We start from the raw sequence: 71,369 nt of genomic DNA, 5'->3' as shown, positions 1-71,369 counted from the left end.
AGGTTTGCACACACTGCAGCAGGGATTTTGGCCCACTCCTCCATAAAGACCTTCTCCAGATCCTTAAGGTTTTGGGGCTGTCGCTGGGCAATACGGACTTTCAGCTCCCTCCAAAGATGTTCTATTGGGTTCAGGTCTGGAGACTGGCAAGGCCACTCCAGGACCTTGAGATTATTCTTACGGAGCCACTCCTTAGTTGCCCTGGCTGTGTGTTTCAGGTCGTTGTCATGCTGGAAGACCCAGCCATGACCCATCTTCAATGCTCTTACTGAGGGAGGAGGTTGTTGGCCAAGATCTCGCGATACATGGCCCCATCCATCCTCCCCTCAATACGGTGCAGTCGTCCTGTCCCCTTTGCAGAAAAGCATCCCCAAAGAATGATGTTTCCACCTCCATGCTTCATGGTTGGGATGGTGTTCTTGGGGTTGTACTCATCCTTCTTCTTCCTCCAAACACGGCGAGTGGAGTTTAGACCAAAAAGCTCTATTTTTGTCTCATCAGACCACATGACCTTCTCCAATTCCTCCTCTGGATCATCCAGATTGTCATTGGCAAACTTCAGACGGGCCTGGACATGCGCTGGCTTGAGCAGGGGGATCTTGCATGCGCTGCAGGATTTTAATCCATGACGGCATAGTGTGTTACTAATGGTTTTCTTTGAGACTGTGGTCCCAGCTCTCTTCAGGTCATTGACCAGGTCCTGCCGTGTAGTTCTGGGCTGATCCCTCACCTTCCTCATGATCATTGATGCCCCACGAGGTGAGATCTTGCATGGAGCCCCAGACCGAGGGTGATTGACCGTCATCTTGAACTTCTTCAATTTTCTAATAATTGCGCCAACAGTTGTTGCCTTCTCACCAAGCTGCTTGCTCTATTGTCCTGTAGCCCATCCCAGCCTTGTGCAGGTCTACAATTTTATCCCTGATGTCCTTACACAGCTCTCTGGTCTTGGCCATTGTGGAGAGGTTGGAGTCTGTTTGATTGAGAGTGTGGACAGGTGTCTTTTATACAGGTAACGAGTTCAAACAGGTGCAGTTAACACAGGTAATGAGTGGAGAACAGGAGGACTTCTTAAAGAAAAACTAACAGGTCTGTGAGAGCCGGAATTCTTACTGGTTGGTAGGTGATCAAATACTTATGTCATGCAATAAAATGCAAATTAATTACTTAAAAATCATACAATGTGATTTTCTGGATTTTTGTTTTAGATTCCGTCCCTCACAGTTGAAGTGTACCTATGATAAAAAGTACAGACCTCTACATGCTTTGTAAGTAGGAAAACCTGCAAAATCAGCAGTGTATCAAATACTTGTTCTCCCCACTGTATATATATATATATATATATATAGTATATATGCAGGAATACGTTCAATTGCAGGCTATAAAAGTAGGCTATAGAAGGCTATAGAAGCTCAATAAAAGGTTAGACACTATTATTTAAGAATATTACAGTATATCCTATCTAGATGTGGGGAATTCATGTAAACAGATGCCAGTAAATATAAACATCCCAATATAAACATTTGCACATTCTTGGCGAGGTCACTCAAGAGGAGCACAATTTAGCCGACCCCACCATGTAAAATACCTCTTTATTTTCATCTGTCTTTTTATCATGCAGTTTGAAATGATTCAGTGTTAAGTGACTGTGTTCACATGTATTATCTACGGAGAAACAATTTCCCCTCTATTAAAGGCCTGAATGGAGTAATAAACCCGCCGCTCGGAGAGATGGAAAATTGAAGCTAGGCCGGCAATCCCACCAGCTCTGCATTCTGAGAACCCCTCCCCACCCGTGCCTCAAATAGGCTTATCTTGCATTTGATTTACTCACTTTACCCAATCATTTTAATAACTTAACGTGAACCAACACACAGTCCCTTGCTTCACTGTCTTTCTTTTTCACATTCACGCGCTTTCTGTCTCTCTCTCTCCCTCGTTGACATTGGCCAACTCATGGCGAACCTCACACTGAACAAAATGCAAATAGAATTCCCATAATAATCTCAACTGCATGGGAATACCAGCCCCAGTCTCCTAAGTGACTCCAATAGTAGGTAAATCAGAAAATAAAAAGGAAAATAATTACCAGTTTAAACCTAAATCAATGTTTTTAATTACTTCCCCTGAACTTCTGCTTTGGCAAAATGTAGGCTAATGTAGTTAATCCCAATAAAGCATTGCTTAATATAACCTCTAATCAGAGAAGCTAAATGCTATACAAGCAACATATAGTATAGTGGTTTGATTGTTACCAAGGACAAACCGAAAAGCTACACGCACAACACACTGACAGTCCAAAAGCAGTGGATAACAGTCCTGTTGCATTTTCAGGGGCATGCTGGTGATTTACTAGGGATGCCTGTCAAGATTTAAATGTTACAGTAGCTGTCGGATCTCGGACGGAGGGATTAGGTGGCTTGGAGGTGACTAAAACATGATTTATGTATGGGGTGGTGCATTTATTCTCTAGCCTGGCAGGTGGCCCCGGCCAGGAAATGAAACGTTGACACACCACCTAACACTTCCTGTTTACCCATAAGCCTCAGCTAGGGGCTTATTCGTCTCTCCCTTAATAGCGTAACTGTGGTTGTCAGTTCCACTGTTGGCTGCTAACTGCGGCTACTAGCTTGTGCTTGGGGGAGAAGAAGACCCCTGCTCTCCCTAAATCTGACTGGGGCTTCTGGCTCGGAGGGCATCATCGTTTTACCCAGATGGCGGTAGGGAGGGGATGGAGGGAGGGAGGGACAGAGGTGGGAGAGTTGCCATGCTTCCAGCCTGTAAGAGATGCTGAGGAGTTGGCCGTTTCCGCTGCGGTTTTCTTGTTTTGACAGATGGGCAGTGTACTCACACTGTAGCCTGGAGTTTAGAACCCGAGCTGCTTACTGAGACAGTGAGAAGAGGAGGAGGAGAAGAGAGCGATATGAGAAAGACTGACAGAACATAGAGAGAGGCAGTGAGAGGAAGAGGTTGAGAAAGGGAGAGAAGGCAGTACAAGGGTAGAGATAGAGGAGTAAAGGATGGAGAAACAGAAGAAGAGAAGGATAGAAAGAGGAAGTGAGAAAGAGAGAGAGGAAGGGAGAAGAAAAGAGAGGGAATAGCAATAGCAATAGTATAAGTGAGAGGGATAGAAGGAAGAGTGCAAGAAAGAGAGAGAGAATTTGGGAGAGAGAAGTAGCGGGGATGAAAGAGAGGAAGAGGCTAGGAACAAGTAAGAGATAGGAGTTAAAAGAGAGGGATAGAGATAGAGAAAGAGGGGGGCGAGATAGAGAAAGAGGGAGGGTGATAAAGAGAGAGGGAGAGAGAGGCTGAGAACAAGAGAGAGAGAGAGAGAGAGAGAGAGAGAGAGAGAGAGAGAGAAACTGAGAGGATGAAAGCGGCCAATCAGAGGGACAGCCCGTGGCGTAGCATTGGTGCCGCAAACGAGATTCCCATGACGGGTTTGTCTTCGCCTGCCGAGATAGACGCAGGATCAAACCGCCCAACACTCACCTGGCCATGTTTCAGAGAGGAGCCTTCAAGAGGAGACTTAACTCCCCCGACTGACAGAGGAGAGAGGCATCGTCGGAGCCAAGTGTTTCCTCAGAACATGTGGAGACTGCATCACCAGTGGGCCGTGTCTCTCTATTTTAAAGTGGCTTCCTCTCTTCATTTATTCTATTCTGCCTGACCCCGCTGTTCCCTCAAAACTGCATGGGGAGCCTGCAGCGGGCTGCGTCTCGATGGTCTAAATTAGTTCCTCTCCTAGCCTACTCTGCTGTTCATCTATGCTGATCTGAAAACAGCACATGACTGATAGGTGTCTATCTATCATTACATTCACCTATCCTGTGTGTTCAGATCAGTGTAAAGTGTTGACCTGTCGGCTGCCTCTCAATAATCTGACATGGCTTCCTCTCCTTGTCTTCTTGTCGCCTTGTCCTTTGTCTAAAAGACATAGATAAGTAAGGGAGGAGTAAGGGTTGCTTTCACCTGTCCTGCGTTCTCAGATGAGAACATATGTGTGTACTCAAGGAAAGGAGACTACAGATGTAGGATCTTAATTTGAGGCAGTTTGCTACAGCAGGAAATTAATCCTGCAGCAACAGGAAATGTGAATTATGAGGATTATAATTAAAATGTATTTTTGTAGGGGTTGATACATTTTTCTTAACAAAAAATCAAGTCTGACATTTGAAAGTGGAAATACAAACTACAGAAGCCTTTTTAAACCGCAAATACACTACAAGTAAAACGTTTCCTGCAACAGGGTGATCAAATTCAGATTCTAGGAGAGGAGGCCATTTTAGACTATCGAAATTAATGCCTAGTATGTTTACCTGACTCTCTGTCCGAGGGCTGTTCTGAATCACCAAACAGTTGTACGTCATTCCTTCTCTACTCTATTAGTCACCTCCATTGTTTTGATACTCACATAACCCTTGTTCCCTACACTTCATTAAACACGATTCTGTCTACACCTGCATAGGCTGAAACATTCATCTATAAACTTTTCTTTCTGTTCTCAGTCAGAACCTTGATGGATCGTTGAGCGAATGTTGTTGCTCTGGCGTACCAGCGAGTGGTGGTTGGGAGTGGTGATTGAATGTCTGACGGCGGCCGTCGCAGCGGAGAACAACGATAGCGAAACAAACGGTGGACCATCATAGATTTGCTGATGCGTGCACGTCCTCGCACCCCATTTCTCTCTTTTAAATACGCAACGTAAAATGAAGATATATTTGGCGTGGGTTTCTGCTGATGCGAGGGAAACATAGAAGGTGTGTATGTGTGTATTCTGATTGTAAAGTGATTATAAAGAGTGTGTGTTATGTTTGTGTGTGTGTGAGAGAGGGATAGTTGATCTAGCTGTCAGGGGTGTGTGTGTGCGTGTGTGTGTGTGTGTGTGTGTGTGTGTGTTTGTGTGTGTGTGTGTGTGTGTGATGGTCGTGTGAGATAGTGTAAAAGAAAATGGATCTAGGCTGGCTGAGTGTCAGTGTACGTGTGTGTGTGAGTGAGTGAGTGAGTGAGTGAGTGAGTGAGTGTGTGTGTGTGTGTGTGTGTGTGTGTGATGGTCATGTGTGTGATGGTCATGGGAGGCAGTGTAAAAAAAAGAAGATGGATCTGGGCTGGCTTAGTGTGTGTGTGTGTGTGTGTGCACATTTGTGTGTATAGGCCTGTGTGTGTCTAGTGGAGGCTGCTCACTATATTAATTTCTCTTAGAAGGCTGGTCAGATAAACCTGATTATTTTGTTAAGTTGGCTGTGATCCTGGCGAGGCCGGCGAGGCTTTCTGGAGCTCTGACAGAATCAATACATCTAAAGTAGAAACCGAACCCCTGCAAACTGTGCCAGTCACACACGTCCCCCCGCGTGTATCCTCTAGTTGTTTGGAAACCGATACAGTGGCTCTCGGAATGAGACTTGCAATCTCCTAACGGAATTGTGTAATGTGCACACATGCGTATGCACATGTAGATACACACACACAATCTGATTACACACACTTAAAACAAGCACACCTTTGTACACGCATGCATGCACACACACACACACACATTTACAATCTGATTACACACACTGAAACAAACACACACGCACAAACACACTCACTGACACACACACCAATTCTCCCACACACTCCCATTGCCTTCCACCACGTTCATCCCCAGCCCGGTGGGAGAGCTGACTTTCTTGAGCCCTCCATTTTCTGAGAATTAGCTGTGTCCCAGCAGGGCTCTGTTCATACAGTGAGCCGGAGTGATCCACTTTATTTACTGACTTCAACAGAGAGACTCTGGGAGACAAATCACTCACTACATTCTTGGACTGGCGCAGTGCACAGAGGTGTTACGCGTGATGCGGTGCATTCAGATTCCACTGACAAGATGTATAAACAGAGAGAGTGAGAGAGAGCGAGAGAAAGAGAGAGAGAGAGAGAGAGAGAGAGAGAGAGAGAGAGAGAGAGAATGAGAAAGAGAGAAAAAGCCATCTTGGGACGTGCAACCTTCATACTCTTCCCCCTATGTATTGCAAATGATACCCAACGTTATGCGACAATCATCTTTTATGCTTTTATGCAAATTGTTTGACTGCTGAAATGCAGACTTATACATATGCATGTTGGAGGGGAACCAAGGCACCTGTCAGCGGGCAGGTGGAGGTTTTAAGTCTCCGCTGGAGTTAATGTGGAGCATATGCAGGAAGGGGATGCATGATTATGCATAGGCATGAGGCGTTTTGCAAGGGAGTAGCTCAGAGAAAAACACTTGTAATGAGACAGCCTGTCCACTTGGGTAACAGGCGGTGATCTGTCAGACTAGCGGTCAGACAGCAGTCAGGCCTGCCAGAGACAGAGACATCTGCCCCGGTCACCCCAGCAGGGGGCCTGTGCCCTGTCAGTACCTCGTCAGCACCGTGACAGAGGAAACGTGTCAGGACAGGGGCGCCAGGCAGACTCTCTCCCCCTTGTCACCCACGTCACCCCTCCCTCCCCGTCACACGTCACTTCCAGGCTTGAAGGACTGCACACTGCCTGGTTTTTGCTGCCTGGTTTTTGCCCATGATTGACTGTCACCCTGAATCAGAGGCAAAATGTTATTATCATTCAAACAGTGTTGACAATAATTTATGTTGTAGAAGGCTTAGAAACACTTGCCTGGTCCCAGATCAGTTTAAGCTGTCTCACGTGACAATGACCTTAGGAGTTGGCACGACAACACAAACACATCTGAGACCAGGCTATAGAAACACTGAAGTAATTACAGGATATAGACATTTGAGATGAGATTATGTGAATGCCCTGTCCTCAAATGACATTACAGCCTTGTTCTGTTCAATGTTCTCTACCTACATAGTACTCTAAATATCCCAATTCATATTGTTAAGTTCAAAAGAATACAAGATAAAAATTGCTGACACCATTCAAACCAATGAGGGTTCAGAATTTAAAGCCAATTATCTCACAATCATCTTTTTTTGCAGATAGAACCCTTATAGTCCCAAGCGCTCTCATCTCAAATTTCTCCCTGGACATTAACTGATCACTTAGTGTCATTGATTAATTGGCCAGAGACATTACTCACATGGTTACCCTGTGTATAACTCTATGCCTGCATTAATTAAGCGTGTCAAAGAGTGCTGTTCTAGGATCAGTTTTACCTTTTAGATCATAATGAATACATTTACATATACACTGGGGGGCCTAATCCTAGATCAGCACTACTCTGAGATGCTTTTAGAATATGGATTTGAACCGGAATATACTGCAGTCCTGAAGAAAAGTATGTACATTGCTGTTCTGCTTGGGGAGTTCTAGAGAGCAGAGGAGGCCCTTGGTACTAATGCTGGAGGGAGAGAGAGTGGTTAGGGGGGTTGTACTAATGCTGGGGGGAGAGAGAGAGAGGGGTCATGGGGGTTGTACTAATGCTGGGGGGAGAGAGACAGAGGGGTCTGGGGGTTGTACTAATGCTGGGGGGAGAGAGAGGTCTGGGGGGTTGGTACTAATGCTGGGGGGAGAGAGAAGGGGGTTGGTACTAATGCTGGGGGGAGAGAGACAGAGAGGTCTGGGGGGTTGTACTAATGCTGGGGGGAGCGAGAGAGAGGGGTCAGAAGGGTTGTACTAATACTGGGGGAGAGAGAGAGGGGTCATGGGGGTTGTACTAATGCTGGGGGAGAGAGAGAGAGAGAGGTCTGGGGGTTGGTACTAATGCTGGGGGGAGAGAGACAGAGAGGTCTGGGGGTTGTACTAATGCTGGGGGGAGAGAGAGAGGGGTCAGGGGGTTGGTACTAATGCTGGGGGAGAGAGAAGGGATGCTGGGGGAGCTAGAGAGAGTGGTTAGGGGGTTGTACTAATACTGGGGGAGAGAGAGAGAGGGGTCGTGGGGGTTGTACTAATGCTGGAGGGAGAGAGAGAGAGAGGGGGAATGGTTAGGGGGTTGTACTAATGCTGGGGAAGAGAGAGAGGGTCATGGGGGTTGTACTAATGCTGGAGGGAGAGAGAGAGAGAGATGGTCAGGGGTTTGTACTAATGCTGGGGGAAGAGGGGTCAGGGGGTTGGTACTAATGCTGGGGGAGAGAGAGAGAGGGGTCATGGGGGGTTGGTACTAATGCTGGAGGGAGAGAGAGAGAGGGTCAAGGGGGTTGGTACTAATGCTGGGGGAGAGAGAGAGGGGTCAGGGGGTTGTACTAATGCTGGAGGGAGAGAGAGAGAGGGGTCAGGGGGGTGGTACTAATGCTGGGGGAGAGAGAGAGAGGGAGGCCTGGGGGTTGTACTAATGCTGGGGGGAGAGAGAGAGGGGTCAAGGGGTTGGTACTAATGCTGGGGGAGAGAGAGAGGGGTCAGGGGGGTGGTACTAATGCTGGGGGAGAGAGAGAGGGAGGCCTGGGGGGTTGGTACTAATGCTGGGGGGAGAGAGAGAGGGGTCAGGGGGTTGGTACTAATGCTGGGGGGAGAGAGAGAGGGGTCAGGGGGGTGGTACTAATGCTGGGGGAGAGAGAGAGAGAGGCCTGGGGGGTTGGTACTAATGCTGGGGGAGAGAGAGAGAGGGGTCAAGGGGGTTGGTACTAATGCTGGGGGAGAGAGAGGGGGGTCAGGGGGGGTGGTACTAATGCTGGGGGGAGAGAGAGAGGGCAGGGGAAGTTGGTACTAATGCTGGGGGAGAGAGAGAGAGGTCAGGGGGGTGGTACTAATGCTGGGGGAGAGAGAGAGAGGTCAGGGGGTTGTACTAATGCTGGGGGAGAGAGAGAGGGGTCAGGGGTGGTACTAATGCTGGGGGAGAGAGAGAGAGGAGGTCTGGGGGTTTGGTACTAATGCTGGGGAGAGAGAGAGAGAGTAGTTGTACTAATACTAGGGGGAGAGAGAGAGAGGGGTCATGGGGGTTGTACTAATGCTGGAGAGAGAGAGAGAGAGAGAGAGAGAGAGAGAGAGAGAGAGAGAGAGAGAGAGAGAGAGAGAGAGAGAGTTAGAGAGAGAGAGAGAGAGTGGTTCGGGGGTTGTACTAATGCTGGGGGAGAGAGAGAGGGTCATGGGGGTTGGTACTAATGCTGGGAGGAGAGAGAGAGAGGGGTCAGGGGTGGTACTAATGCTGGGGGGAGAGAGAGAGGGGTCAGGGGGTGGTACTAATGCTGGGGGGAAAGAGAGAGGGGTCAGGGGGAGTGGTACTAATGCTGGGGGAGAGAGAGAGGTCTGGGGGGTTGGTACTAATGCTGGGGGGAGAGAGAGAGAGAGGTCTGGGGGTTGTACTAATGCTGGGGGAGCGAGAGAGAGGGGTCAGAAGGGTTGTACTAATACAGGGGGGAGAGAGAGAGGGGTCATGGGGGTTGTCACTAATGCTGGAGAGAGAGAGAGAGAGAGAGTAGAGAGAGAGAGAGAGAGGAGAGAGAGAGAGAGAGAGTGAGTAAGCGAGAGAGAGAGGATCGGGGTTGTACTAATGCTGGGGAGAGAGAGAGGGGTCATGGTGGTTGGTACTAATGCTGGGAGGAGAGAGAGGGGTCAGGGGGTGGTACTAATGCTGGGGGAGAGAGAGAGGGTCAAGGGGGGTGGTACTAATGCTGGGGGGAGAGAGAGAGAGAGGTCTGGGGGGTGGTACTAATGCTGGGGGAGCGAGAGAGAGGGGTCAGAAGGGTTGTACTAATACAGGGGGAAGAGAGAGAGAGGGGTCATGGGGGTTGGTACTAATGCTGGGAAGAGAGAGAGAGAGAGAGAGAGTAGATGCTAGAGAGAGAGAGAGAGAGAGAGAGAGGAGAGAGAGAGAGAGAGAGAGAGAGAGAGAGAGAGGGTCTCGGGGGTGGTACTAATGCTGGGGGAGAGAGAGGGGTCAGGGGGTTGGTACTAATGCTGGGGGAGAGAGAGAGGGGTCAGGGGGTGGTACTAATGCTGGGGGAGAGAGAGAGGGAGGCCTGGGGGTTGGTACTAATGCTGGGGGAGAGAGAGAGAGGGTCAAGGGGGTTGTACTAATGCTGGGGGAGAGAGAGAGGGGTCAAGGGGGTTGGTACTAATGCTGGGGGAGAGAGAGCGGTCAGGGGGTGGTACTAATGCTGAGGGAGAGAGAGAGGGTCTGGGGGTTGGTACTAATGCTGGGGGAGAGAGAGAGGGGTCAGGGGAGCTACTAATGCTGGGGGAGAGAGAGAGGGGTCAGGGGGTTGTACTAATGCTGGGGGAAGAGAGAAGAGGGGTCAGGGGGTGGTACTAATGCTGGGGGAGAGAGAGGGTCAGGGGGTTTGTAGCACTGCGGGGGAGAGAGGAGAGTTCAGGGGGGTTGGTACTAATGCTGGGGGAGAGAGAGAGGGGTCAAGGGGGTGGTACTAATGTTGGGGGGAGAGAGAGGGGTCAGGGGGTTGGTACTAATGCTGGGGAAGAAAGAGAGAGAGAGGGTCTTGGGTGGAGGGGAGGGGGGGTCAGGGTGTACCTAATGCGAGGGAGAGAGAGAGTCGGGGGTTACCCTAATGCTGGGGGGAGAGAGAGGGTCTGGGGGTGGTACTAATGCTGGGGGGAGAGAGAGAGAGAGGTCTTGGGGTTGCTACTAATACCGCGGGGAGAGAGAGAGGGGTCGGGGTGGTACTAATGCGGGGGAGAGAGAGAGAGAGGTCGTGGTACTCAATGCTGGGGGAGAGAGAGAGGGTCAGGGGGTTGTACTAATACTGGGGGAGGAAGAGAGGGGTCAGGGGGTTGTACTAATGCTGGGGGGAAGAGAGGGTCATGGGGGGTTGTACTAATGCTGGAGGGAGAGAGAGAGAGCGGTGTGGTACTAATGCTGGGGGAGAGAGAGAGGGTCAGGTGGTTGTACTATGCGGAAAAGAGAGAGGGCACAAGCGGGGGCTGTTCTAATGCTGGGGGAGAGAGAGAGGCCTTGAACAATGCTGGGGGAGGAGAGAGGGGTCCTGGGGGTGGAACTAATGCTGGGGGAGAGAGAGAGAGGGGCTGGGGGCGGGTACAATGCTGGGGGAGGGAGAGAGGGAGGCCAGGGGGTTGTACTAATGGGGGAGAGAGAGAGAGGGGAGGGTGTACTAACTGGGGGAGAGAGAGAGAGAGAGAGAGAGAGAGTCAGGGAGAGAGACGAGAGTGAGAGAGAGGGGGGATAGGGGCTGTACTAAAGCGGGGGGAGAGAGAGAGGGTAGGGGGCTGTACTAATGCTGGGGGAGAGAGAGAGGGAGGCCTGGGGGGTTGGTATAATGCTGGGGGAGAGAGGGAGGGGTCAGGGGCTTGTACTAACGCTGGGAGGGGAGAGAGAGGGTCAAGGGGGCTTGGTACTAATCGCTGGGGGTAGAGAGAGAGGGTCAGGGGCTTTTACTAACGCTGGGGGAGAGAGAGAGGAGGGGTCTGGGGGGTGGACAAATGCTGGGGGAGAGAGGGGTCAAGGGGGGGCTCCAGACATGTGGGGGAGAGAGAGAGGAGGGGGTTGGTACCACCGTGGGGGGAGAGAGAGAGGGGATCGGGGGTGAACAATGCAGGAGGGAGAGAGAGAGAAGGGGTTGGGGCTGGTCTAATGCTGGGGGAGGAGAGGAGGGGGAAGGGCTGGTACAATGCTGGGGGAGAGAGAGAGGGTCAGAGGGGTTGTTACTAATGCTGGGGGAGAGAGAGGCTGGGGTTGGTACGACCGCTGGAGGGGAGAGAGAGGGAGAGAGAGGCAGCGGGAGAGAGAGAGAGAGAGAGAGAGAGAGAGAAATAAAAAAGTTTGGGGGTTGTACTAATGTGGGGGGAGAGAGAGAGGGTCATGGGGGTTGTACTAATACTGGGGGGAGAGAGAGGGGGTCTGGGGGGTGTACTAATGCTGGAGAGAGAGAGAGAGGGGTCAAGGGGGTTGGGTACTAAAGCTGGGGGAGAGGAGAGAGGGGTCAGGGGGCTGGTACCAATGCTGGGGAAGAGAGAGAGAGGGTTAGGGGGTTGTACTAATGCTGGGGGAGAGAGAGAGAGGGCCAGGGGTTGGTACTAATGCTGGGGGGGAGAGAGAGAGGGTCATAGGGGGCTTGTACTAATGCTGGGGGAGAGAGAGAGGGCCAGGGGGCGTGGTACTAATGCTGGGGGAGAGAGGGAGAGAGCCTGGGGTTGGTACTAATGCTGAGGGAGAGAGAGAGAGAGGGGTCAAAGGGGCTTCAAGTACTAATGCTGGGGGGGAGAGAGAGAGAGGGGTCAAGGGGGTTGGTACTAACGTGGGGAGAGAGAGAGGCTCAGGGGGTTGTACCACTGTGGGGGAGGAGAGGGAGGGGTCAGGGGGGCTTAACTAATGTGGGAGAGAGAGAGAGAGAGAGAGAGATTTAGGGGCTTGTACTAATGCTGGGGGAAGAGAGGGGGTGGGGGTGGTACTAATGTGGGGAGAGAGAGAGAGGGTCTGGGGGTGGTACTAATGCTGGGGGAGAGAGAGAGACGGGTCAAGGGGTGGTACTAATGTGGGGAGAGAGGTGGGGTTGGTACTAATGCTGGGGGGAGAGAGAGAGAGGGGTCAGGGGGGCTGTACTAATGTGGGGGTAGAGAGAGAGGGAGGCCGGGTGGGTGGATAATGCTGGGGGAGAGAGAGAGAAGAGTGTGCAGGGGGCTGGTACTAATGCTGGGGGAGAGAGAGAGGGTCAGGGGGTGGTACTAATGCTGGGGGGAGAGAGAGGGGGAGCCTGGGGGTTGGTACTAATGCTGGGGAGAGAGAGAGAGGGGGTCATGGGGGCTTTACAATGCTGGGGGAGAGAGAGAGAGGTCTATGGGGGGTTGGTACTAATGCTGGGGGAGAGAGAGGGGTCTGGGGTTGTACAATGCATGGGGGAGAGAGAGAGGGGTCAGGGGTGGTACTAATGCTGGGGAAGAGAGAGAGAGGCGCCAGGGGGGTTGGTATAATGCTGGGGGAGAGAGAGAGAGGATCGGGGGGCTGTACAATGCTGGGGTAGAGAGAGAGGTAGTGGCTACTAACGCTGGGGGGGAGAGAGAAGGGGTCTGGGGTCTGTACTAATGCTGGGGAGAGAGAGAGGGGTGGGGGTGGTACTAATGCTGGGGGGAGAGAGAGAGAGAGAGGCCTGGAGGGTTGTACTAATGCTGAGGGAGAGAGAGAGAGTGGGTCTAAGGGGGTGGTACTAATGCTGGGGGAGAGGAGAGGAGAGGGGTCAGGGGTTGTCCTAATGCTGGGGGGAGAGAGAGAGGGTTTGATAAGCTGGGGGAGAGAGAGGGGTGGGGTGGTAGCCATGCTGGGAGGAGAGAGAGGAGGGTTGGGGGGTGGTACTAATGCTGGGGGAAGAGAGAGAGGGGTCAGGGGTTAATACTAATGCCGGGGGGAGAGAGAGAGAGGTGGTCAGGGGGGTGGTACGCCTAATGCTGGGGGAGAAGAGAGAGGGAGCAGGGGTAACGTGGGGAGGAGAGAGAGAGAGAGAGGGGGGGAGAGAGAGAGAGAGAGAGAGAGGGGAGGGAGAGAGAGAGAGTGGTTAGGGGGTTGTACTAATGCTGGGGGAGAGAGAGAGAGGGGGTCATGTTTATAATGCTGGGGAGGAGCAGAGAGAGGGCCGTCAGGGGGGTGGTACTAATGCTGGGGGGAGAGAGAGGGAGGCCCTGGGGGTTGGTACTAATGCTGGGGGGAGAGAGAGAGGTATCAGGGGGTTGTTCTAATGCTGGGGGGGAAAGAGAGTAGAGAGGGGTCATGGGGGTTGGTACTAATGCTGAGGGAGTAGGAGAGAGGGGGGATTGGTACTAATGCCGGGGGGAGAGGGAGAGAGGGAGCCTGGGGGTTGGTACTAATGCCGGAGGGAGAGAGAGAGAGAGGGTCTGTGGGGTTGTACCAACGCTGGGGAAGAGAGAGAGGGAGTCAGGGGGTGTACTAATGTCTGGGGGAGGGAGAGGGGTCAGGGGGCTGTACTAATCTGGGGAGAGAGAGGGGTCAAGGGGGGTTGGTACTAATGCTGGGGGAGAGAGAGGAGAGGTCAGGGGGTGTATGCTGGGGGAGAGAGAGAGAGTGGGTAGGGGGTTGTACTAATGCTCGGGGAAGAGAGAGAGGGGTCAGGGGGTTGAACTAATGCTGGGGGGGAGAGAGAAGGGTCAGGGGGCTGGTACTAACGCTGGGGGAGAGAGAGAGAGAGGGTCATGGGGGTTGGTACCAATGCTGGGGGGGAGAGAGAGAGGGGTCATGGGGGGTGGTACTAATGCTGGGGGGAGAGAGAGAGAGGGGTCAGGGGGGTGGTACTACAATGCTGGGGGAGAGAGAGGGGTCAGGGGGCTTGTACCAATGCCGGGGGGAGAGAGAGGGGGCCATGGGGGTTGGTACTAATGCTGAGGGGAGAGAGAGAGAGAGTTAGGGGGTTGGTACTAATGCTGGGGGAGAGAGGAAGAGGGGTCAAGGGGGTTGTACTAATGCTGGGGGAAGAGAGAGGGGTCAGGGGGTGGTACTAATGCTGGGGGGGAGAGGGGGGGGGGGTTGGTAACTAATCGCTGGGGGGAGAGAGAGAGGGGTTAGGGGGTACAACGTGGGGGGAGAGAGAGAGGGGTCAGGGGGGCTGTACTATGCTGGGGGGAAAGAGAGAGAGGGTCTGGGGGTTGTATAATGCTGGGGGAGAGAGAGAGGAGGGGTATACCTGAGAGAGAGAGAGAGGGGTCGGGGGCTATACAATCTGGGAAGAGAGAGGGGGTAAACAGGGGTTGAACAACGCTGGGGGAGAGAGAGAGATGTGGGTTGTACTACTGCTGGGGGAGAGAGAGAGAGGGGTCAAGGGGTCTGGTACTAATGCTGGGGGAGAGAGGGAGGGGTCAGGGGGCTGTACAATGCTGGGGGAGAGAGAGGGGTCTGGGGCTGTACTAACGCTGGGGGGAGAGAGAGGGGTCAGGGGGCTTGTACTAATGCTGGGGAGAGAGAGAGAGGGGGTCCTGGGGGTGGGTGGTACTAATGCTGGGGGGAGAGAGAGGGTCAGGGGGTGGTACTAATGCTGGGGGGAGAGAGGGGGTCTGGGGTTACTAATGCTGGGGGAGAGAGAGAGGGGGTAGGGTTTACCAAGGGGAGAGAAGGGGCTCTGGGGTTGGTACTATGCTGGGGGGGGAGAGAGAGGGGTCGGGGCTGTACTAATGCTGGGGATGAGAGAGAGAGAGGTCAAGGGGGTGGTACAATCTGGGGAGAGGGGGGGTATAGGGGGAGAGAGGGTCAGGGGGCTGGCACTAATGCGGGGGGAGGAGAGAGAGGGGTATGGGGGTTGGTATAACGCTGGAGGGAGAGAGAGAGGGAGGGACTAATCGGAGAGGGAGGGTGGGGGCTTGTACTAATGCGGGGGAGAGAGAGGGGCCCACGGGGTTGGTACAATTGGGGGAGAGAGAGAGAGGGGTGGGCTAGGGGGACTAATGCTGGGGGGAGAGAGAGAGGGGCGGGGTGGTCCTAATGCTGAGGGAAGAGAGAGAGAGAGCTGGGGGCTGGACACGCTGGGGGGAGAGAGAGGGTAGGGGGTTGTACTAATGCTGGGGGAGAGAGAGAGGGGATCGGGGTAATGCTGGGGGGAGAGAGAGAGAGGGTCGGGTTGCTACTAATGCTGGGGGAGAGAGAGAGAGGGGTCAGGGGGCTTGGTACTAATGCTGGGGGAGGGAGAGAGAGAGGGTTAAGGGGGAGGCACTAATGTGGGGAGAGAGAGAGAGAGGCCTAGGGGACATGTGGGGAGAGAGAGAGAGGGTCAAGTTGTACTAATGCTGGGGGAGAGAGAGAGAGGGTGGGGGTTACTACTGGGAGGAGAGAGAGAGGGAGTCAGGGGGGTGGTACTAATGCTGGGGGAGAGCGAAAAGAGAGGGGAGGCCGGGGTGGTTGGGTACTAATGCTGGGAGGAGAGAGAAGAGGGGTCAGGGGGCTTGTACTAATGCTGGGGGAAGAGAGAGAGGGCATGGGGGGTTGGTACCAATGCTGGGGGAGAGAGAGGGGGGGTCTGGGGGTTATAATGCTGGGGGGAGAGAGGAGGGGTCCGGGGTTAATGCTGGGGGAGAGAGAGGGGGGTCGGGGTTGTACTAATGCTGGGGGAGAGAGAGAGGGGTCACGGGGGTGTGGTACTAATGCTGGGGGGAGAGAGAGGGGTCTAGGGGGCTTGGTATAATGTGGGGGAGAGGAGAGAGGGTCTGGGGGTTGGTACTAATGCTGGGGGAGGGAGAGAGGGGGTTAGGAGGGTTGGTACTAATGCTGGGGGAGAGAGAGAGAGGGGTCTTGGGGGTGAATAATGCTAGGGGAGAGAGAGAGAGGGTAAGGGGGTTGGTACTAATGCTAGGGGGAGAGAGAGAGAGGGGGTCATGGGGGTTGGTACTAATGCTGGGAGGGAGAGAGAGAGGGGTCAGGGGGTTGGTACTAATGCTGGGGGGAGAGAGAGGGGGAGGCCTTTTGGTACTAATGCTTGGGGAGAGAGAGAGAGGGGCAAGGGTGTTACTAATGCTGGGGCAGAGAGAGGGTCGGGGTTGCTACCAATGCTGGGGGGAGAGAGAGAGGGGCCTTGGGGTGGTACATAATGCTGGGGAGAGAGAGGGGTCAGGGGGTTGGTACTAATGCTGGGGGAGAGAGAGAGGGGTCAGGGGGCCTTACTAATGCTTAGGGAGAGAGAGAGAGGGGGTCGTGTACGGCTGGGGAGAGAAAGAGAGAGAGGGTCATGGGGGTGGTACTAATGCTGGGGGAGAGAGAGAGGGTCAAGGGGGGTTGGAACTAATGCTGGGGGAAGAGAGACAGAGGGGTCAGGGGGGTGGTACTAATGCTGGAGGGAGAGAGAGAGAGAGAGGGTCAGGGTGGTGGTACTAATGCTGGGGGGAGAGAGAGAGAGGAAGGGGGTCCTGGTACTAATGCTGGGGAGGGAGAGAGAGAGGGGTCATGGGGGATTGCACTAATGCTGGGGGGAGAGAGAGGGGGGCAGGGGTTACTAATGCTGAGGGAGAGAGAGAGAAGGAGTCCGGGGGCTGGTACAATGCTGGGGGAAGAGAGAGAGGGCATGGGGGGTGGTACTAATGCTGGAGGGAGAGAGAGAGAGGGGTTAGGGGGTTGTACAGTGCTGGGGGGGAGAGAGAGGTAACGGGGGTTGTATAATGCTGGGGGAGAGAGAGAGGGGATCAGGGGGGTGTACTAATGCTGGGGAGAGAGAGAGAGAGGTCAGGGGTTTCACTAATGCTGGGGGGAGAGAGAGAGGTCAGGGGGTTGTACTAATGCTGGGGGGAGAGAGAGAAAGGGGTACCAGGGGGGTGGTACTAATGCTGGGGGGAGAAAGAGAGGGGTCATGGGGGGTTGTACTAATGCGGGGGGGAGAGTATTAGGGATATTCAGGTCAGGGGGCTGACCAACGCCGGTGTGAGAGAGAGAGAGTCTGGGTTACACCAACGCAAAGATAATGAATGGGGTCGATGGGGAATTAAGAGAGAACAGAGGGTTGGGGGTTGTAACGCTAACGCCGGGGGAGAGAGAGAGAGCGCTTGTACTGCAATGCCGGGAGAGAGAGAGGGGTATTCATGGGTTGTACTAATGCTGGAGGGAGAGAGAGCGCGGGGATGGTACTAATGCTGGGGGAGAGAGAGGAGGTTAGGGGCCTTGGTACTAATGCTGGGGGAGAGAGAGAGGGTCAGGGGGGTTGGTACTAATGCTTGGGGGGGGGGAGATAGGGTCAGGGGGTTGGTACTAATGCTGGGGGGAGAGAGAGAGGGGGTCAGGGGGTGGTACTAATGCTGGGGGAAGAGAGAGAGAGGTCTGGGGGCTGGTACTAATGTCTGGGGGGAGAGAGGAGGGTCAAGGGGGCTACACTACATGCTGGGGGAGAGAGAGAGGGGTCAAGGTGGGTTCTACTAACGTGGGGGGAGAGAGAGAGGGATCAAGGGGCTTAGTACCAACGCTGGGGGGGGGAGAGAGAGGGAGCTGGGGGTTGGTACTAACGCTGAGGGAGAGAGAGAGGAGGTCAAGGGGGTCGGTACTAATGCTGGGGGAGAGAGAGAGAGAGGCCGAAGGGGCAAACACTAATAGCTGGAAGGGAGAGAGGAGAGAATTGGGTCAGGGGTGAGTACCAATGCTGGGGGGAGAGAGAGGGGTCAGGGGGTGGTACTAATGCTGGGGAGAAGGAGAGAGAGGGGGTCAGGGCTTGGTACTCATGCTGGGGGAGAGCCAGAGAGGGGCCTAGGGGGTTGGTACTAATGCTGGAGGAGAGAGGGAGAGGGCTCAGGGGCGTTGTCCTAATGCTGGGGGAGAGAGAGAGGGATCAGGGGGTTGGTACTACTGCTGGGGGAGAGAGAGAGAGGGTCTGGGGGTTGTACTAATGCTGGGGGGAGAGAGAGAGAGGGGTCTAGGGGGATGTACTAATGCTGGGGGAGAGAGAGAGAGGGTCAGAGAGGGTTTGTACTAATGCTGGGGGAGAGAGAGAGAGGGTCAGGGGGTGGTATAATGCTGGGGGAGAGAGAGAGAGGAAGAGGGATGTGAGAGAGAGAGAGAGAGAGAGAGAGAGAGGGAGAAGAGAGAGAGTTTACTAATGCAACTCGCGTCGAGAGAGAGAGAGGGTCAAGGGGGTTGTACTAATGCTGGAGGGAGAGAGAGAGAGCGGTCAAGGGGGTGTGTACTAATGCCGGGGGAGAGAGGGAGAGAGCCAGGGGCTGGTACTAATGCTGGGGGGAGAGAGAAATCAGGGTTCTAATGCTGGGGGAAGAGAGAGAGAGGTCGAGGGGCTTGTACAATGCTGGGGAGGGAGAGGAGGGGTCAGGGGGTTGTATCTAATGCTGGGGGAGAGCGAGAGAGAGACCTGGGGGTTGTACTAATGCTGAAGGGAGAGAGAGAGAGAGAGAGGACCAGTGGGGTTATACTAATGCTGGGGGAGAGAGAGAGAGGGACCATTAGGGATTCGGAGACTAATGCTGGGGGAGAGGGAGAGGGGTCAGGGGTGGTATAATGCTGGGGGAGGAAGAGAGAGGGGGGTTGTACAATAGAGAGAGAGAGAGAGTCCGGACAACGTGGGGGGAGAGACTGGGGGCCCACTAAGCCGAGGAGAGAGAGAGGGGCCGGTGGTACTCACGCCGGGGGAATTAAGAGAGAGACGGTTAAGGCGGTGAATACTAATGCTGGGGAGGGGAGAGAGAGATGAGGGTCAGGGGGTTGGTACTAATGCTGGGGGAGAGAGGGGGCCAGGGGTTATAATAACGCTGGGGGAGAGAGAGAGAGGGGTCAGGGGGGTTGGTACTAATGCTGGGGGAGAGAGAGGGGGGTTTGGGGGTTGTAATGCTGGAGGAGAGAGAGAGAGGTCATGGGGTTGGTAATAATGCTGGGGAGAGAGAGAGAGGGTCAGGGGGTTCGCACTAAGCTGGGGGAGAGAGAGAGAGAGGGGCTAGGGGTTGTACTATGCTGGGGGAGAGAGGGAGAGAAATCAGGGGGTTGGTACTAATGCTGGGGGAGAGAGGGAGAGAGGGGGTCTGGGGGTTGTACAATGCTGGGGGAGAGAGGGGGTCAGGGGTGGGTGGTACTAATGCTGGGGGAGAGAGAGAGAGAGGGGTCATGGGGGTTGTACAATGCTGGGGGGAGGAGAGAGGTGGGGTGGATCTCACGCTGGGGAGAGAGAGGGTAAGGGGGTGGTAAAACTAATCTGGGGAAAGAGAGAGAGAGGAGGGGGTTGGTACTAATGCTGGGGGAGAGAGAGAGGGGGTCTGGAGGGTTGTAATCTAATGCTGGGGGAGAGAGAGAGGGTTCAGGGGGTTGTACTAATGCTGGGGGGAGAGAGAGAGGGGTCTAGGGGGGTTGTACTAATGCTGGGGGAGAGAGAGAGGGTTCCCGGTTGCTACAGCGGGGAGGAGAGAGTCAGGGGTGGCACAAGCTGGGGGAGGGAGGGGGGGGCTGCCTAATGCTGGGGGGAGAGAGAGAGAGGGCAGGGCTTATAACGCTGGGGGGAGAGAAAAGGATGGGAGGAGGTCAGGGGGGCTTGGTACTAATGCTGGGGGAGAGAGAGAGGGTCTGGGGGTTGTACCAACGCTGGGTGTGGAGGACGAGAGAGAGGGGTCAGGGGGCTGGTACTAATGCTGGGTATTATCAGAATGACATTCTGTTTAATGTAAAGCTTCAGGGTGTTGTATTTTGTTTAATTTTTTCATTGTAACCTATATGTTGATATTATATTTCCCCCCCAGTGCTGTATGGGTGAGATGATGATCTACTTTTTCATGTTGGGTTAGGGTCTCACATGGACAGTGTGCTTTGTAAGTATTCATATTGTTTTATGATAAAATGTTTTTCATGCATGATGTCATTTTGTTCATGGACGTCAGATATTTGAAATGTTACAAACTCCATTCTAACTGTGAAGATTGGTCTTTGTATTTTATTTTTTTCAAGAAAGCAGAGCCACAACCGTTTATGCATTTTACTTTGTACTTATTGAACTCACATGGTTTTCATGCACTTTACTAACATATTTATTTCACTTGATTGTGACTTAGACTGAACTTTACTTTATGGGGTCTTCACCTTGTGGTGATTACCCTCCTACATTATCCTATTTAAAATCTAAGCTTCGACAGAATAAACAACCCCAAATTAGTTTGTGTCCTGTGCTGGGTTTACTTTTGCCAGGCTACACATGTTGGTACCAGGAGTGGGGTTCTGATAGCTTTGATAGAGGAGTGAATTGCATAATTATGGTAGTGGTGAAGAGTGGTACCGGACCGGAGAGATCTGATGAGGGACGGTGCCAGGGGATCTGAGAACAGGCAGTGAGGCCTGCCTGGGGTTGCTGTGGAACTTCTGTAACCTGACTGCCGGGATCCAGAGATGGTGAGGGTAACCCTGTAGTTCATTTACAGTCACATATTCCAGAGCTAAATAGGAAACATGACGAAGCAATGGCAACTATTGCCGCTCTGGGTAATGGGTCCACAAGGACATACGTGTATGTACCATGAGAGCGTCAGATCCATTATTTTAGTGGTGATGTCTCTAAGGATGGTCGGTCAGTTGATGAGTTCATTGAGGAGGTTGAACGTGTCATTCCAGAGATCAGAGTACTGATGAAAAGGTAGATTTCATACGGTCTCTGTTGAGTGGGTCAGCCTTAGAGGAAGTGCAGTTACGCACGGGTGGGGAGTCAAAGCAGCCCAGTGACCTGTTCTCGTATCTAAGGGGGGCTTATACAGAAAAGCGCAGTGCATCTCAGTTGTTGCACAACTTCTATGGCCGCCATCAGGGAGAGGATTTCCGTGATTACTCATATGGACTCTCGCAGACAATTAGTTGAGTGCTGAAACAAGAACAAGACGCCATTCCCGAGGATGAAGTTGATAAAACTGTCAGAAACCAGTTCATTGAGGGCGTCATATATCCTTAGTTAGTCAGGAAGAGGCCTCAGTCTACTCTGTTTGATGTACGTGAGGAAGCAATCACCTGATCACTGGAGGACCAGCCCAGTAACACTAAGGCTGTCAAGAGTAGGAAAGTGCTGTGTGACAAGACAGTGAGGGATTCTCAGTGTTCTGCCATTGATGTACAGGAGAAACCAGCTGTCTCTTTGGAGGATGTTTTTAAAGTGGTGGCAGAGTAAAGCCATTGGGGCGCTAACAAAAGCAGTCCGGGGTCTTGCTCTGAACAAAGAGGAGACTGGTAATGACACAGGTGGGAAACCGAGAGTTTACTGATGACGGTCAGCCCATTTGCTTCAAGTGTAAAGAGGTGGGACATATTGTTAAGCAGTGCACAAAGAAGAGCATGTCAGTAAATGAGTCCACTACCACACAAGCTGCTGGTGTGCAGGAAAACTAGCATCCTCGGTTGCCAAGAGCCGGGCAATTCGGGGGGAAATCTGTAGGCTTACCCGACAGTACTTGTAGTCGTGACAGGTTTATTGATGCACGCAGTGGCCACATGTCCAGTTGTAGATCTCAAGATTGGGGGGGTCACTGCAAACTGTTTGCTGTACACCGGGAGCCAAGTCAGCACTATCCATGAGTCATTCTTCAGAGAACATCGGTGGGACACAGGACGAACAAGCCGCGCTAGCTGCTCTTTTGGCCAGTTACTCAGACGGTTTGCTTTCCAGGATGAGGACCTAGGTTACGCTGATGAAGTCAAGCACGAGATTCATTTGGTCTGACACACCAGTAACAAAGCCCTACTGCCGCATTCCTCCTACACAGAAAAAATAGTTTAGGGAGCACATCATCAAGCTTCTGAAGAAGGGTGTCATCCAGGCGAGCTCTAGCTCATACACTTCCCCTGTGGTCCTAGTCCGTAAGAGTGATCGGTTATGGGATTGCACATGCGCAGTGTGTAAGAGTGAGAGCAAAGAATTACACTGGAGAGCTGTTGAAATCCATCGTGGGTCCAACATTACTTTAGATGGGTAAATAATACTTTTTATCTTACTCTTGTACCGGAATATATAATATTTTGCATCATCTGCAGTGTATGAGTTAGTTTTTTTAATATTTATGCCAGATGGTCATGTTAGGCTGTTGATACTTTCAGATTGACATGAGGATGTTAGTTTCTTGTTAGCTGAATACCAGCGCTCTCAGAACCACGTTGTGGAGTTGATAATAACGTTATTTCAAGCATTGGTCTTTGAATTTTCTTTTTTTATAGAAAGCGGATCCACAACCGTTTATGCATTTCACTTTGTACTTATTGTACACACATTGGTTTTTATGCACTTTACTAACAGAATAAACAACCTCAAATTAGTTTGTCCTGTGCTGGGTTTACTTTCACCAGGCTACACATGGATTCCGTCAACCCCCCACAAAACCCCCATATTGTGTGCCTGCATGTGCGTGTGTGCATGTATGCTTCTCTATCGCCATCTACAGTACCAGTCAAAAGTTTGGACACACCAACTAATTCCAGGGGTTTTCTTTATTTTTCTACATTGTAGAATAATAATAATAATAAATAATAGCAATAATAATAGTGAAGACATCAAAACTATGAAATAACACATATGGAATCATGTAGTAACTAAAAAAGTGTTAAACAAATCAAAATATATTTTTTGTATTTTAAATTCTTCAAAGTAGCCACCCTTTGCCTTGATGTCGCCCTTTGCCTTATCCTCTGAGATGGCGCCGGAGAAGATTGCTGCTGTTTTACAGCCCTCTAACCAATTGTTCTATTATGTTTTTTTGCGTTATTTGCAATTTATTCTTTACATAATGTTTCTGCCATCGTCTCTTATAACCAAAAAGAGCTTCTGGATATCAGGACAGCGATTACTCACCTCGTATTGGACGTACTGGGGCCAAGCTTCCTTCCATCCAGGACCTCTATACCAGGCGGTGTCAGAGGAAGGCCCTCAAAATTGTCAAAGACTCCAGCCACCCTAGTCATAGACTGTTCTCTCTGATACCGCACGGCAAGCGGTACCGGAGCGCCAAGTCTAGGTCCAAAAGGCTTCTCAACAGCTTCTACCCCCAAGCCATAAGAGTCCTGAAGAGCTAATCATGGCTACCCGGACTATTTGCACTATTTTACTTTTTTATTTAAAAATAAATGCATTGTTGGTTAAGGGCTATAAGTAAGCATTTCACGGTAATGTCTACACCTGTTGTATTCGGCGCATGTGGCAAATAAAATTTGATTTGATGACATCTTTGCACATTATTGGCATTCTCTCAACCAGCTTCATGAGGTAGTCACCTGGAATACATTTCAATTAACAGGTGTGCCTTGTTAAAAGTTAATTTGTGGAATTTGATTCCTTAATGCGTTTGAGCCAATCAGTTGTGTTGTGACAAGGTAGGGGTGGTATACAGAAGATAACCCTATTTGGTAAAAGACCAAGTACATATTATGTCAAGAACAGCTCAAATAAGCAAAGAGAAATGACAGTCCATCATTACTTTAAGACATCAAGGTCAGTCAATCCGGAAAATGTCAAGAACTTTTAAAGTTTCTTCAAGTGCAGTCACAAAAACCATCAAGCGCTATGATGATACTGGCTCTCATGAGGACCGCCACAGGAAAGGAAGACCCAGAGTTACCTCTGCTGCAGAGGATAAGTTCATTAGAGTTACCAGCCTCAGAAATTGGTGATTAACTGCACCTCAGATTGAAGCCCAAATAAATGCTTCATAGAGTTCAAGTAACATACACATCTCAACATCAACTGTTCAGAGGAGACTGTGTGAATCAGGCCTTCATGGTCGAATTGCTGCAAAGGAACCACTACTAAAGGACACCATTAAGAAGAAGAGACTTGCTTGGGCCAAGAAACACGAGCAATGGACATTAGACCGGTGGAAATCTGTCCTTTGGTCTGATGAGTCCAAATTTGAGAGTTTTGGTTCCAACCGCAGTGTCTTTGTGAGATGCAGAGTAGGTGAACAGATGATGTCCGCATTTGTGGTTCCCACCGTGAAGCATGGAGGAGGAGGTGTGATGGTGTGGGGGTGCTTTGCTGGTGACACTGGTGATTTATTTCGAATTCAAGGCACACTTAACCAGCATGGCTACCACAGCATTCTGCAGCAATACAATATCCCAACTGGTTTGCGCTTAGTTGGACTATAATTTGTTTTTCAATAGGACAATGACCCCAAAAACACCTCCAGGCTGTGTAAGGGCTATTTGACCAAGAAGGAGAGTGATGCAGTGCTGCATCAGATGATCTGGCCTCCACATTCACCCGACCTCAACCCAATTGTGTATGGGACCACCCATGGGACCACCCATACACAAAAATGTATGCACACATGACTGTAAGTCACTTTGGATAAAAGCGTCTGCTAAATGGCATATTATTATTATTATTATAATTGAGATGGTTTGGGATGTGTTGGACCGCAGAGTGAAGGAAAAGCAGCCAAGTGCTCAGCATATGTGGGAATGACATGATAATTTTTTTATCTCAATGGTTGAACTCAACTATCACTCAAGCTTTGAATAATTCACAGAGGGTGTAAGGCTCTGGTTTAATAATGAATTAAACAAAGTCCCATTCTGCAATAGGTCAGTCTTTTTATTCATGAGAGCTCTGGCGCTAAAAACACACACAGCCCTTTTATATGCCTTCACACAAAGGAACTTTGCTCCGCCCACCTTTAGGCGGCCTGTGACTTTCCAAAGTATAGAATATTTAAATTTGACCGTTTCTAGGTCTCCTTTCCCCTGGAATGTTTGTCTCCAGCAGTTTCTACCCCTCTTCTCTGTTAGTGGGTTTATTGTCTTATAACTCTAACACGGTTTACACATTTATACAGTATTGGGGTGGAATCCTTTAGTTATTACAATAAACATACTAATTTATCTATCAATCCACCCCTTGAATAAATTTGTACACCCTCAGGATAAATGTATTTACAAGCATGATTAACATTTTACATTTACATTTTAGTCATTTAGCAGACGCTCTTATCCAGAGCGACTTACAGTTAGCACATACATTATTTTATCGAACCCCACAACCCTGGCGTAGGGAAACGCCATGCTCTACCAACTGAGCTACATCCCCTGCCGGCCATTCCCTCCCCTACCCTGGACGACCTCAGAGATTAGTTCTATTAACTACTTTCCAATCATAGGTCTTCTTTTTGAGATTTTCCCTATGACCTTCACACGTCAGAACCAATAAAAGTTTTATCTAATTGCAGATTATCAGGGTCAAAGTCTTCGTTATCCACCAAGCCTGGAGGATCGTATTTCCCATTCCACTGGTCAGAGTCCGGAGTCCGTCCATATCTCACCATCTGTTGAGACACTGCATACTCCAACGCCTTACTCACCAACCCTCGGAAACAGGGAATAAGACAACAACCACATAATACAAGCATACCCATACAAGCGATGGCAGCCCCCAAGATGGTGGCTGCTATGGTTTTCCATTTACCAAACATTTCATCAAACCACCCTTTCAAAGATGTACACGCTAGCACCCTTCACCAGTAGCTCCTGAACCACCACCGTCAGACCATTTCTGGCTGCAACGTGTAACGTCCTGAGGAGAAAGTACCGTCAGATTAGCCAGCAGCAAATGAGGATACCTCCCAAATGCCAGACTATTCCCTATATAGTGCACTTCTTCTAATTCTTCTGGCCCAATTAATACAGCTGAACGATACGTACGTCTGTAAGGCTGCGTTAGTCGAGTTGATGAGGTTCCTGTCTGTAATCTTCTTCAATATCAACAAGGCACTGGTTTCATGCCCCTTTAAAAACCAGAGTCAAACATGTCAGACCAAAATTTTAACCAGAGAGAGCCAACTGTTCAGATGAACGTCATCTTCATGTGGGGATGCTCACCTTACTGCAGGCCAGATGAAGAGCAGTGTTCTTGACTGCATCCTGCAGGGTGAGCTCTGCTTTGGCACTGCTCACCAACAGCTCTGACACAGACAGAGAAGCATAAAGAAACTCAATTAGGAAATGAAGCGACTTATTAAAATGTAAAACAGACATGTTGAACTTAAGCCGGCTGGGCGAGGCAAAGCGGAGGAGAGGGGGCTGCGTACCGACAGCGTTGGTTTGTCCGTTCTCAGCAGCCATCATGAGGGAGGTCTTCCCGGAGGCATCGGGGGAGTTGACCTGGGCGTTGTGGCCTAGCAGCAGCTGAAGACACTCCATGTGGTCCGTGAAAGCCGCCGCATGCAGTGGGGTCCTGGAGAGAGAGGAAACGTATTTCACCGATATCATGTAGGACTGTTATAAACAAGTTTGTTCAATTAACCCTGTTTATACCATAGAAATATAAAATCACTAATAGATGTATTAAAAGTAATCTACAATCCCTCATCCAACCCCAGAGGTCATTTTATTCCCCAGACAACATTATTCTCCAGAAGAAAAGGACTTTGTCATGTGCTGTAGTTACCGGTTCTTGGTGTCAGTGGCGTTGACAATGGCCGGCCCCAGAGTGTCAATCAGTTTTCAATCAAATTACCTTAGATCAGTGTGTAGTGGGCATTTTCACACTATACTATTTAATATCCCTAGAGTGGACATTGGCGTCCTAGCAACATGACCATGTCCATCTTGGTAAGGAAAATTTTTGAATTACAGAATCTCTAGGTCTTACGTAAAATCCTATGCGTACCTGCAGCGTGGATGGGGGTCCTCTTCAGGGTGAAGTCTTTAACCAGGATGGAGGCTCCCTGGTTGATGAGGACGTCAACACACTCCACATGGCCTTTAAAGGCAGCCAGGTCCAGAGGGGTGCGCCCCTGGCTGTTCCTCACGTCTAGATCCAGCAGAGACTGAACCAGGACCATGGTGGTGGCCGTGGTACGCCTGAATGGAAACAAACACACAGTCTGAAGCAAAGACCAGTGGTATGCCTGAACATATATACACTCCTAATATAATCAATGTCCTATAGTAGACCAGTGGTATGCCTGAACAGAAATACACTCTTAATATAATCAATGTCCTATAGTAGACCAGTGGTATGCCTGAACAGAAATAGTCCTAGACCCCTAAAGTAGACCAGTGTCTCTCAAATCGGGTGCCCATTTTTCTCCCGCCCAGCATCAACATCGAAGGTCCCTGTCAAGCGTGAGATTTAGAAACAAACACTCTACTATTGGTCAGAGAAGGATTGTTGTTTGGTACTCCAAAAATTGCCATTTCTGCACTAGGCTGCAACTTTATATCAAATGCTTCAAAAAGGGTTTTAAATAGTGGACAACTAATCTGCCAGATGGGGACAGGACCAGATGTGGGTCAAGTCCACCAAGGAGCTTTTACACCTGTCACATGTACCATCAATATTTGGGTAGAATTTGGACAATCTAGCCTTACTGAAATGGATACGGTAAAGTACCTTAAACTGTATAAGGCTGAGCCGGGCACAAGAGGAGCTTCCATTTACCCTCAGTAAGGCATTTCACACTCAGATCGGATTTTATTCAAAGCCTCCTCTGAACAAACTCAAGCATACAACTTGGGCTGTGATGGTCATGGAACTTCAGGTGTCGGTGATTGGCGTGTCTTATGTACGTGGTCATCCACAAAACTGACAGCTGAAAGGGGGGCGGGACGGACATTAGCAAAGGAAAACATTAGCGCGTTTAGGCCAGTCTTGCTCTCAAGTTTGGGGAAGCTAATTTTCACCATGAAAAAATATCAAGCATTCCATGCATCATCACATTTGCAAACTTATGTAAAAAAGCTGACTATTCCTAATGTGATTAGTAAATTGGATAGTCATAATTTAGGATAATAATATAACTCAATCACTGTTCGCAAAAAAAAGGCTGTTCAATGCAGCGCGTGGTGGAGTAGGTTTCTTTTCACTGGATAAATGTGGCCTTTTATTATCTTAAAATCACGCAATTCTACTACACTTTATATGATTTAAAACAATCCAGAAGAAGCTAATGATCATGCTTTCTGGTATAGTATACACACGTAACATGTAGGATTCCCAGAATATGTTCTATATTCTCATTATAATCAGTGGTTTAATTAGAGTATGATTGGCTAAATAAAACAATGGGCCTATGGTAATGCAACATTAAGTGATTCAAGGAAACTAGCCTATTTTGTTTGTTCATTTGCTCGGGCATCTGAATTACAACTATTCATGAAAAATAATTTTGCATAGCTTATTCTTTTAACATTGAATAGCCTATAAATGGTTATTACAGCTTAGTTATTAAAACTTAATTTCTCACAAGAATGAGGTTGTGAATTGGGAGGTTCAGCTCGGTCTGGGCCTTACTAGGTCCCTCTGTTAAATCGCCAGCTCTGCTAAAAAGTGCCCACCAGAGTTCTACATAGGCCTAGAACACGGCCTGTGCTCTGGCTTCACATTGATGGTGACAGCGAGATGGAGATTGTGGGCAAAGCAATTTAGCCAAGGCCAGTTCAGTTGCCTCACTTCAGCCACAATGTTGGCCCTGTTGTCTGTGGCGATACAGGACATTAGATTTTCGTCAAGGGCCCAGTCAAGGAATTCCGAACGCAGGGCTTCGGAGAGTTTGTCGGCTGTGTGGTATTCCGGAATGTAGGTTGTTTCCAAACAGTTGGATTTCAGTGTCCAGTCTTTCATCAGATAGTGCACTGTTAGGTTCATGTAAGAAGTCATATTTACACTTGACCACATGTCCGTATTCAGTGCAAAAATAAACAAATCTACGTCCTTTAGCTCTGTATGAACCTCCCCCTTCACCTTGTTGAACAAGGTAGGGACCTCTGTTTGAGACAAATACTTTCTCCCCGGTAACTCGTATAGTCTGTCAAATTTCCAGAGCATTTATTTGAAGGCGGGTTTCTCCACCGTTCGTAAAGGCACCATTCCTATGACTAAATAACGAGTTCCAGTGTCTGGCAGTGCTCGCCACTTATCGGTGTCCCGTTTGTGGTGCTGGAATTCTTAGTAGGTAGCCTATGGGTTTTGCGCATATTCTGCAAACAGGCTGGCCAAGTCATCTGGTTCTCCATCGTCGTTAGGTGTGAAAGTGAAATGTGCCCAAACAGGTTGTTATGGGGTTTTTTTTGCAATGAGAGCCATCTTTTTCACCTCACTCCTCTGATCTACTGTAACAATGAAAAAGGTCAGAGGTGAAGGTCAGAGGTCAGAGGCTACCCACCCACCCCCAGCCTGTAGGCTATAGATCTAGAGGTACTATAGTTACCCCCGGTTACCACTTTTCACCTCACCCCCCCCTCTTCAATTAACCTGAATTGACCTTCAAAGATTCTCTCCTATTCGCGCATAGAGCAGATTTGGTGATTGCGGTGCATCAAAAGATAGTCCATCTATTAAACTGTCTATATCTCCTCCAACTAAGTCAGCAAAACAATACCATATAATCAAGAGTTAACACTCCCGCTATGGATAAAGTATATCTACATTCAAATAAAAGGTGATAAAACATTTTATGGAGAGAAAATCATACTTGGTTTTGACGGTTATTTTATTTTCATGGCGTTCTTCATCCAAAACCGTCAATGTCACGGTTATCCAATTACCGTCACAGCCCTACATACAACCATTGTAAGTAATCGGATGCACAGTAAGCTCAACGTGGGGATAGGACAGGTATAAAGTGTAGACTACAGTGTGTAATCATGTCCATGCTAATTGCTAACCTTCTGGTGTCCACCCGGTCTGACACGTTCAAGTTGCTGAGGAGAGGGACCAGGGCCTCGGCACAGCGGACTGCCTTATTGGCCGCAGCGATGTGGAGCGGCGTTTGCCAGTTCTTGTCCCTGGCGTTCACGTCTGTAGAGTGTTTCAATAACACCTGGACAGCCTCCTACAGGAACACAGTTCAAATCATGTTCAACTTTGTTTAAAGTGCATTTAAAAATCACAACACACTTAACAGTCAAACACATATGCACAGGAGTGTGTGTGAGGGCTGACAGTATCAGTACACGTACCTCACTGCAGGAAGCCACGGCCCGGTGCAGAGGAGTGAGCCACTTGTTGTCTTTGGCATTTACTCTGGCTCCTGGGACACAGACAGAAAAACAGGGGACAGACCGACAGGGGGACAGACCGACAGGGGGACAGACCGACAGGGGACAGAGACTATAGGGTTAGTTAGGCCACTGGGGTTGATGAGGCAACATCCTTTAAATTGCTGGAGCACAGAAAGGATGTGTCCAAAACAACACCCTATTCCCTTTATAGCTCACTACTTCTGACCAGGGCCCAGGTCAAAAGTAGTGCACTATATAGGGAATAGGGTGCCATTTGGAATGCGCAGAAAGCCTCTTCCGGGACGGGGACTTTCATTACACAGCATCACTCTAAAGAAAATGTCACTGAGTGGAGAGGAGTAGGAGGAGCCCAGCCAACGTGAGACGAGGTGCAACACAAAATCATGAGGGCATTCGGAAGGAAAAGGTTTGACTGTCGCTCACAGTTAAAATCTGGATGCTTCACTTATCAAGTTAAAATAGGGACGTTTCAGCTGTCAACGGCCTTCAATAAAATGAACTCTTAAACACATCAGCTGCACATAAGATCTGAATGGGGATAAGTATGAGGGAAACATTCACATTCAAACACAACCAGCATCAAAACAGAAGTCAAAGTCCGACGGACATGAGTCGTAGCGTAATCCATCTCATCAATGATAACCTTACCTGATAGTATGAGAAGCTCTATAATTTCTGCATCTCCTAGATAGGCAGCTGCATGCAACAGTGTCCGCTTCTCATTGTCCTGTAGGGAAGAGCAAAGAAGTGTTAAATCCATTTCATATTCAGCTAGTATACAGGAATACATTCGTACTAGTTTAGCAATACATTCTTATGGCTTGGATATTTCAGCTGGCAGCTGAATATTTATGGCTCTAACTAGCCTATACTGCAACTAGGCTACGTACTGCAACTAGGCTACGTACTGCAACTAGGCTACGTACTGCAACTAGGCTACGTACGGCAACTAGGCTACGTACGGCAACTAGGCTACGTACTGCAACTAGGCTACGTACTGCAACCAGGGCTACGTACTGCAACTAGGCTACGTGACTGCAACCAGGCTACGTACTGCAACCAGGCTACGTACTGCAACCAGGGCTACGTACTGCAACTAGGCTACGTACTGCAACTAGGCTACGTACTGCAACTAGGCTACGTACTACAACTAGGCTAAGTACTGCAACTAGGCTACATACTGCAACTAGGCTACGTACTGCAACTAGGCTACGTACTGCAACTAGGCTACGTACTACAACTAGGCTATTTCCTGCAACTAGGCTACTTCCTGCAACTAGGCTACATCCTGCAAATAGGCTACATCCTGCAACTATGCTACATCCTGCACCTAGGCTACATCCTGCACATAGGCTACATCCTGCAACTAGGCTACATCCTGCAACTAGGCTACGTACTGCAACTAGGCTACGTACTGCAACTAGGCTACATCCAGAAACTAGGCTACATCCAGCAACTAGGCTACATCCTGCAACTAGGCTACATCCTGCAACTAGGCTACATACTGCAACTAGGCTACGTACTGCAACTAGGCTACGTACTGCAACTAGGCTACGTACTGCAACTAGGCTACGTACTGCAACTAGGCTACATACTGCAACTAGGCTACGTACTGCAACTAGGCTACGTACTGCAACTAGGCTACGTACTGCAACTGCAACTAGGCTACATCCTGCAACTAGGCTACATCCTGCAACTAGGCTACATCCTGCAACTAGGCTACGTACTGCAACTAGGCTACGTACTGCAACTAGGCTACGTACGGCAACTAGGCTACGTACTGCAACTAGGCTACGTACAGCAACTAGGCTACGTACTGCAACTAGGCTACGTACTGCAACTAGGCTACGTACAGCAACTAGGCTACATACAGCAACTAGGCTACATCCTTTAACAAGGCTACGTACTGCAACTAGGCTACATCCTGCAACTAGGCTACGTACTGCAACTAGGCTACATCCTGCAACTAGGCTACATCCTGCAACTAGGCTACATCCTGCAACTAGGCTACATCCTGCAACTAGGCTACATACAGCAACTAGGCTACATACTGCAACTAGGCTACATACTGCAACTAGGCCATCTAGTCAGCCTGTCAGGCAGCACTACATTGAGAAGTAATTTAGTCAGCCTGTCAGGCAGCACTACATTGAGAAGTTGTCCAGTCAGCCTGTCAGGCAGCACTGCATTGAGAAGTAATTTAGTCAGCCTCTCAGGCAGCACTACATTGAGAAGTCATCCAGTCAGCGTGTCAGGCAGCACTACATTGAGAAGTCATCCAGTCAGCCTTTCAGGCAGCACTCCATTGAGAAGTCTTCTCAGGCAGAACTATCAACAGATCCCAACTCATTCCTACTTGTCTTCAGGGCAAAGGCACAGGATACTTGGCGGATTTGACCTTTGAATACTACATCTGTAGCATAATGTATTCTACCTGTTGGATTTAAGTGCAATACTACATCTGTACCATAATGTATTTTACCTGTTGGATTTAAGTCAAGTTATTTCACAGATAACAAAGAGTTAGTAATACAGACACACAGGCAGAATCTAACTTGCTTAGGTCACAGATCACTGGTCACAGACGGACACACCAACACACCTTTGTCACCTTTGTCATAGCAACCATCTTCTCTTTCAACGTGGTCCACCATTCTGTATCAGCTGGATACCTCCAGCCATCTTTATGAACGTACTCCAGGAGCTGAACGTAAAGATGAGGAGTAGAAACTAAACAAACTGAATCAAGTACAGATGTAGGATCTTAATTTGATCACCTTGTTGCAGGAGAACTTTCCTGCAATGCAGGACATTTAAAACGTGTAGTGTATTTGAGTTTTAAAAAGGCTTCTGAAGTTTGTACTCTTAGAAATGTCAGACATCATTTTCCCTATCAAACCTTACATAAATGTCCATTAATTATAATCCATATAATAACTCACATTGCTGTGCTGCAGGACAATCAATGCTTGTTTCTTTAAAAAAGAATATGCAGATATAGGGCAGATATTAGATGCCTGTGTTGTGTTACCTGCTTGACAATAGCACTGATTTCCCCCAGGACTGAGTTGTGTTACCTGCTTGACAATAGTATTGATGTCCCCAAAGACTGAGTTGTGTTACCTGCTTGACAATAGTATTGATGTCCCCCAGGACTGAGTTGTGTTACCTGCTTGACAATAGTATTGATGTTCCCCATCTCCTCAGCACACAGATCAACCTTGACATTGACCTTGACATAAATAACGTATGTGGATCGTTACTACAACATACCAGCAACGACACGACAGGAAGAGCGCCGTGCGTGACACATGTAACAGCAGCTGGAGGAGTGGCCAAACCTCAAGCTAAACACAACAGAAATAACCAGGCACCACCACATAATGCTAAGGCTGACACACACACGTTCCCTTTTATAAACCGGGTGACTCGAGCCCTGAATGCTGATTGGCTGAAAGCTGTGGTATATCTGACCGTATAACATGGGTCACATTGAGGGAGGAGGTCAGAGACCTGGCCGTGTGGTGCCAGGATAACAACCTCTCCCTCAACATGACCAAGACAAAGGAGATGATTGTGGACTACAGGAAAAAAAAGAGGACTGAGCACGGCCCCATTCTCATCGACGGGGCTGTAGTGGAACAGGTTGAGAGCTTCAAGTTCCTTGGTGTCCACATCACCAACGAACTATCATGGTCCAAACACACCAAGACAGTCGTGAAGAGGGCACGACAAAGCCTATTCCCCCTCAGGAGACTAAAAAAATTTGGCATGGGTCCTCAGATCCTCAAAAAATTCTACAGCTGCACCATCGAGAGCATCCTGACTGGTTGCATCACCGCCTGGTATGGCAACTGCTTGGCCTCCGACCGCAAGGCACTACAGAGGGTAGTGCGTACGGCCCAGTACATCACTGGGGCAAAGCTTCCTGCCATCCAGGACGTCTATACCAGGTGGTGTCAGAGGAAGGCCCTCAAAATTGTCAAAGACTCCAGACACCCTAGTCATAGACTGTTCTCTCTGCTACCGCACGGCAAGCGGTACCGGAGTGCCAAGTCTAGCTCCAAAAGACTTCTCAACAGCTTCTACCCCCAAGCCATAAGACTCCTGAACATCTAATCATGGCTACCCGGACTATTTGCACTGCCCCCCCACCCCATCCTTTTTGCGCTGCTGCTACTCTGTTAAGTACTTATGCATAGTCACTTTAACTCTACCCACATGTACATATTACCTCAACTACCTCAACTAGCCGGTGCCCCCGCACATTGACTCTGCAACGGTACCCCCCTGTATATATAGCCTCCCTACTGTCACTTTATTTTACTTCTGCTCTTTTTTTTCTCAACACTTTTTTTGTTGTTGTTTTATTTTTATTTTTTTGTTAAAATAAATGCACTGTTGGTTAAGGGCTGTAAGTAAGCATTTCACTGTGATGTCTGCACCTGTTGTATTCGGCGCATGTGACAAATAACATTTGATTTGATACCCTGGTCAGGTGGAACAAACTGCCTACCCCTCCCAGTGCTTGCAAACTCAGGACTAGCAAACGCTCTACTCCCAGGAGCTGACTGTACAATTGGTGTAAATGGAAGGACACCCCTCCCTCTACCCACACTAAAATCCCAAGCATAACATGTCTTATGGATTTGAGAATCTTCCATGGCTCAACAGAGCACTAAAATACAATGTAATTTAGTGCATTCAAATACCAAAAAAAATAAATGCAATAAACAAATTCATCCAAAACATACAAATAAGCACGAAAACCTGTATCTAATGAATATGCTACATTCACTTTCACTGTTTACAGTATATATTCACTTACAGTAAGCCATCAACAAATTCACATGCGCAGGTCGTGCACCTCATCCACATGCACAGCTCCGGCGGTCGGCTTGAGCTGACCAGTCGGCAGGTCACGTAATTAGGACACTGCCACAACTGGAATTCTGATGGTTGGATAATTTTTATTCGACCTGCACACGAAGAGACAACACACAATATGTTAGCTCTTGGTGCAGCCACAGCTCTCGGGCACCTTGCTAGTTGAAGGTCAGGCAAAAGAGAACAGGTGCTGCATGCACACATTCAGTGCCTAACAACACACTATACAATACAAGTAAAATGATATACAACATAATTCTGACAAAATAAATGACATACCTGTACACGAAGAGACAACACACAATAGCTTAGCCCTTGGTGCAGCCACAGCTCTCGGGCACCTGCGTGAGCACATAGAAACTCACTGTCTAATCAGAGACTTCAACACATTAGTTCCCACAATGAGTTCATCAACCTGCCCATCAACAATAAGCACTGGGACTACATAACAGAAGCCATAAAGTTGAATTTTTAAGTCACACATGCCCTCGGGGCTAGTTTGTTCCCACCACAACCCACCAGGATGATGTCTGAAGGAGCTAGAAAGTTCCCCTCTACCACTCCTGCCTCCCTCAACCGAGGTACAATATCTGCGCGCAGAGTAGTAGCCTTGGACCCACTATCTAACATCCCCTTCAGCTCAACTTTATCCTGTACTAGCACAGTGGTGTAAAACAAACTGTCATTCTGAGTAATTCTCATTGTGTTCTGAAAAATGACTGTGCTGTTCTTGGGTACTGACTCACAAAAGTAAGAATAAACAGATTGGATATCATCATCAGTGGAGGAAAAATAAGAATGCCCCACATTGCCCTCCTCAGAACGGAGGCTTTCTAGTTTTCCTGAGACCTGCCAGTCTGTCCACATCCAGGGTTCTGTCGCTGCCCAGCCTCACTACAGTCAAAGCTCATGTGGCCCGGAGAAAAGCACTTGACGCACAGCTGGTGCATCTGACAGTGAGCTTTGGTCCAGTGATTAGTGCTTCCACAGTCAGCGCACTCATGCTGACGTTTGTGGAACTGTTTATGGGGCCCTCTATATTTAACATGTTTAAGTCATTTAGCAGACGCTCTTATCCAGAGCGACTTACAGTTAGTGCATCCGTTACTTTTTTTATTTCATACCCCCAGTGGGAATCAAACCAACAACCCTGCCGTTGCAAACACCATGCTCTACGAACTGAGCCGGCCATTCCCTCCACTACCCTAGGCGACGCTGGTCCAATTGTGCGCCGCACCATGGGTCTCCCGGTCGCGGCCGGCTACGACAGAGCCTGGATTCAAACCAGGATATCTAGTGGCACAGCTAGCACTGCGATGTAGTGCCTTAGACCACTGCACCACTCACAGACTGAGTATTGCTGAGTATTGCTGACCAGAGCCTTCTCTAACAAAGTCAAAACTTTCTTTAATGTCCCACCCTCAGATACAGATGGTGCCTGGTCTGGTTCACGGCCACATTGAGAAAAAGATGACACATTAGGTCTTTTCACAGGACCCACTCCCTCCTGAGGGCAGTCAAAAACAGCAGCAACCTGCTGTGAAAGTTGTGTTCTACATGCTTTACTTTCCCTTAACAGTTCAGCCAACCGATCCTGTACCTCACTGGCTGTCCAGTCACGAATGGGTTTGCTCTTGAACACTTGGGCCAACTCTTTATCAGGACAGTTGCGTACAAACATGACTGCCAACTCTGAGCACTGATTGGGTAAGGTCCTGCCCTCACTCACAAGGTACTGTTCGGCTGCCTCTGCAGCTTTGTTAAGCCTAATCCAGAAATATATTGGACCCTCATTAGCATATCGTTTGATTGAATAGAAATCAGCTAATGGCATACCTGAGCAGACAGTATCCCCAAAGTGTTGCTTGAAAACACTGAACACCGCCTTAACATCTGTGACAACAAGGTTGTTACGCTTCCAGACTTTGGTCACATCCCGTGCCCTCCCCATGAGCCTAGACATCACCTCCCTAACATTCCCAGACCCAGTGTAACCCCTCTTCTCTAGGTAGACTTCCATTAACTACTCCCACTCCAGGACAGAGTACTTATCTGAGCCATCACCCCTAAAAAGAGGTGGAGCACTAACATCTGACATCACAACCACATTCAGCTTGGACGCATCAATAAAGGTTGACCCACACTGCTCAGGCAGGGAAAACTGCTGGGGTTGGTGAGGGAGACGGGCAGGAGAAAGACTTGAAACTCCAGGCTGCAGTAAACTCGCTCTGATAGATTCTCCTATCTCTGAACCAATCAGCTTAATAAGGTCACTAAGCTGACTCGGAGGCGTCCCATTATCACCGAGTACTGTGGATGATGGTACATCAAAAGACAGAGGTGGGATACCCTGGTCAGGTGGAACAAACAGCCTACCCCTCCCAGTGCTTGCAAACTCAGGACTAGCAAACGCTCTACTCCCAGGAGCTGACTGTACAATTGGTGTAAATGGAAGGACACCCCTCCCTCTACCCACACTAAAATCCCCAGCATAACACGTCTTATGGATTTGAGAATCTTCCATGGCTCAACAGAGCACTAAAATACAATGTAATTTAGTGCATTCAAATACCCAAAAAAATAAATGCAATAAACAAATTCATCCAAAACATACAAATAAGCACGAATACCTGTATCTAATGAATATGCTACATTCACTTTCACTGTTTACAGTATATATTCACTTACAGTAAGCCATCAACAAATTCACATGCGCAGGTCGTGCACCTCATCCACATACACAGCTCAGGCGGTCGGCTTGAGCTGACCAGTCGGCAGGTCACGTAATTAGGACACTGCCACAACTGGAATTCTGATGGTTGGATAATTTTTATTCGACCTGCACACGATGAGACAACACACAATATGTTAGCTCTTGGTGCAGCCACAGCTCTCGGGCACCTTGCTAGTTGAAGGTCAGGCAAAAGAGAACAGGTGCTGCACGCACACATTCAGTGCCTAACAACACACTATACAATACAAGTAAAATGATATACAACATAATTCTGACAAAATAAAAGACATAACTGCACACCACGAGACAACACACAATAGGTTAGCCCTTGGTGCAGCCACAGCTCTCGGGCACCTGCGTGAGCACATAGAAACTCACTCAAACACTGCCCCAAATACTCCCGAGTTACAATAGGTACCCTAATTAGCGATCTCGGTGAAAGTTGTTAACATACATCTTTATATTGTCCACATTGTAACAAAACCTGTAGTTGCGTAACAGCACTTTGTGTAACTTTACCACAGTTTTATATTGACAAATTACGGCGCCAAGGACAACATACCTTGCTAGTTGAAGGTCAGGCAAAAGAGAACAATAAGAGGCTACATAAAAACAGATAACCCGCGATGGACCAAACCAAAATATACACAACTTTTACAATTAGGTGTATTTGCAATATAGATACATAAAAATGTTTGTACACCAAAAAATAACATTAGCTATGCAGCTGTAATTAAATAAAGAAACCACATTGAATTATTATTATTATTAACTTATTAACATCCCCTCTTGACCTGGCCTACTTGAACTGTCCTTGTGTGCAATTTGGTGCATAATCTAGGGGAACAACATCACAGTACTACACATATAATTCAAGTCATACCTTTATTGTCATTCATGCTCTTATTTTTAACCTAGTAGTTTTGCAAAAGTGTAACCTGCGTCAATTCTAGGAAATATTGGAATAACGTGCTTAAGAGGAGCCCTGACACGCACAACAGGATAACACAACTACCACATTTTCAATTGACAATCATTGATTTAAATGGATGTGGTCAATAGATTTGTATAGGCATATATACTAATTTAATTTAACTTGTAAACCAAGGTTGGATTAGTAGGTCTATGCAACATGCACCTGGATAACCGCGTCATGAATCGGAACGGGCTCCAACGTCCTCATATACACATTATGACAAAATAAAGATCTTAATATTTCACGAAATAAAGACATAGAAGAAAACAGGTTCTAGAAACTCAATTTCTCCATGGCAATAGAATGTAAACATGTAAATTGCGCCAAACATATCCAAATATCGCCTACAACTCAATTCTCAGCGCAGCATATTGGACGACTCCACAGTTATTGATCATTCGCGACTTTAAGTCATTCCTGTTATCTCTAGAGCATCCCTTATATTTATAGCGCTGCATTTCGTCCCCCTCTGACCATGGATAGGGTTGGGAGCATTCCTGAGTTCACTTATGGTCCCACTAAGGTAATCTTAGGAGATATTCCTTTTGGCATACTGTAAATGCCTGTGCATAATGTACCTAATAAAGCATAATTATTTTAATTATCTTCAAAGGAATTCTGTAGAAGCAGCCTTTATTTTCAGACTCTGCAGGCCTGCTGGGAGGAAGCATATTACAATAAACAGGTAAGATTCACCCCACAAAAACAGTAACCACAGAAAAAAAGAGATACATTTAATCACAAAACAAGAGTTTAATTTCAAGACAGTTTAGAGAAAATGGTCATAAGAGTTTTTAATATCACTTGCAAATTGTGAGACATGAGCAGTTGTGAAATGTTGTGAGAGGCCCTCCTGAACGCACATGATATGGTCTTTAGTGGCACGGTCTCACACCTTACCTCATCTTGCAGAAGAAGTTCATGGTCCACTATCTGCTGCTCCAGAGTCGAGGCCAGGTCTCGCCCCATGTCACCATAGAGCACATGAGCGACTGGCTGGTGTCTCAGGGCAAAAAATCCCTTAGGGAGAGGTGAGTACCACGTCAGCTCTCACCTTCACTGCCATTCTCTGTCACCAGCAGCACTCCAGGAGGTGTGGGTAAAATAAACAACAGATAAATAGGAAGCCAGGAAAGTTGAAATGCTTTGTGTTTTATTTGAAGGGTGTGGAAGGAAACCCTGGAGGAGGGGAACGAACTCGCTCGGCTGGTAAGAGAATGAGAGTTAGAGACTTAGACTATCAGTCAGTGAGCTCCTTTCTAGCCTTTCAACAACTAGTCAGTACAGCAGAATATATCTGTTGTGAAATTACACTAATGGGACTTCCTGTTTCCTACGGCAGACCTGGGAAGTAAACACCTGCCTAAAAATTATTGACATGGAGCACAAGGCTGTCTGCAAGCTCCGCCGCTCTATGCACACCACCTCTCCAGCTGGCGCTGACATGTGAGTTCCATGTACTGCCCTGCATACAGCTTGCTCCATTCATCTACACATCTGGAGCTATGCAGAAAATAACTAGGGCAGTGTTCTCTGTGTGAACATTGCACATCGTTTAGCTTTCTCTGCTGCTTTTTGTTGATTTCAGCGACCCCCAAGGTCCACATCATCGTGGAGAGAGCTGTGAGGAGCATTCTGGACAAGCTGTCCAATAAGCCCTGTAGCAACCTGCTCAGCCCATCCCAGGTGGTGGTGGAGCTGGTGCCCAGGATCCTCCTGGCCCTGTGGCTTCAGCCAGAGGAAGGCCATTCAGATCACCCCATCCTCCTAAGCGGGATGGCTGTGAGTATGGTGGTGGCCGTAGGGGAGAAGCTCTCCAACACGTTGAAGGCCTCTTCTCCTCACACCCCTTTCTCCCGGGCTGCTGCTTTTGACTCTGTGAGGTCGATCCTCGGGAGAATCAGCCAGTCCTTCTCCCTGGATGACCTCAAGACCCCTTTTTTTATGAGTTCTGTCTGTGCCTTTGTGGCGGACGAGGTGAAAAGCTACTTCCAGCCTACTGCAGACACCCTGCGAGTTCCCCCTGTCGTAGTGGTGGCCTTCTCCGCCACACTACCAGCTGATATCCAAGCAGGTGAGTAGCACTCATAGAAAGCACTCTGACAGATGCCTTTTGTCATGACATCCTGGTGCCTTGTAGTAGTAGAGCCAATCAGGATTTTAATTGTCACCCCTAACACAGATGCAGACCAGGCTTCTTCCCACCTGGAGGGTGTGGAAATCCCCCATAACACAGAGGCAGACCCAGCTTCTTCCCACCCGGAGGTTGTGGACATCACCCCTAACACAGAGAAAGACCCGGCTTCTGCCCACCTGGTGGTTGAGGGATTCACCCCTAACACAGAGTTTGACCCAGCTTCTCCCCACCTAGATGTTGTTGACATCACCCGTAGCAGAGAGGAAGACCCGGCTTCTTCCCACATAGTGGTTTTGGACATCACCCCTAACACAGAGGCACACCTGGCTTCTTCCCACCTGGAGGTTGCTGACAAAACCCGTAGTACAGAGGCAGACCCGGTATCTTACCACCTGGAAGTTGAGGATATCACCCCTAACACAGAGGCACACCTGGCTTCTTCCCATCAGGAGCTTGTGGACATCACCCCAAACACAGAGGCAGACCCGGCTTCTTCCCACCTAGAGATTGCGGTCATCAACCCTAACAAAGAGGCACACCTGGCTTCTTCCCACTTGGAGGTTGTGAACGTCACCCCTAACACAGAGGCTGAGACGGCTTCTACCCACCTGAAGTTTGTGGACATCACCCCTAACACAGAGTCAGACCCTGCTTCTTTCCACCGTATGGTTGTTAACGTCACCCCTAACACAGAGGCTGAGAAGGCTTCTACCCACCTGAAGTTTGTGGACATCACCCCTAACACAGAGTCAGACCCTGCTTCTTTCCACCGTATGGTTGTTGACATCACCCATAACTCAGAGGCAGACCCAGCATCTTCCCACCTGGAGGTTGTGGACATCACCCCTAACACAGAGGCAGACCCGGCTTCTTCCCACCTAGAGATTGCGGTCATCAACCCTAACAAAGAGGCACACCTGGCTTCTTCCCACTTGGAGGTTGTTAACGTCACCCCTAACACAGAGGCTGAGAAGGCTTCTACCCACCTGAAGTTTGTGGACATCACCCCTAACACAGAGTCAGACCCTGCTTCTTTCCACCGTATGGTTGTTGACATCACCCATAACTCAGAGGCAGACCCAGCATCTTTCCACCTGGAGGTTGTGGACATCACCCCTAACACAGAGGCAGACCCGGCTTCTTCTCACCTGGAGGTTGTGGACATCACCCCTAACAAAGTGGCACACCTTGCTTCTTCCCACCTGGAGGTTGTGGACATCACCCCTAACAAAGAGGCACACCTGGCTTCTTCCCACAAGGAGCTTGTGGACATCACCCCTAACACAGAGGCTGAGACGGCTTCTACCCACCTGAAGTTTGTGGTCATCACCCCTAACACAGAGTTAGACCCGGCTTCTACCTCTCAGGAGGTTGTGGAAACCACCCCTAATACAGAGACAGACCCGGCTTCTTCCCACCTGGAGCTTGTGGACATCACCCCAAACACAGAGGCAGAACCGGCTTCTTCCCACCTGGAGTTTGTGGACATCACCCCTAACACAGATGCAGACCCGGCTTCTTCCCACCTAGAGGTTGTGGACATCACCCCAAACACAGAGGCAGATCCTGCTTCTTCCCACCTGGAGCTTGTGGACATCACCCCTAACACAGATGCAGACCCGGCTTCTTCCCACCTAGAGGTTGTGGACATCACCCCTAACACAGATGCATACCCTGCTTCTTCACTCTTGGAGGTTGTGGACGTCACACCTGAAGAAAAGCCTCTCATGGTGGCCGTCTACGCCACTCTGCCATCTGACATCCAAGCAGGTGAGTAAGACTAATAGAAAGCACTCTGACAGGTGCCGTTCATCATGATAACATGTAAAGTGTTGGTCCCGTGTTTCATGAGCTGAAATAAAATATCCCATTCAACTGGCCAGTGTTTAGAACCTATGGTTTGCATTTATTTACATTCTGTCCCGCTTTTGTCCCTTTCCAGAGGATGTTGCTGTGGTCACCCTGGACGTCACCCCACACGTCACCAAGGACGTGACCCTGGATGTTCCATGCAGGGCGAGGAAAGGGGCAGTCCAGCGTTTTTTTTGCAGGCTTTGGAGGGCAGTGTGCTGCTGCGCTTGCCACAAGGAAGAGGAGGAACAATATTAATTATTCATTAGACCAGAAACAGGATTGAACCATATACCATTAAATTCTTTGCATTATAGTTGCCTTCAATTCTGATTTTCTTCTGTTTAATTCTTAATTAATTTCAGAACATTTCTCTAAACTTTGTGGAGTAGGTTGTATAAATAGGTGGGAAACATCCCAATCCCAATTTTAATGCTTTTAATAATTAACTTATTACATTTTTTTTAGATGTATTATTTGACAAAAAAGTGCAGGGCGCGACAAAAAAACTTTAATCATCATAGAAAACTCTTGCTCACTATTAAAAATGCATTGTTTTATTTAAGCAAGGTTAAAAGATTAACGTTTCGGCCTAGTCTATGACAATATGCAAGTTGTGTTTGCCCAGTTAAAGGGGGACCCAGACTCACCCTGGTTCTTGAGGGTTGCAGACACTGAATAATTATCATTTGAAATAAATGGCACTTTTCAAGTCTTGACTAAAAATCTTTAATGAATATGAATTTAAATACAATTGACTTGAGGATCAGAGCAGGCAGGCTGACTGGCTTGCCCTGAAGGCCCTCTGCCTCTACCTCTGTGTGGTTAATCTCAGCCAAGAGGTTGTATGGGTTGTCTGTCTCTCTTAGGGTGTGAATCACTATCACTATGACCTCTCGCTCCGCCTGCCCGTTGGCCTGATTAGAAGGCTTCCCCTCTCATTCCTTGTTCACAGGAGCAGGGGTGATGGCATCCGGGGTAACCTCCTCCTCTCCTGTATCTAACCCATCTTCCTGGCTGTGAGTTCGACTGAGGTCACTCGTTCTCTCTCCCAGGGTGTTGGATAGTTTCTCCTCCTCTGTGTCTTGTGTATTTTCTACATTGTAGAATAATAGTTAAGACATCAAAACTATTAAATAACACATATGGCATCATGTAGTAACCAAAAACGTGTTACACATATCAAAATATATTTCAGATTTGAGATTCTTCAAAGTAGCCACCCTTTGCCCTGATCACAGCTTTGTACATACAGAATAATAGGAAATGTTCTGAGACCAGGTTGCGCTTTCACCTCCCCCGGTAAGAGGGGAATAAGGCAACCTCAGAGTTACATTCAAGGATACTTTATTGACACACACGGATAAAATGGACATGGAAAGGTAGTGGAATGATAGTGGTCCTGTAATGGACAGATAACAGGGGTAATGAATATGCACAATATCTGATAGCACAAGTAGAGCAACAACGCTATTAACAAAGGAAGGGCTGTATTAATGGCACAATGCTACCTGCGGAGTATTACACAACACAGTAAAACACAGAGAGGCAACTTACAATAGGCAATGGTAGTAAATATAAAGAACAACAAGTAAGAATGATATACATGTTACAAACTCACTTTGTGCACGTACACTATCCCACGGTATATCTGTGCATTCAAATTGTCATCGATAAATGCAATTGTGTTCATTGTCCGTAGCTTATGCCTGCCCATACCATAACCCCACTGCCACCATGGAGCATTCACAACGTTGACATCAGCCAACAGCTCGCCCATACGCTGATTTACAAGTGGTCTGAAGTCGTGAGGCCAGTTAGAAGTACTGCCAAATTCTCTAAAGCCGCCTTGGCTTATGGTTGAGAAATTAACATAAACGTATCTGTTAACAGCTCTGGTGGACATTCCTGCAGTCCGTAAGCCAATTGCACGCTGCCTCAAAACTTGAAACATCTGTGCATTGTGTTGTGTGACAAAACTGCACATTTTAGAGTGGCATTTTATTGTCCTCAGCACAAGGTGCACCTGTGTAATTATCATGCTGTTTAATCAGCTTCTTGATATGCCATATTTGTCAGGTGGATGGATTATCTTGGCAAAGGAGAAATGCTCGCTTACAGGGATGTAAACAAATTTGTGCACACAATTTGAGACAAATAAGTATTTTATGCGAACGAAATATTTCACACTTTTATTTCAGCTCATGAAACATGGGACCAACACTTTACATATTGCGTTAATATTTTTGTTCAGTGTAGTTATTAGGTTGGGAGAATGGGATCCTATCTGGGCTAGCTAAAGCCAACTTAATGGTTAGTAGTATGACAGAGAAAAAATAACAAGACAAATTTAAACATCACAAATCAGAGGGGGCAGGTGACCCTGTGCCCCCTTTGGCCATGACGTCTCTGCTATCAACCACATAATTCTGTCTCCGTGAATATTCAAAACAGACACATTCATTCAGGTCTGGTACTGTTCCTACCATATAGATCAGGGATGGACAATTCCTGTCCTTGGGGGCCGGAGTGGTGTCACACTTTTTCCTCACACTCTAGGAGCTCAGATGCAATAATTTAATAACCTAATAACCAAAGTTTCGACAGACAAGCTGTCTTCATCAGGGTATCCTGACGTTGGTTATTAAGTTATTAAATTATTGCATCTGAGCTCCTAGAGTGTGCGGCTCTCCTTTTCTTTTTCAAGTGTACAACTCCGATAGCCAGCACCTCGCCTAAATAGGTGTGCGTTTATTTCGCCTCCATATTAATCTGGTACTGGTCCTACCATATAGATCAGGCATGGACAATTCCAGTCCTTGGGGGTCGGAGTGGTGTCACACGTTTTCCCCATCCCTAGCAAACACAGCTGATTAAACTTATTGCATTCTAAACTGAAGCCCATGAGTACTTGATTATTAGAGTCAAATGTGTTAGCTGGGGCTGGGGAACAAGTGTAACACCAATCAGGTCCCGAGGACTGGAGTTGCCCATCCCTGATATAGATGCTCTGTTTGCACACATCGAGGGATGTGGTGACAGTGGAGACAAGGGAACACACATAAACAGCTTTGTCCTTTTAGAAGGTCGTCATAATCCTTACATAAATATGATGTGTATGCAAGAAATGCAGAGCCACTTCCAAAAACATATTGACAGAGTCTAGTATCTAGTAATCTAATCAATTAGTTTTCAACCCCTTTGTTATGGCAAGCCTAAATAATCTCAGGAGTAAAAATGTGCTTAACAAGTCACATAATCAGTTAGATGGACTCACTATGTGTGTAATAATAGTGATTTTCAAACGACTACATAATCTCTGTACCCCACACATACAATTATCTATAAGGTCCCTCAGTCCAGCAGTGAATTTGAAACATAGATTAAACCACAAAGACCAGGGAGGTTTTCCAATGCCTCGCAAAGTAGGGCACCTTTTGGTAGATGGGTACAATTAAAGCAGACATTGAATATTCCTTTGAGCATGGTGAAGGTATTAATTACGCTTTGGATGGTGTATTAATACACCCAGTCACTACAAAAATACAGGCGTCCTTTTCTAACTCAGCTGCCGGAGAGGAAGGAGAACTATCAGGGATTTCACCATGAGGCCAATGGTGGCTTTAAAACAGTTAGACAGTTTAATGGCTTTGATAGGAGAAAACTGAGGATGAATCATCAACATTGTAGTTACTCCACAATACTAACCTAATTGACAGAGTATGCACTCACTAACTGTAAGTCGTTCTGGATAAGAGCGTCTGCTAAATGACTAAAATGTAATGTAAAAGAAGGAAACCTGTACATGCATTGTGTTTGCAATAAGGCACTAAAGTAAAACTGCAAATAATGTGGCAAATAAATTAACTTTATGTCCTGAATACAAAGTGTAATGTTTGGGGCAAATCCAACACAACACATCACTGAGTACCACTCTTCATATTTCCAAGCATGGTGGTGGCTGCATCATGTTATGGGTATGCATGTCATTGGCAAGGACTAGAGACTTTTTTAGGATAAAAAGAAACGGAATAGAGCTAAGTACAGTCAGAATCCTAGAGGAAAACCTGGTTCAGTCTGCTTTCCAACAGACACTGGGAGACAAATTCCCTCTTCAGCAGGACAATAACCTAAAACACAAGGCCAAATATTCACTGGAGTTGCTTACCAAGATGACATTGAATGTTCCTGAGTGGCTTAGTTACAGTTTTGACTTAATTCGGCTTGAAAACTTATGGCAAAAAATAAATAAAATGGCTGTCTATATAATGTATATTGCATATATTTTACAATCCAGTTGTGCAAAGCTCTTGGAGACTTACCCAGAAAGACACAGCTTTAATCGACTCAGGGGTGTGAATACTTATATAAATGAGATATTTCTGTATTTCATTTCCAATACATTTGCAAAAATTTCAAAAACGTGTTTTCACTTTGTCATTATGGGGTATTGTATGTAGCTGCAGAGAGAAAATATTATAATTGAATCCATTTTGAATTCAGGCTGTAAGAAAACAACATGTGGAATAAGTTAAGGGGTATGAATACTTTCTGAATGCACTGTATATCTGCAAGAAAATTATAAATATGTGAATGTTTGAAAGGGGGTCATATAAACATTGCCTTATTTATATTTTTACAGACAATATTAAGTGAATTCTGTCTGAAATAGTCATGCTATAATGGGCATAGTTTCTCAGACCAAATTTCCATTCTGGCTGAAACAAAGCATTCTGATCATGCTCCAGTCAAATACAGCTATAGGGAATTCCTATACATTGTCCAATCTCCTTCCACACATTGATTTAATTCTTCGCATCTTTATTCAGAAACAAACAAACTTGAAATTAAGTGCTGTTTCAGTGTCTTGTTGCAGGTTGTGCAATGTTCAAAAGTGTGTGTGATATTAGCATTAACTTGTGTGTGTGGTGTCAAGTGTGGATGGTCCTATGTATGCAAATAGCCGAGATTGGATATTTCAGCACCATGGACAGCAGCGACATTGGGATAGCGAGATCTGTAATTCAGCAACACATGACACTGGATAGCGGCTGTCCCAGGTGAACTTGGCATTGGGAAAATCCCATCTAATAGGAAACGAGGCATAGGAGGCAAAAAGACTGAAGGAGAAGATTCCCACAGGAACTCTATGCTTAACTGTTCTGCCACATTCATTTCAAATGTTACATTTTTCGATTTGTAAATAAAAGGGAACACATCTGCAAATAATGTAAATGGACTTTTCTAACTACACTGTACAGCTTTAGTGTGTCTGTGTGTCATAGGTACAACTGCAAGCAATTCGCTTCTCTAATCCTTCTCAAATGTCTGTTTAATGTGAGAAACTAAATTAAAAACAACCGTTAGACTAATACAATGCGTACTGTCACAAATTATTACTATTCCCAACAAGACAACAAAGTGATGGTCTTTGCCCACCATGGAGACTTATAAAGGCTACTTCCCCCCCACCAAAAGTTCCCACGCAGAGCGATGTTGTTTACTACATCATTATGCATATGTAGCGTGGTTCGTTCTGCGTTGTGTACTTTTAATTAGGACACTGCCACAACTGGAATTCTGATGGTTGGATAATTTTTATTCGACCTGCACACGAAAAGACAAAAAAATGATGTTAGCCCTTGGTGTAGCCACAGCTCTCGGGCACCTTGCTAGTTGAAGGTCAGGCAAAAGAGAACAAGTGCTGCATGCACACATTCAGTGCCTAACAACACACTATACAATACAAGTAAAATGATATACAACATAATTCTGACAAAATAAACGACATACCTGCACACCACGAGACAACACACAATAGCTTAGCCCTTGGTGCAGCCACAGCTCTCGGGCACCTGCGTGAGCACATAGAAACTCACTCAAACACTGACCCAAATACTCCCGAGTTACAATAGGTACCCAAATTAGCGAGCTCGGTGAAAGTTGTTAACATAAATCTTTATATTGTCCACATTGTAACAAAACCTATAGTTGCGTAACAGCACTTTGTGTAACTTTACCACAGTTTTATATTGACAAATTACGGCACCAAGGACAACTGTACGGGTTCGGCCGAGGCTGCCTCTCTCCCTTGTTCGGGCAGGTTTCGGCGTTCGTCGTCTCCGGAATTCTAGCTGCCACCGTTGGATGTTTCATGTTCGTTTGCTTTTGTCTATTGTGTTCACACCTGTTCTGAGTTTAGCATGATGAGTGTCCTATAAGTGTCTCGTTGTGTTTGTCTATTGTTGTGTGGTATTTGATTTTGTCAGTCGTGTGTTGGTTTTGTTCGTGTTCGCTCGATTGAGCTTTCCTCCACTGTGTTGGAGTGTTTCCGCACTTGTCTAGTGCGCTTAGTTCATTTTGCCTTGGTGCGTTTTTTCGCCTTGGCTAGTGTACCTGTATTCCTGTGTTGGATTATTCTACTAAAGTCATTTGGACTATACTCCGGTGTCCTGCGTATGATTCCACCACATCACCCACCTACACCAACCATTGACAACAACATACCTTGCTAGTTGAAGGTCAGGCAAAAGAGAACAATAAGAGGGTACATAAATACAGATAACCCGCGATGGACCAAACCAAAATACACAAAACTTTTACAATTAGGTGTATTTACAATATAGATATATACAAATGTTTGTACATCAAAAAATTACATTAGCTATGCAGCTGTAATTAAATAAAAACCACATTGAATTATTATTATTATTATTATTATTATTATTATTATTAACTTATTAACATCCCCTCTTGACCTGGCCTAGTTGAACTGTCCTTGTGTGCAACTTGGTGCATAATCTAGGGGAACAACATCACACTACTACATTCACCCCTACTGTTTTACACTAGATTATAAACACAAAACAAAACACATTACCTCGAAGGTACCAAAGCAAAGAAAGAAAAAAAACATTTCACACCCACAGGGCGACAGAGTAACCCAGTGTAGTCCCTTAATTCTAGACCCGCAAATGGTCGATCAGCTGGAAAGCTATCCCGTGAAGGATTAGGAAAAATAAGAGGTAGCGAATCCCTTATTCAACCCTATACAAAAAATGCCAAATATATTTTATGCTGATGAACTACACACAAAGTTACATGAATTGTCAAAAATATTAGACAAACCCACAAATCACTCTAAGACCCACTTAGATTACCACATACACACAACAAAGAAAAGGTAGGCAATATCCTACCGTCACTGAGAAACCAAGAAATGTTTCATTTCCTGTGTAGACATAGTTTGGATTAGCCTATTCACTGGATTATTAAATCTACCTAGTCTAGTCCGAACACCCTCACCCAAAAACCTAGCAGGAATGTCACGGACAGCACCATCCGTGCTCAAAGGTCTAACCTCAGGTTGGGGAGTACTACAGATCAGCATATCCGGAGCCAGCACACTTTCAATTTCCGACTCAACACTAGTAGTGTCAGACGACTGATCAGAATCCTGGTAGATTGTCACAGACCAGACTGACAAAGCATCTTCAACCAAGTTAACAACATCAGGCACAGCACCATCCCAGCTGAGTGGAGTTTCACTATCAGAATTCTTGTAGGCTTTGGGGATCTCAGCCCCGAAACCTGAAGGATCTGGAGAAGGTCTGTATGGAGGAGCGGGCCAAAATCCCTGCTGCAGTGTGTGCAAACCTGGTCAAGACCTACAGGAAACGTATGATCTCTGTAACTGCAAACAAAGGTTTCTGTACCAAATAATAAGTTCTGCTTTTCTGATGTATCAAATACTTATGTCATGCAATAAAATGCAAATTAATTACTTAAAAATCATGCAATGTGATTTTCTGGATTTTTGTTTTACATTTCATATCTCACAGTTGAAGTGTACGTATGATAAAAATTACAGACCTCTACATGCTTTGTAAGTAGGAAAACCTGCAAAATCGGCAGTGTTTCAAATACTTGTTCTCCCCACTGTATGTACTGGATATCATTTTTATTTTACATTTTTAGTCATTTAGCAGACGCTCTTATCCAGAGAGACTTACAGTTAGTGAGTGCATACATCATTTTTATTTTCATACTGGCCCCCCATGGGAATCGAACCCACAACCCTGGCGTTGCAAACGCCATGCTCTACCAACTGAGCAACATCCCTGCCGGCAATTCCCTCCCCTACCCTGGACAACGCTGGGCCAATTGTGCGGCGCCTCATGGGTCTCCCGGTCGCGGCCGGCTACGACAGAGCCTGGATTCGAACCAGAATCTCTAGTGGCACAGCTAGCACTGCGATGCAGTGCCTTAGACCACTGCGCCACTCAAAGGCTGCCAGCTTTGCAACCCATCTCTGCTCGCATGCATCGTCTCGGCTTTGTAAGAATATATTTGAGTGGATTGTTGTCGGTCCACACAGTAAACTTATGCCCTCGCAGCCATTGGCTGAATTTATCATGAATGGCCCATTTCATGGCTAGAAATTCCAGCCGGTGAGCAGGATACTTGGATTGTGCATGATTAAGAGATTTACTAGCAAAAGCTATCGGCCTGGCTATGTCCTTCCCATCTTGCACTTGTGATAGTACAGCTCCAGAACCACTAGTAGATGCATCCGCGGAAAGTAGAAATGGCTGAGAAAAATCTGGATGAACCAGCAGTGCCTGGTAAACTAGTGCTGATTTCAAAGCTTCAAAAGCAAGTCGACATTCGGCAGTCCAGTCTGCAGCAGTGAGCCTGCGAGGGGGACCAGGCCTCTTCCTACCCTTGCCTCTCCTAGGCTTCTTCTGACCTGTAGTTAGCTGAAACAATGGCCTAGCAACCATGGAACAATTCTCAATGTAGTGCTGATAGTATACTACCATACCAAGGAAATAACCTATTTTGATAGGAGACGGTGTGACACCATCAGCTTCACTCTCAGCTTCACTCAGTCACATTCAAAATGGTTTGAATTTTAGCAGGGTCAGTGGCTACACCCTCCTGAGAAATGATGTGGCCCAAAAACTTTACAGACCTCCTCAGAAACTTGCACTTAGACGGAGACAGTTTAGACCATCTCAAGTCTCTGCAGACTCTCTTCCTCCGTCTTAGCAAAAACCATCAGGTCATTCAAGTAACAAAGGAGACTTAGAACGTTTTGGTCACCAAAGATGGTCAGCATCATTCCCATAAAAGTAGCCGGGCTGTTGCAGAGGCCCTGAGGTAACTGATTGTACTCGTGCAGACCTAAAGGGGAGGAAAAGGCAGTGTATTTCTTGTCCACTTCATGCAGTGTCACGTTGTAATACCCTGACGTCAAATCCATTGTGCTGAAGAAGGCATTACCTCCCAGCGTGGCCAGTACATCAGCATGATGAGGCAGGGGATGAGCATCCTTTACTGTGCGGGCATTTAACCACCTGAAGTCAGTACATAGGCGCAAGTCCCCATTCTTTTTCCATACCAGCACCAATGGTGAGGCATACTCGCTGCTGGATTTTCTGACGATTTCCTTTTCCTCCATATCATCCAGTGTTTCCCTGAGTTTTTGGTAATGAGCTGGAGACAGCCTACGATAAGGTCATCGAAATGGGCGGTCATCAGTCAGCCGTATGCGAAGGCAGAACTCCTTTGCCTCGCCACAATCTAGGCTATGTCTAGAGAACACTGTGTCATACTTCCCAATTAAGTTGACAAGTTTATCTTTCCAGAACTGTGAAACTGGACACTCCTCAACAGACAGACCTTGAAGTCCAAGATTCCTCAGTGTACTGTTGCCATTATCTACACTGCCACCAACTGAACTCTTAGCTGTCAGACTGCCATGTGATCTGTCACATTGAGCCTTTGCCACATTCTGATGAGCTGCTTGCTGCTTGACATCATTAAAAAACTCCAATGCAATGCAAGGGTACACATCCGCCACTTCAGCATTTCGTCTCAGGGTAACTGGCGATGTTGTTGGATTCACAATCTTCACAGGGAGCCATCCATCCCCCCACAGAGGCGTAACTACTCTCCCCACTAGTATGTGTCGATTCACACAACGAGACGTGCTGGGCTCGACAACAACAGTACTGCCCACAGAGAGTTTTGTCTTTGGGGGTAGGCGGCCCCACACCAGATGCTCACGCATGGCTTGGAGCGTTACTGCTCTCTTCAACTTAATGGTGCCCACTTTATCTGGGATGGAGTCTCCTCTCCATCTCTCCAGATTTGACATCACACTGGCTAGAGGAACCTGGTGTACCCGCCAGTAGCTGTCATTTGATTTGAACTGTCTAATCAGAGACTTCAACACATTAGTGCCCACAATGAATTCATCAACCTGCCCATCAACAATAAGCACTGGGACTACATAACAGAAGCCATAAAGTTGAATTTTTAAGTCACACATGCCCACTGGGCTAGTTTGTTCCCACCACAACCCACCAGGATGATGTCTGAAGGAGCTAGAAAGTTCCCCTCTACCACTCCTGCCTCCCTCAACCGAGGTACAATATCTGCGCGCAGAGTAGTAGCCATGGACCCTCTATCTAACATCCCCTTCAGCTCAACTTTATCCTGTACTAGCACAGTGGTGTAAAACAAACTGTCATTCTGATTGTGTTCTGAAAAATGACTGTGTTGTTCTTGGGTACTGACTCACAAAAGTAAGAATAAACAGATTGGATATCATCATCAGTGGAGGAAAAATAAGAATGCCCCACATTGCCCTCCTCAGAACGGAGGCTTTCTAGTTTCCCTGAGACCTGCCAGTCTGTCCACATCCAGGGTTCTGTGGTTGCCCAGCCTCACTACCGTCAAAGCTCATGTGGCCCGGAGAAAAGCACTTGACGCACAGCTGGTGCATCTGACAGTGAGCTTTGGTCCAGTGATTAGTGCTTCCACAGTCAGCGCACTCATGCTGACGTTTGTGGAACTGTTTACGGGGCCCTCTACATTTAACATGTTTAAGTCATTTAGCAGACGCTCTTATCCAGAGCTACTTACAGTTAGTGCATACGTAACTTTTTTTTTTTCATACCCCCCGTGGGAATCGAACCCACAACCCTGGCGTTGCAAACACCATGCTCTACGAACTGAGCCGGCCATTCCCTCCACTACCCTAGGCGACGCTGGTCCAATTGTGCGCCGCCCCATGGTTCTCCCAGTTGCGGCCGGCTACGACAGAGCCTGGATTCAAACCAGGATCTCTAGTGGCACAGCTAGCACTGCGATGTAGTGCCTTAGACCACTGCACCACTCACAGACTGAGTATTGCTGACCAGAGCCTTCTCTAACAAAGTCAAAACTGTATTTAATGTCCCACCCTCAGATACAGATGGTGCCTGGTCTGGTTCACGGCCACATTGAGAAAAAGATGACACATTAGGTCTTTTCACAGGACCCACTCCCTCCTGAGGGCAGTCAAAAACAGCAGCAACCTGCTGTGAAAGTTGTGTTCTACATGCTTTACGTTCCCTTAACAGTTCATCCAACCGATCCTGTACCTCACTGGCTGTCCAGTCACAAATGGGTTTGCTCTTGAACACTTGGGCCAACTCTTTATCAGGACAGTTGCGTACAAACATGACTGCCAACTCTGAGCACTGATTGGGTAAGGTCCTGCCCTCACTCACAAGGTACTGTTCGGCTGCCTCTGCAGCTTTGTTAAGCCTAATCCAGAAATCTATTGGACCCGCATTAGCATATGGTTTGATTGAATAGAAATCAGCTAATGGCATACCTGAGCAGACAGTATCCCCAAAGTGTTGCTTGAAAACACTGAACACCGCCTTAACATCTGTGACAACAAGGTTGTTACGCTTCCAGACTTTGGTCACATCCCGTGCCCTCCCCATGAGCCTAGACATCACCTCCCCAACATTCCCAGACCCAGTGTAACCCCTCTTCTCTAGGTAGACTTCCATTAACTCCTCCCACTCCAGGACAGAGTACTTATCTGAGCCATCACCCCTAAAAAGAGGTGGAGCACTAACATCTGACTTCACAACCAGATTCAGCTTGGACGCATCAATAAAGGTTGACCCACACTGCTCAGGCAGGGGAAACTGCTGGGGTTGGTGAGGGGGACGGGCAGGAGAAAGACTTGAAACCCCAGGCTGCAGTAAACTCACTCTGATAGATTCTCCTATCTCTGAACCAATCTGCTTAATAATGTCACTAAGCTGACTCGGAGGCGTCCCACTATCACCGAGTACTGTGGATGATGGTACATCAAAAGACAGAGGTCTTGCTAACAGCGCCGGAGAAGATGGCTGCCGTTTTACAGCCCTCTAACCAATTGTACTATTATGTGTGTTTTTCCGCGTTATTTGTAATTTATTTTGTACATAATGTTTCTGCCATCGTCTCTTATAACCAAAAAGAGCTTCTTGATATCAGGACAGCGATTACTCACCTCGTATTGGACAAAGATTTTTTCTTCAACGAGGCGGCCGCGAAGGATATCATACAGACACCCGACAAGGCCCAAATCCCCGTCATTCGCGTGAGGAAGAGACGGAGATATCGCGGACGAAGATCGGGGTGCCTTGTAAGGATCTGACGGCGAGCGAGTAAACTGCCTCTTCCATCAATCCTATTAGCCAACGTTCAATCTCTTGAAAATAAAGTGGACGATTTAAGATTACGGTTATCCTACCAACGGGACATTAAAAACTGTAATATCTTATGTTTCACGGAGTCGTGGCTGAACGACAACAATGATAACATTCAGCTAGCAGGCTATACGCTACATCGGCAGGACAGAACGGCTGACTCCGGGAAGACAAGGGGTGGCGGTCTGTGTATATTTGTAAACAACAGCTGGTGCACAAAATCAAATACTAAGGAAGTCTCTACGTTTTGCTCGCCTGAGGTAGAGTATCTTATGATAAGCTGTAGACCACACTATTTACCAAGAGAGTTTTCATCTATATTTTTCATAGCTGTCTATTTGCCACCACAAACCAATGCTGGCATTAAGATTGCACTGAATGAGTTGTACAAGGCCATTAATCAACAGGAAAACGCTCATCCAGATGCAGCGCTCCTAGTGGCCGGGCACTTTAATGCAGGGAAACTTAAATCCGTTCTACCTAATTTCTACCAGCATGTTAAATGTGCAACCAGAGGGAAAAAAAACTCTAGACCACCTTTACTCCACACACAGAGACGCATACAAAGCTCTCCCTCGCCCTCCATTTGGCAAATCTGACCATAACTCTATCCTCCTGATTCCTGCTTATAAGCAAAAACTAAAGCAGGAAGCACCAGTGACTCGGTTAATAAAAAAGTGGTCAGATGACGCAGATGCTAAGCTACAGGACTGTTTTGCTAGCACAGACTGGAACATGTTCCGGGATTCTTCAGACAGCATTGAGGAGTACACCACATCAGTCACTGGCTTCATCAATAAGTGCATCGATGATGTCGTCCCCACAGTGACCGTACGTACATACCCCAACCAGAAGACATGGATTACAGGAAACATCCGCACTGAGCTAAAGGGTAGAGCTGCCGCTTTCAAGGAACGGGACTCTAACCCGGACGCTTATAAGAAATCCCGCTATGACCTCCGACGAACCATCAAACAGGCAAAGAGTCAATACAGGTCTAAGATTGAATCATACTACACTGGCTCTGACGCTCGTCGGATGTGGCAGGGCTTGAAAGCTATTACAGACTACAAAGGGAAGCACAGCCGCGAGCTGCTCAGTGACACAAGCCTACCAGACGAGCTAAACCACTTCTATGCTCGCTTCGAGGCAAGCAACACTGAAGCATGCATGAGAGCACCAGCTGTTTCGGATGACTATGTGATCACGCTCTCCGTAGCCGATGTGAGTAAGACTTTTAAGCAGGTCAACATTCACAAGGCCGCAGGGCCAGACGGATTACCAGCACGTGTACTCCGAGCATGTGCTGACCAACTGGCAAGTGTCTTCACTGACATTTTCAACATGTCCCTGACTGAGTCTGTAATACCAACATGTTTCAAGCAGACCACCATAGTCCCCGTGCCCAAGGACTCTAAGATAACCTGCCTAAATGACTACCGACCCGTAGCACTGACGTCTGTAACCATGAAGTGCTTTGAAAGGCTGGTCATGGCTCACATCAACAGCATTATCCCAGAAACCCTAGACCCACTCCAATTTGCATACCGCCCCAACAGATCCACAGATGATGCAATCTCTATCGCACTCCACACTGCCCTTTCCCACCTGGACAAGAGGAACACCTACGTGAGAATGCTATTCATTGACTACAGCTCAGCATTCAACACCATAGTGCCCTCTAAGCTCATCACTAAGCTAAGGATCCTGGGACTAAACACCTCCCTCTGCAACTGGATCCTGGACTTCCTGACGGGCCGCCCCCAGGTGGTAAGGGTAGGTAACAACACATCTGCCACACTGATCCTCAACACGGGGGCCCCTCAGGGGTGCGTGCTCAGTTCCCTCCTGTACTCTCTGTTCACCCATGACTGCATGGCCAGGCACGACTCCAACACCATCATTAAGTTTGCCGACGACACAACAGTGGTAGGCCTGATCACCGACAACGATGAGACAGCCTATAGGGAGGAGGTCAGAGATCTGGCCGTGTGGTGCCAGGACAGCAACCTCTCCCTCAACATGACCAAGACAAAGGAGATGATTGTGGACTACAGGAAAAAAAAGAGGACTGAGCACGCCCCCATTCTCATCGACAGGGCTGTAGTGGAACAGGTTGAGAGCTTCAAGTTCCTTGGTGTCCACATCACCAACGAACTATCATGGTCCAAACACACCAAGACAGTCGTGAAGAGGGCACGACAAAGCCTATTCCCCCTCAGGAGACTAAAAAGATTTGGCATGGGTCCTCAGATCCTCAAATTTTTTTACAGCTGCACCATCGAGAGCATCCTGACTGGTTGCATCACCGCCTGGTATGGCAACTGCTTGGCCTCCGACCACAAGGCACTACAGAGGGTAGTGCGTACGGCCCAGTACATCACTGGGGCAAAGCTTCCTGCCATCCAGGACCTCTATACCAGGCGGTGTCAGAGGAAGGCCCTCAAAATTGTCAAAGACCCTAGCCACCCTAGTCATAGACTGTTCTCTCTGCTACCGCACGGCAAGCAGTACCGGAGTGCCAAGTCTAGGTCCAAAAGACTTCTCAACAGCTTCTACCCCCAAGCCATAAGACTCCTGAACAGCTAATCATGGCTACCCGGACTATTTGCACTGCCCCCCCACCCCATCCTTTTTGCGCTGCTGCTACTCTGTTAAGTACTTATGCATAGTCACTTTAACTCTACCCACATGTACATATTACCTCAACTACCTCAACTAGCCGGTGCCCCCGCACATTGACTCTGCAACGGTACCCCCCTGTATATATAGCCTCCCTACTGTCACTTTATTATACTTCTGCTCTTTTTTTTCTCAACACTTTTTTTGTTGTTGTTTTATTCTTACTTTTTTTGTTAAAATAAATGCACTGTTGGTTAAGGGCTGTAAGTAAGCATTTCACTACCTGTTGTATTCAGCGCATGTGACCAATAAAATTTGATTTGATTTGATACCCTGGTCAGGTGGAACAAAAAGCCTTCCCTTCCCAGTGCTTGCAAACTCAGGACTAGCAAACGCTCTACTCCCAGGAGCTTACTGTACAATTGGTGTAAATGGAAGGACACCCCTCCCTCTACCCACACTAAAATCCCCAGCATAACACGTCTTATGGATTTGAGAATCTTCCATGGCTCAACAGAGCACTAAAATACAATGTAATTTAGTGCATTCAAATACCAAAAAAAAAAAATGCAATAAACGAATTCATCCAAAACATACAAATAAGCACGAATACCTGTATCTAATGAATATGCTACATTCACTTTCACTGTTTACAGTATATATTCACTTACAGTAAGCCATCAACAAATTCACATGCGCAGGTCGTGCACCTCATCCACATGCACAGCTCCGGCGGTCGTCTTGAGCTGACCAGTCGGCAGGTCACGTAATTAGGACAATGCCACAACTGGAATTCTGATGGTTGGATAATTTTTATTCGACCTGCACACGAAGAGACAACACACAATATGTTAGCTCTTGGTGCAGCCACAGCTCTCGGGCACCTTGCTAGTTGAAGGTCAGGCAAAAGAGAACAGGTGCTGCATGCACACATTCAGTGCCTAACAACACACTATACAATACAAGTAAAATGATATACAACATAATTCTGACAAAATAAATGACATACCTGTACACGAAGAGACAACACACAATAGGTTAGCCCTTGGTGCAGCCACAGCTCTCGGGCACCTGCGTGAGCACATAGAAACTCACTGTCTAATCAGAGACTTCAACACATTAGTTCCCACAATGAGTTCATCAACCTGCCCATCAACAATAAGCACTGGGACTACATAACAGAAGCCATAAAGTTGAATTTTTAAGTCACACATGCCCACTGGGCTAGTTTGTTCCCACCACAACCCACCAGGATGATGTCTGAAGGAGCTAGAAAGTTCCCCTCTACCACTCCTGCCTCCCTCAACCGAGGTACAATATCTGCGCGCAGAGTAGTAGCCATGGACCCACTATCTAACATCCCCTTCAGCTCAACTTTATCCTGTACTAGCACAGTGGTGTAAAACAAACTGTCATTCTGAGTAATTCTCATTGTGTTCTGAAAAATGACTGTGTTGTTCTTGGGTACTGACTCACAAAAGTAAGAATAAACAGATTGGATATCATCATCAGTGGAAGAAAAATAAGAATGCCCCACATTGCCCTCCTCAGAACGGAGGCTTTCTAGTTTTCCTGAGACCTGCCAGTCTGTCCACATCCAGGGTTCTGTCGCTGCCCAGCCTCACTACAGTCAAAGCTCATGTGGCCCGGAGAAAAGCACTTGACGCACAGCTGGTAAATCTGACAGTGAGCTTTGGTCCAGTGATTAGTGCTTCCACAGTCAGCGCACTCATGCTGACGTTTGTGGAACTGTTTACGGGGCCCTCTACATTTAACATGTTTAAGTCATTTAGCAGACGCTCTTATCCAGTGCGACTTACAGTTAGTGCATACGTAACTTTTTTTTTTCATACCCCCCGTGGGAATCGAACCCACAACCCTGCCGTTGCAAACACCATGCTCTACGAACTGAGCCGGCCATTCCCTCCACTACCCTAGGCGACGCTTGTCCAATTGTGCGCCGCACCATGGGTCTCCCGGTCGCGGCCGGCTACGACAGAGCCTGGATTCAAACCAGGATCTCTAGTGGCACAGCTAGCACTGCGATGTAGTGCCTTAGACCACTGCACCACTCACAGACTGAGTATTGCTGACCAGAGCCTTCTCTAACAAAGTCAAAACTTTCTTTAATGTCCCACCCTCAGATACAGATGGTGCCTGGTCTGGTTCACGGCCACATTGAGAAAAAGATGACACAGGTTGTTACGCTTCCAGACTTTGGTCACATCCCGTGCCCTCCCCATGAGCCTAGACATCACCTCCCCAACATTCCCAGACCCAGTGTAACCCCTCTTCTCTAGGTAGACTTCCATTAACTCCTCCCACTCCAGGACAGAGTACTTATCTGAGCCATCACCCCTAAAAAGAGGTGGAGCACTAACATCTGACTTCACAAACAGATTCAGCTTGGACGCATCAATAAAGGTTGACCCACACTGCTCAGGCAGGGGAAACTGCTGGGGTTGGTGAGGGGGACGGGCAGGAGAAAGACTTGAAACCCCAGGCTACAGTAAACTCGCTCTGATAGATTCTCCTATCTCTGAACCAATCAGCTTAATAAGGTCACTAAGCTGTCTCGGAGGTGTCCCATTATTACCGAGTACTGTGGATGATGGTACATCAAAAGACAGAGATGGGATACCCTGGTCAGGTGGAACAAACAGCCTACCCCTCCCAGTGCTTGCAAACTCAGGACTAGCAAACGCTCTACTCCCAGGAGCTGACTGTACAATTGGTGTAAATGGAAGGACACCCCTCCCTCTACCCACACTAAAATCCCCAGCATAACACGTCTCATGGATTTGAGAATCTTCCATGGCTCAACAGAGCACTAAAATACAATGTAATTTAGTGCATTCAAATACCCCAAAAAATTAATGCAATAAACAAATTCAATGAAAACATACAAATATGCACGAATACCTGTATCTAATATGCTACATTCACTTTCACTGTTTACAGTATATATTCACTTACAGTAAGCCATCAAGAAATTCACATGCGCAGGTCGTGCACCTCATCCACATGCACAGCTCCGTCGGTAGGCTACGTACTGCAACTAGGCTACGTACTGCAACTAGGCTACGTACTGCAACTAGGCTACGTACTGCAACTAGGCTACGTACTGCAACTAGGCTACATCCTGCAACTAGGCTACATCCTGCAACTAGGCTACATCCTGCAACTAGGCTACATCCAGCAACTAGGCTACATCCTGCAACTAGGCTACATCCTGCAACTAGGCTACGTACTGCAACTAGGCTACGTACTGCAACTAGGCTACGTACTGCAACTAGCCTACGTACTGCAACTAGGCTACGTACTGCAACTAGGCTACGTACTGCAACTAGGCTACGTACTGCAACTAGGCTACGTACTGCAACTAGGCTACTTCCTGCAACTAGGCTACGTACTGCAACTAGGCTACGTACTGCAACTAGGCTACATCCTGCAACTAGCCTATACTGCAACTAGGCTACATACTGCAACTAGGCTACATACTGCAACTAGCCTACATACTGCAACTAGCCTACATACTGCAACTAGCCTACATACTGCAACTAGGCTACGTACAGCAACTAGGCTACGTACTGCAACTAGGCTACGTACTGCAACTAGGCTACGTACTGCAACTAGGCTACGTACTGCAACTAGGCTACGTACTGCAACTAGGCTACTTCCTGCAACTAGGCTACTTCCTGCAACTAGGCTACTTCCTGCACCTAGGCTACATCCTGCAACTAGGCTACGTACTGCAACTAGGCTAAGTACTGCTAATAGGCTACATCCTGCAACTAGGCTACATCCTGCAACTAGGCTACATCCTGCAACTAGGCTACATCCTGCAACTAGGCTACATCCTGCAACTAGGCTACATCCTGCAACTAGGCTACGTACTGCAACTAGGCTACGTACTGCAACTAGGCTACCTACTGCAACTAGGCTACATCCTGTAACTAGGCTACATCCTGCAACTAGGCTACATCCTGCAACTAGCCTATACTGCAACTAGGCTACATACTGCAACTAGGCTACATACTGCAACTAGCCTACATACTGCAACTAGCCTACATACTGCAACTAGCCTACATACTGCAACTAGGCTACGTACAGCAACTAGGCTACGTACTGCAACTAGGCTACGTACTGCAACTAGGCTACGTGCTGCAACTGGGCTACGTACTGCAACTAGGCTACGTACTGCAACTAGGCTACGTACTGCAACTAGTCTAAGTACTGCTAATAGGCTACATACTGCAACTAGGCTACATCCTGCAACTAGGCTACGTACTGCAACTAGGCTACGTACTGCAACTAGTCTAAGTACTGCTAATAGGCTACATCCTGCAACTAGGCTACATCCTGCAACTAGGCTACATCCTGCAACTAGGCTACATCCTGCAACTAGGCTACATCCTGCAACTAGGCTACATACTGCAACTAGGCTACATACAGCAACTAGGCTACATACTGCAACTAAATGCAATAAACAAATTAATCCAAAACATACAAATAAGCACGAATACCTGTATCTAATATGCTACATTCACTTTCACTGTTTACAGTATATATTCACTTACAGTAAGCCATCAACAAATTCACATGCGCAGGCCGTGCACCTCATCCACATGCACAGCTCCGGCGGTAGGCTACGTACTGCAACTAGGCTACGTACTGCAACTAGGCTATGTACTGCAACTAGGCTACATCCAGCAACTAGGCTACATCCATCAACTAGGCTACATCCTGCAACTAGGCTACATTCAGCAACTAGGCTACATCCAACAACTAGGCTACATACTGCAACTAGGCTACATACTGCAACTAGGCTACGTACTGCAACTAGGCTACATACTGCAACTAGGCTACCTACTGCAACTAGGCTACGTACTGCAACTAGGCTACGTACTGCAACTAGGCTACGTACAGCAACTAGGCTACGTACAGCAACTAGGCTACGTACTGCAACTAGGCTACGTACTGCAACTAGACTACGTACTGCAACTAGACTACATCCTGTAACTAGGCTACATCCTGCAACTAGGCTACATCCTGCAACTAGCCTATACTGCAACTAGGCTACATACTGCAACTAGCCTATACTGCAACTAGGCTACATACAGCAACTAGGCTACTTCCTGCAACTAGGCTACTTCCTGCAACTAGGCTACATCCTGCAACTAGGCTACATCCTGCAACTACGCTACATCCTGCAACTAGGCTACATCCTGCACCTAGGCTACATCCAGCAACTAGGCTACATCCTGCAACTAGGCTACATCCTGCAACTAGGCTACATCCTGCAACTAGGCCACATACAGCAACTAGGCTACATACAGCAACTAGGCTACGTACTGTAACTAGGCTACATACTGCAACTAGGCTACATACTGCAACCAGGCTACATACTGCAACTAGGCTACATACTGTAACTAGGCTACATACTGCAACTAGGCTACGTACTGCAACTAGGCTACGTACTGCAACTAGGCTACATCCTGCAACTAGGCTACATCCTGCAACTAGGCTACATCCTGCAACTAGGCTACATCCAGCAACTAGGCTACATCCTGCAACTAGGCTACATCCTGCAACTAGGCTACGTACTGCAACTGGGCTACGTACTGCAACTAGGGCTACGTGCTGCAACTAGGCTACATACAGCAACTAGGCTACGTACTACAACTAGGCTACGTACTGCAACTAGTTTACTTCCTGCAACTAGGCTACTTCCTGCAACTTGGCTACTTCCTGCACCTAGGCTACATCCTGCAACTAGGCTACGTACTGCAACTAGGCTAAGTACTGCTAATAGGCTACATCCTGCAACTAGGCTACATCCTGCAACTAGGCTACATCCTGCAACTAGGCTACATCCTGCAACTAGGCTACATCCTGCAACTAGGCTACGTACTGCAACTAGGCTACGTACTGCAACTAGGCTACCTACTGCAACTAGGCTACATCCTGTAACTAGGCTACATCCTGCAACTAAGCTACATCCTGCAACTAGCCTATACTGCAACTAGGCTACATACTGCAACTAGGCTACATACTGCAACTAGCCTACATACTGCAACTAGCCTACATACTGCAACTAGCCTACATACTGCAACTAGGCTACGTACAGCAACTAGGCTACGTACTGCAACTAGGCTACGTACTGCAACTAGGCTACGTACTGCAACTAGGCTACGTACTGCAACTAGGCTACGTACTGCAACTAGGCTACGTACTGCAACTAGGCTACGTACTGCAACTAGGCTACTTCCTGCAACTAGGCTACTTCCTGCACCTAGGCTACATCCTGCAACTAGGCTACGTACTGCAACTAGGCTAAGTACTGCTAATAGGCTACATCCTGCAACTAGGCTACATCCTGCAACTAGGCTACATCCTGCAACTAGGCTACATACTGTAACTAGGCTACATACAGAAACTAGGCTACATCCTGCAACTAGGCTACATCCTGCAACTAGGCTACATACTGCAACTAGGCTACATACTGCAACTAGGCTACATACAGCAACTAGGCTACATACAGCAACTAGGCTACATACTGTAACTAGGCTACATACTGCAACTAGGCTACATACTGCAACTAGGCTACATACTGTAACTAGGCCATATAGTCAGCCTGTCAGGCAGCACTAAATTGAGAAGTAATTTAGTCAGCCTGTCAGGCAGCACTACATTGAGAAGTCATCCAGTCAGCCTGTCAGGCAGCACTACATTGAGAAGTTGTCCAGTCAGCCTGTCAAGCAGCACTACATTGAGAAGTAATTTAGTCATCCTGTCAGGCAGCACTACATTGAGAAGTCATCCAGTCATCCTGTCAGGCAGCACTACATTGAGAAGTCATCCAGTCAGCGTGTCAGGCAGCACTACATTGAGAAGTCATCCAGTCAGCGTGTCAGGCAGCACTCCATTGAGAAGTCTTCTCAGGCAGAACTATCAACAGATCCCAACTCATTCCTACTTGTCTTCAGGGCAAAGGCACAGGATACTTGGCGGATTTGACCTTTGATCTCTGTGTGAGGCGGCATGCCTTGCCTGTGTCGAGGAAGGTAGTTGTTCAACATGGTGCGCCCGATGTCCATGGTGTTGGCCCCCTCACTCACGATGACACAGTCGTGGGGCAGCAGCTGGGAGATGTGGTGGAACACTTGGTAGTAGTTCATGGGTGTTGTCGACTGTAGAGCTAACGCCTGGAGAGAGAAACACAATCAAATCAGGGGTGGTAGGTACCCAAACAGCAAAGTTGTTGGACCTGACCAGACGGGATCATACATGCCTATGACAAGACTCAGAATACATCTGTACCATAATGTATTCTACCTGTTGGATTTAAGTGCAATACTACATCTGTACCATAATGTATTCTACCTGTTGGATTTAAGTGCAATACTACATCTGTACCATAATGTATTCTACCTGTTGGATTTAAGTCAAGTTATTTCACAGAAAACAAAGAGTCAGTAATACAGACACAGGCAGAATCTAACTTGCTTAGGTCACAGAACACAGGTCACAGACGGACACACCAACACACCTTTGTCACCTTTGTCATAGCAACCATCTTCTCTTTCAACGTGGTCCACCATTCTGTATCAGCTGGATACCTCCAGCCATCTTTATGAACGTACTCCAGGAGCTGAACGTAAAGATGAGGAGTAGAAACTAAACAAACTGAATCAAGTACAGATGTAGGATCTTAATTTGATCACCTTGTTGCAGGAGAACTTTCCTGCAATGCAGGACATTTAAAACGTGTAGTGTATTTGAGGTTTAAAAAGGCTTCTGAAGTTTGTACTCTTAGAAATGTCAGACATCATTTTCCCTATCGACCCTTACATAAATGTCCATTAATTATAATCCATATAATAACTCACATTGCTGTGCTGCAGGACAATCAATGCTTGTTTCTTTAAAAAAGAATATGCAGATATAGGGCAGATATTAGATGCCTGTGTTGTGTTACATGCTTGACAATAGCAGTGATTTCCCCCAGGACTGAGTTGTGTTACCTGTTTGACACTAGTATTGATGTCCCCCAGGACTGAGTTGTGTTACAGGCTTGACAATAGTATTGATGTCCCCCAGGACTGAGTTGTGTTACCTGCTTGACAATAGTATTGATGTCCCCCAGGACTGTGTTGTGTTACCAGCTTGACAATAGTAATGATGTCCCACAGGAGAGCAGCAGCAGGTTGCACGTTGTTTCCCATCTCCTCAGCACACAGATCAACCTTGACATTGACCTTGACATAAATAACGTATGTGGAACGTTACTACAACATACCAGCAACGACACGACAGGAAGAGCGCCGTGCGTGAACCATGTAACAGCAGCTGGAGGAGTGGCCAAACCTCAAGCTAAACACAACAGAAATAACCAGGCACCACCACATAATGCTAAGGCTGACACACACACGTTCCCTTTTATAAACCGGGTGACTCGAGCCCTGAATGCTGATTGGCTGAAAGCTGTGGTATATCTGACCGTATAACATGGGTCACGTTGAGGGAGGAGGTCAGAGACCTGGCCGTGTGGTGCCAGGATAACAACCTCTCCCTCAACGTGACCAAGACAAAGGAGATGATTGTGGACTACAGGAAAAAAAAGAGGACTGAGCACGCCCCCATTCTCATCGACGGGGCTGTAGTGGAACAGGTTGAGAGCTTCATGTTCCTTGGTGTCCACATCACCAACGAACTATCATGGTCCAAACACACCAAGACAGTCGTGAAGAGGGCACGACAAAGCCTATTCCCCCTCAGGAGATTGAAAAGATTTGGCATGGGTCCTCAGATCCTCAAAAAATTATACAGCTGCACCATCGAGAGCATCCTGACTGGTTGCATCACCGCCTGGTATGGCAACTGCTTGGCCTCCGAACGCAAGGCACTACAGAGGGTAGTGCGTACGGCCCAGTACATCACTGGGGCCAAGTTTCCTGCCATCCAGGACCTCTATACCAGGCGGTGTCAGAGGAAGGCCCTCAAAATTGTCAAATACTCCAGCCACCCTAGTCATAGACTGTTCTCTCTGCTACCGCACGGCAAGTGGTACCGGAGTGCCAAGTCTAGGTCCAAAAGACTTCTCAACAGCTTCTACCCCCAAGCCTTAAGACTCCTGAACAGCTAATAATGGCTACCCGGACTATTTGCACTGCCCCCCACCCCATCTTTTTACGCTGCTGCTACTCTGTTAATTATTTATGCATAGTCACTTTAACTCTACCCACATGTACATATTACTTCAACTACCTCAACTAGCCGGTGCCCCCGCACATTGACTCTGCACCGGTACCCCCCTGTATATATAGCCTCCCTACTGTTATTTTATTTTACTTCTGCTCTTTTTTTCTCTCAACACTTTTTTTGTTGTTGTTATATTCACACGGATTTCAACAGACTGGCCTTCACAACTGGGATGCATTCAGCTGAGCAAAACGTTGTGCAACGTTCAGATAGAAATATAGCATGTAGAACGAACGTGCCTCTCGGACAGGTAGAATGAGAAATCATGTCAACAACATTTGTCAACTGAACCGTGGTACAGTGCCATATGTGTTACAGTGCGTCTCAGCTGGATATTGATCTCTCTTGGACAGACGCACGTAACATAACTGGAAGTAGCGTCTGTCAACAGACTGGGATGTGACAACTTTGTTCCGGTACGCTGATTTTTCACCACTAATCATTTGGACAAATCCCGATTTCGCAGGTGCTCGCATCTTTTCAATTTCAGAACGGGAGGGGACATTTGGCCCATAAACTTGCCTGAAACTTGCAGAGAGTTTCCGTTTAGGGGGGTGGAGAGTTCGCAAGTGGCGTTAGTATCTTTCTCTTAACATCTCCCCAGACCTTATCCAAGTATCTGACGCAATTATGCAAGATTTTAGTTCTGTTTCCCCCAGATGATCTGGCTATTAAAAAAGCAATGCCTACCTTTGCCAATGATGAGTAAAGGCTGTTTGGCTCCTTTCAGGACCGCCAGTGCTTCTGTGATCGCCATATGGTCAGCCATACTCACAGGATGAGGTGGACTACAGGGCACCTCTCTGACAAAGGAAATAATAAAGAATAGGTCAAACATTAAAACATTAAACATGTTACCTAGCAACTTTATTGCATATGTAAATAAACCATGAAGGTCTATCGAGGCTTATTGCTATTCTCTGATGAGAATATTTTGATATAGTGCTAAATTTTCTAAGTAATTTAATTTCTGGTTCACTTCAGACGTTAAAAGGTATAACAAGATAAAATAAAAATGACTACGGTGATGTGAATTCAGAGGTATACATATTCAACAGTAACACATTAGTATACATTTTAAATGGATGAAAGACAGTGATGGCCACTAACCTGGCTCTGCTCCTGTCCAATTTAGTATTGACCATGTCCCCAGATATGTCTACGTATACAGCACCTGGACGTCCATACATGCTAGTGCGTGCTGCCTTAGACAGACCAAACACCCTTCCATTCAGATCAATTAAGGCTGTGCTGTGCTCTTATGAAGCAGTTAAGGTACCTTGCTAAGCTGGAAAATTAGAGGTCAGAAAACAGACAATTGCAGGTGATACCAAATGATATGAAGAGGACTACACAGAGGGAGTCAGAGTAGACTGTATACCTTCTCTACCACTGAGGAGATCATATCCAGACTGCTAGACCTAGCAGAGAACTTACTGTACAATCTGCATGCCTCCACCTGACAGAGAAAGAGGACCACAAATAACAAATGATTTCCTCTTTCAGCAATCAAACTGCTAGGGCCAGTTTCCCAGACAGAGATTCTCTATTGAGTTTGCTTTTTAGGCCATGACTAGGCTTAATCTGTGTCCTGGGAAACAACCCCCTAATGTTCAAAAGTCAGAAATATCATGGTTGAATCGGTACCTGTGGAAACTCTTGAAATGCCCCAGTGGTCTCTTGGTTTTGATCGGAGGAGCCTCCAATAACAATCACAGGCCTACAGAGAGAGAGGTATCACACAATGACATCAACTGACAATCTGAGATAGTTTGGAGTCCTCAGATCATTTTTTGCAGTGTGCGGATAGCATCCCTTCTTTTGAAAGGACCACTGAAAATGAGTAGTAGGGTCTTCTGTTTGTGGAGTTCTAGCATACCAACAGTTCATGTTAGCGTTGGCCATTCCACCAAGTGCATGGATGAGTCCCGGTCCAGACACAACCAGACACGCACCTGGACTGGAGAGGAACAGACAGACAGAGGGACAGACAGGAAGACAGGCAGACAGACAGACACACAAAGGGTCAGACAGACAGGCAGACATAATTAGCAATGCAAAAAAGCTATGAAACTGACCCTCACACACTACACGCTCCTGTAGTCTATGTACGGGTAGTTAATATCACATGATTTGGGGGGAGCTGGTTTAGTAATAAAAAGGTGGCTTATGGCTTGTTCATTGCGCATTCTCACATACTTGATTCCTGAGGCTTGAGCTGCCATAGCTACTTCAATGACTGGAACACCAACTATTCCAAACATATATTCTACATTCTGTAGAGAGTTACATGTAGATACAGTATATTTACCTTTTTTAAACATTTTTAGTCATTTAGCATTTTCATACTGAATTGTATATGAATTGTTACAATGTAGTTTAGATTTTCTTTGCATTGACACACACATTGGCATGCATCAACAAGGGTGTTAACATATACTATTCCACATAAACATCTAAATGTTTTTCTACAACAATATTAAGTTAGCTATCCCAGTGCAATGACCTATGGCACACTTTCACAACTCGTAGTGCTACATTCTCACTGCCAAGGACATGATCAGCGACTAATATTTTATTAGCAACACGGTTACACAGTATAACACTGTTTTATATATATTGCACACACTTCACCTGAGCTTTTAGTGCCTCTGCAATGAGCTGAGCCCCAGTCACATCTTCCATTATTATTGTCGAGAAATCTGTTCAAAGTGCAAACGCGGTTAGCAATGATTTCTTGGACTTGTTGTTCGGTAGCTTATAAATCGTGTTTAGATCTCTTGCAAATCATTAGTTTTTGTCTGCTTTCCAGCATGCATTACATGAGTAGCTTTTTCTTCTTCAGTGGGGTTTATAGGCAGTTGGCATCCAACGTTATGGTGCATTACTGCCCCCTATTGTACAGAAGTGTGGACATGAGCAGTGCAATAGCAGTCATGAATATTTAATAAACTAGTAGCATTTTTCTTTTTTTATTTCAAGAAATACATAATAAGCCCTCATTATGTGTTTATAAATGCACTTTACTTAACACTTAACTCAATTAAGTCATTATGAGTGTATGACAGTATGAAAAAAAAAATGTATGCACTCACTAACTGTAAGTCGCTCTGGATAAGAGCTTCTGCTAAATGACTAAAATGTAAAATGTAAATGAATTGAGTGTATGCATTATAGATATAGGCTTCATAGAAAGTGTTACAAATGTTCTCCTGTCATCTTATAGGAGATCCATTCATGGATTTAGTTATGGCTTGAGAATGTGACTGGTCTACGGAGTTCTCCTTTATGTCTGTCTTTATATGTGACAACAACTTTTCTGTATTATGTGTATTTCCACAATCAATAATCATAAACGGTACTTCACTATGAATACTTTTGACTATGTGGTTTGAAGTACTTTACCGTTATCTTGCACATACATGAAGACTACTATAGACAGAAATCAATGCAGTAATGTTTTATTAAATAAAGGCTCTGATTAAAATATCATATTAATAAAATCAGGCATTTGGCTAATTCTTCTTCCCAGAAGCTCCTCTGAATGGTTTGGAGATGGCTCTTGAGAGAGCGTGTAACACCCTGACCATGAGTGGGCGTTTACGGGACTGGGACTCCTGGGGAGCAGGGGCCGGTGTGGTTGTCAGGTCCTCCTTGGGTGGGGAAGTGGATGGAACCTCTGGAACCTCACACTCAGCATCTGTCATAAGAACATTTCATAATCAGAAAATGAATGTGTGTGTTTGTGTCTGTCCGTCTGTCCGTCTGCCTGTCTGTCCGTCTGCCTGTCTGTCTGTCTGTCTGTCTGTCTGTCTGTCTGTCTGTCTGTCTGTCTGTCTGTCTGTCTGTCTGTCTGTCTGTCTGTCTGTCTGCCTGCCTGCCTGTCCGTCTGCCTGTCCGTCTGTCTGTCTGCCTGTTTGCCTGTCTTTCTGTCTGCCTGTCTGTCTGCCTGTCTGTCTGTCTGTCTGTCTGTCTGTCTGTCTGTCTGTCTGTCTGCCTGCCTGCCCGTCTGCCTGTCCGTCTGCCTGTCTGCCTGTTTGCCTGTCTTTCTGTCTGCCTGTCTGTCTGTCTGCCCGTCC

General features: G+C 47.3%; 4 protein-coding genes across 4 annotated transcripts in view; all 4 read right to left on the bottom strand.

Annotated features, from left to right (window-relative positions):
- Window positions 1–25,714: 25,714 nt before the first annotated feature.
- LOC121558438 (serine/threonine-protein phosphatase 6 regulatory ankyrin repeat subunit A-like) lies at window positions 25,715–26,464 on the bottom strand. The gene is made up of 4 exons (XM_045217092.1): window positions 26,341–26,464; window positions 26,132–26,214; window positions 25,955–26,037; window positions 25,715–25,826 (listed from the first exon to the last, which is right to left on the bottom strand). Exons 1-4 carry the CDS (start codon window positions 26,450–26,452, stop codon window positions 25,730–25,732), a joined length of 375 nt encoding a protein of 124 aa, XP_045073027.1. The 5' UTR covers window positions 26,453–26,464; the 3' UTR covers window positions 25,715–25,729.
- Window positions 26,465–26,892: 428 nt separating this feature from the next.
- LOC121566407 (serine/threonine-protein phosphatase 6 regulatory ankyrin repeat subunit A-like) lies at window positions 26,893–31,037 on the bottom strand. Its single transcript, XM_045217091.1, has 4 exons — window positions 30,926–31,037; window positions 30,215–30,285; window positions 29,921–30,087; window positions 26,893–27,115 (listed from the first exon to the last, which is right to left on the bottom strand). The coding sequence occupies exons 1-4, from the start codon at window positions 31,035–31,037 to the stop codon at window positions 26,893–26,895; spliced, it is 573 nt and encodes a 190-aa protein (XP_045073026.1).
- A 33,768-nt stretch (window positions 31,038–64,805) lies between these two features.
- Window positions 64,806–70,204, bottom strand: LOC121577404 (2-hydroxyacyl-CoA lyase 1-like). The gene is made up of 10 exons (XM_045217090.1): window positions 69,925–70,204; window positions 69,490–69,566; window positions 69,170–69,250; window positions 68,938–69,010; window positions 68,672–68,749; window positions 68,401–68,495; window positions 67,981–68,093; window positions 66,192–66,298; window positions 65,579–65,680; window positions 64,806–65,234 (listed from the first exon to the last, which is right to left on the bottom strand). Exons 1-10 carry the CDS (start codon window positions 69,973–69,975, stop codon window positions 64,968–64,970), a joined length of 1,044 nt encoding a protein of 347 aa, XP_045073025.1. The 5' UTR covers window positions 69,976–70,204; the 3' UTR covers window positions 64,806–64,967.
- Window positions 70,205–70,735: 531 nt separating this feature from the next.
- Window positions 70,736–71,369, bottom strand: part of LOC121560410 — a 7,486-nt gene continuing 6,852 nt past the window's right edge. The window contains exon 8 of the mRNA XM_045217089.1: window positions 70,736–70,990. Within this exon, the coding sequence (XP_045073024.1) occupies window positions 70,806–70,990 (185 nt within the window). The 3' untranslated portion in view covers window positions 70,736–70,805. The remainder of the gene's footprint in view (window positions 70,991–71,369) is intronic.

This window comes from Coregonus clupeaformis, unplaced genomic scaffold (assembly GCF_020615455.1).
Source record: "Coregonus clupeaformis isolate EN_2021a unplaced genomic scaffold, ASM2061545v1 scaf0913, whole genome shotgun sequence".
In the NCBI taxonomy this organism is placed as follows: Eukaryota; Metazoa; Chordata; class Actinopteri; order Salmoniformes; family Salmonidae; genus Coregonus; species Coregonus clupeaformis.
The sequence above is the reverse complement of the archived record's forward strand: the minus strand, read 5'-3'. Positions and strand labels throughout refer to the sequence as shown.

Coding starts and splice junctions, on each gene's coding strand:
- LOC121558438 (XM_045217092.1), bottom strand. CDS start 26,452: ATGGAGTGTCTTCAGCTGCTGCTAGGCCACAACGCCCAGGTCAACTCC. Junction 26,215..26,340: donor CGGACAAACCAACGCTGTCG/GTACGCAGCCCC, acceptor TGTCTGTGTCAG/AGCTGTTGGTGAGCAGTGCC. Junction 25,827..25,954: donor ACTAACGCAGCCTTACAGAC/GTACGTATCGTT, acceptor CTTTCTCCTCAG/GACGTTACACGTTGCAGCCA.
- LOC121566407 (XM_045217091.1), bottom strand. CDS start 31,037: ATGGATTTAACACTTCTTTGCTCTTCCCTACAGGACAATGAGAAGCGG. Junction 30,286..30,925: donor AGAGCTTCTCATACTATCAG/GTAAGGTTATCA, acceptor TCTGTGTCCCAG/GAGCCAGAGTAAATGCCAAA. Junction 27,116..29,920: donor GACCGGGTGGACACCAGAAG/GTTAGCAATTAG, acceptor GTTTCCATTCAG/GCGTACCACGGCCACCACCA.
- LOC121577404 (XM_045217090.1), bottom strand. CDS start 69,975: ATGGAAGATGTGACTGGGGCTCAGCTCATTGCAGAGGCACTAAAAGCT. Junction 68,496..68,671: donor TCTCCTCAGTGGTAGAGAAG/GTATACAGTCTA, acceptor GGTCTGTCTAAG/GCAGCACGCACTAGCATGTA. Junction 68,094..68,400: donor TTGGACAGGAGCAGAGCCAG/GTTAGTGGCCAT, acceptor TTCCTTTGTCAG/AGAGGTGCCCTGTAGTCCAC.